General features: G+C 36.8%; 1 protein-coding gene and 1 non-coding gene across 2 annotated transcripts; both read left to right on the forward strand.

Annotated features, from left to right (window-relative positions):
* Positions 1-16561: 16561 nt before the first annotated feature.
* Positions 16562-19304, forward strand: LOC145093037 (S-adenosyl-L-methionine:benzoic acid/salicylic acid carboxyl methyltransferase 3-like). The gene is made up of 4 exons (XM_079031073.1): positions 16562-16689; positions 16809-17225; positions 17427-17681; positions 18438-19304. Exons 1-4 carry the CDS (start codon positions 16615-16617, stop codon positions 18807-18809), a joined length of 1119 nt encoding a protein of 372 aa, XP_078887199.1. The 5' UTR covers positions 16562-16614; the 3' UTR covers positions 18810-19304.
* Positions 19305-30554: 11250 nt separating this feature from the next.
* Positions 30555-30661, forward strand: LOC145096665 (small nucleolar RNA R71). Its single transcript, XR_013704037.1, has one exon. It is a non-coding gene; the product is annotated as a small nucleolar RNA R71 (small nucleolar RNA).
* Positions 30662-72089: the final 41428 nt, after the last annotated feature.

Consider the following 72089-nt stretch of genomic DNA (forward strand, 5'->3'; position numbering starts at 1 on the left):
TTGGCCAAGTGAAGTGTTGGACCTTGGAGTAAGGCCCAATTAGGAGTTGGTCCCAATTTGGAAAGTTGGGCTAATTATGGGCTTTGTGTGATCATTGTTGTTGGGCCTTTTTGGATCAAGATTTGGGCTTGGATCTTAGCCAGTTTAGGGAAAGGGTAAAAGTGCCCATTTACCCTAAGTATGGTCTGTTAGTCAGGGATGGTAATCTAATTATTAATTGGATGTTTATTTGTTGTGTTAGTGTGTGGATTTTAGTGAGCTAGTAGCCGGAGACTTTCAGTTCGATTCAGCAGTGTGAAGTGAGTCTTCCTCACTGTACTTGCGGGTCGAAGGCACCAATGTCGGCCCTTGGATTGATATCCTATTATGCATGTTATGCTATAATGATTTTTTAGATCGTTATCCTAGTAGATCGGATGATCCTATGCTTAGTGATCTGTAAGATCTGTTTTTTTTTTTGCTAGTTGGTAAATATCATGGTTATTTGTATTAGGTGCACATGTTTGATTGGTGGCTAAGGCTTCCCTGCTTTATGCGTAAGCCAATAGGCCGGGGCATTCCAACCCGATGTTTGAGGGCCTAGGGTATTCCATCCCGATGATGAGTGGACCCATTGTATGTTGGCATTCCAACTAGATGGTTGAGGGGCATCGGATATTCCAACCCGATGGTTGATTAGACCCATAGTATGTTCGCATTCCAACCTGATATTTGAGGGGCCTGGGGTATTCAAACTCAGTGGTTGATTGGACCCATAGTATGTTGTTATTGTATATGCATTATTATTGTATTTTGGGGGAACCCACTAAGATTTGGGCTTAAAGTTTTTAGGTTATGTTTCAGGTACCTCAGATGATCGTGGGAAGGCAAAGGCTTGGTCGTGCACTTCCTCATGTTGTGTTTTATGATTTTAGGAAAAACTCTGATGTTAAACTTGTTTTGAAGAATTACAATGCAAACAATTATGGTTTTTGGTTGGTTGAAAAGTTCAAATTTTTATGAAATTTTATGGATGTTACATGTTGGTATCAGAGACTTGGTTTGAGTGATTGGAGTAGCACGCGTGTGAATCTAGTCTCAAACTAAGGAAACAGATTTTCAAAACAATTTTCAAACAATTTTCAAAAAAATTTCAAACAATTTTCAAAATGGTCGATAAGGAAGCAAGGTGTACGATCAGTCGGTGCCAGTAAGTAGACCCTAAAATACCACACTGTTACTGATATTGTGATATGTTAGAACAACATGCTAGTGACATGCTATGGATCTTTAGGAATTACATGATAGATTTGTCTGATTATATGATGCCTGATAGCCTAGAACCTTTCTTTTTATGGAAATGACATCATTACTATAGTTTCTTAGTGTATGAATCATGGTTATATGTAACTAAGATCTTATAGCCCGAGAATGCTTGGTTTGGCCTTATTTCATGTTCTTGTTTGATGAAGGGCTTAGGGTAGCTTCAGATAATCATATGTCTATAACGTCCAACGTTATGTATGACTAGTATACACGAGTGCCGCAGGGTTGGTGGAAGTTTCATGGATGAGTTGTGTGGGGCTAGTCGACCAGTTTTGAGAAATATAGCCTTCCTCTACGGTGTAAGGATTTAGTATATGAGTATGCTAGCATGTATTGTTAGCATGTTGTGATGACCCTCTGAGACAACTACATGTAGCTGTGGAAGGTAGTATGGGTTCGTACTAATAAAAGCACAGGACCCGTACGCGTAACATAGAAGTCATAACCCCTAGGGATTTATCGGGAGTTGGTTTCCCTTTTATGTTATGTGTATTATCTAATATCTCCCTGGTGTATTTTCAGTATGGTGACTACGAGACAAGTTGAGACCGGATCCGGATCGAGATCATGAGCTAGCAGGTAGATTGGATCAGATGAGTTGGATGCGAGGATTATGAATGTGATGATGTGGCCATCATCCGGGATCAGATATCAGAGTTGTTCGGGTCTATTAAGAATGTGATGATGAAGTTCTTTGATGACAGATAGGTAGCCATTGCTGAGACTGTTGTTGCCGCAGCCTCCATAGCCGTGACAACTATAGGTATTGTACTGGGTCGGGTTTGTTTAGTATCTGGACTTCGACAATACGAAGCCCCCGACTTTCGATGGAGTGCAGGACCCGATCATAGCAATGAGCTAGTTATCTGACGTCAAGGGATGTTTCTTCACTTGCTTTTGTCCTACTGACCAGAAGGTCAGGTGCGCTCTAAACCTTTTGAGGACCGGAGCGAAGGATAGGTGGAGGCTCGCTACCAGTTCCAATTCTGTTGAGTAGAGCGCTGATGTGACTTGGGATCAGTTCTCTGGTATGTTCTGCTCCTGTTATGTTCCATTGATAAAGAGAAAGAGCTTGGCCCAGGAGTACCTGGATTTGAGGTAGGGGTCTAAAATGGTGACATAGATCACCAAGATGTTCAAAGAGAGGGATATGTTATGTCCTAAGTTTGCTGCATCCGAGCAGTCTCAGATGACCCGTTACTTGAGCATGCTCAAGACAGAGATCATACAGTTTGTTTCTACTCAGCGCTATGGTATATTGTTAGAGATGCAGGAGGCTGCCAGTTGGCATGAGATTAAGATTGATATGCAGAAGAGGGAGTTGAGACCGGCCCCGGTGCAGTCACAGCCTGCCTTCATGCGGTTTAGGGTTGTTGATTCTACGCTAGGGAGTCAGAGGGGATGAACTTGTGGGAAGTGCGGCAAGGTGCATGATGGATCTTGTAGATCCTCTTCGGGTTTCCATAAATGTGGAAATCAGGGCCACATTGCGAGGGATTGTTGGTAGAAGACTCCAACTTCTGGCGTCAGACTTTGTTACCATTGTGATCAGGTGGGCCATATGAAGGCCCAATTTCCTTTGCTTACCGCCAGGTTGGTGCAGGTTCCAGCATTGGCTACTTTGAGGATCACATATGGGATTCAGGGCAGGGCGGAGCCCCCTGGAGTTCAAAAAGAGAACCGTCAAGAATATTTATCCCCTTCCGCGGATTGATGATCTCTTTGATCAATTGTTGGGTGCATTGTGGTTCTCTAAGATAGATCTGAGGTCCGAGTACCATCAAGTTAAGGTGAGAGAGGAGGATGTGGAGACGAGCGCATTCCAAACTCGTTATGGGCATTACGAGTTCGTGGTGATGCCATTTGGGCTCACCAATGCGCCTGTAGTATTTAAGGATTTGATGAATCGAGTATGTAGGCCAATGCTCTATCGTTTACTTATCGTATTTATTGATGATATCTTGGTATATTCCAAGACTAGGGAGTAGCATGAAGAGCATCTTTGCGAGCTTCTGGGGGTTTTGAGGCGAGAACGGCTTTATGTGAAGTTCTCGAAGTGTGAGTTTTGGTTGCGAGAGGTTCGTTCCTTGGACACCTCGTTAACCAGGATGGGATATTGGTCGATCCGGCCAAGATCGAGGATTTGATGAAGTGGGAGCTTCCAAAATCTCCCTCGGATATCAGGAGTTTCTTAGGTTTGGCAGGGTACTATCAGAGATTCATTTAGGATTTCTCCAAGATTGCAGTACCCCTCACTCGTTTGACGAGGAAGGGGTGGATTTCCGATGGGGACCTGAGCAACATGCAACATTTGAGAACCTTCGAAAGAGACTATGTGAGGCCCGAGTTTTGACCCTCCCAGAGGGAATTGAGGATTTTGTGGTTTTATGTGATGCATCCCTCACTGCTTTGGGGACAGTCCTCATTCAAAGAGGATGAGTGATAGCTTATGCTTCACGACAGCTGAAGTCGCATGAAACGAGATATCCCACACATGATCTTGAGTTGGGGGCTATGGTTTTTGCCCTCAATATTTGGAGGCATTATCTTTATGGGGTCTACTATACAATCTACACTGATCACAAGAGTTTACGACACATTATGGATCAGCCGAACTTGAACATGAGGCATCACAGGTGGTTGGACGTAGTCAAGGATTATGGCTGTGAGATCCTTTACCATCCGGATAAAGCGAATATGGTGGCATATAATTTGAGCTGCGAGTCGGTTTGGTCTTCTGATGGGATGTCATGTATGAGGATATCATTGGATTCTCCGCTTGTAGGATTGATTAGGGATGCTAGGTTCGAGGGTGTTTGGGAAGAGAACTGGAAGATTAAGATGATTAGAGGTGAGATTGCCAGATTTGTTCTAGATAATCGTGGTTTGTTGAATCATTGTGTTTGGGTATGGGTTCCTATGTCTAGTGGGGTCAGAAGGATTTGTGTTGGAGGATGACCATATGTCTCGCTTATCGGGATCTGAGATTGAGCTATTAGTGGTCGTGCATGAAGAGGGAGATCGCCTGGTACGTTGAGATGTTCTTGACCTACAAGATGGTCAAGGTCGAGCATCAGAGGCCGCATGGCAAGCTGCAGCCTATGGAGGTTCCCATTTAGAAATGGGAGCATATTTTGATGGACTTCATCACCAAGTTACCGAGGACGGCAAATGGTTTTGATGCTATTTGGGTCATCGCGGATCGAGTGAACGAGAGTGTCCATTTCCTAGCAATTTAGGAGAGTTCTTCGGCCAAGAAGTTGGCTGATGTGTATATTCACGAGATCATTGCTCGCTATGGTGTTCAGGTCTAGGGCTAGATGGTTACGGTTTGTTAGCATCAGGTACTATAGTGTGGGAATGAACAAGAGGATTCTTGTGGTATGGTGGCCTTGATATGAGATTAGGGGTTTGTTCCCTTTGAAATTGTTAGGCCCGGTCTACTTGATTGTTCCATGTAATCAAGGAATGTGAATTGGGAGCGATAACTTTTTTTTTATCTCCGATGTATCCCGACTATAAGGACTTTGCCCTTTGTGTTTACGAATGATCCCCACAATAAATTAATGGTTGTGGATTTGCAGATAGGGAGTATGGTAGTCTAATTGTTCGTGTATAGGAATTCGGTGTTATGAATGGACTGTCAATTATTGTTTCTGCATCTGCATGTGATTCTTTATATTAGAGGTGGTTATGATTGGGAGGTTTCTGAGGTCTCCATCTGAGATTTTGAATCTCTATGAGTTTTATTGGTCTTTATCTAGAAGATCATCTTGCGTTGTATTATACATTCAAAGGGTCATCAATGTTATGTATGTGGTTGAGTTAGTTTGAGTTTTAGTCGGTTTGCAATGTCAGTTGGTGGTAGTTCGAACCCTAAGTGGCAGAGATCTAGGTACTTAGCTGAGAGATCTTCGATCTGTTCAGACAATTGGTTTTAGAATAATGGGTCGCACGAATCAGCGATTCAAGTACGCGAGACTTTGATTCAAGAGTTTGTCAAGCCGGGTGCGGAGTAAGTTGCCATCAGATGTATGCGCTTAGGAATGCATGATTTGTATTCGTGATAGGAATTCATTCGTCAGAGAGCTCATTATAGCCAGTGGTTCCTTTCGTGAATGTCGATGTATATATCAAAAGGCGTTCGGGTCGCTCATTTTGAGGATCAGTTGTTGAGGGATTTGCTAGCTCATAGTATATATTGATATCAATAGTCTTGGATGGGCAGTTTTTGATTGGTAAATCAAGTTCAGAGTTCAACATGTGTAGCTCCTCATGGGCTTTATTCAGAAGTGTATTAGATCATTGGATTAGTTACCAATGCCTTCTCGATCGTTGCTCATTTCGTTCATTGTCGGTAGTTAAGGTTCTTCGAAGGCTTCGAGATGTACCAGTTTAAGCTTAATGGATGCTTCAACCATTGCCCAGTTCTGTATGTTGTATATTCTGGTTTCTGGCTATGGGTACCCTCAATCATTGATTATGGGGTATTTCCATAGCGGGATCAGGCTCAGTAGGTATCCTTGGTTACTGGGAGTTTGGATGTCGGGTCAATGTCGTTAGTTTTTCAGGTGTAACCCTAGATCAGCTTCGAATCTAAGGCCCCGTTTGATAGTTGCTGACTGAGAAAGTGCTGACTGAGAAAGGTCTGTCTGAATAAGAAATTCTGACTGAGTAAGAAATCATGTTGTTTGATTGAAAATCTGACCGAATGTGCTGATTGGTGTAAAATGACCATTTTACCCTGATGCTATACACGTTTCTATGCAATATTACAATAATAATAATAATAATAATAATAATAATAATAATAATAATAATAATAATAATAATAATAATAGACATTAATAATAATAATAATAATAATAATAATAATAATAGACATTAATAATAATAATAATAATAATAATAGTAATAATAATAGACATTAATAATTATAATAATAATAATAATAATAATAATAATAATTTATACAAAAACCTCCACCATAATAGACATTAAATATATTATTTTAAACATAAAACACAAAAAACCCTTCAGCTTGCTGGTAAACACCATTGCTTCTACAAGGTAGACCCAAGTTCTATTCTTGTAGCCTTCATTAGTTGTGAATTTTTATCCAAGACAAGGGTACTATTGGAAAGCCTTGTTTTCTTTCTCAGTCAGCTAACTCCCAACTTCTTTCTCAGTCAGACATTGCTTTCCGAGTCAGACGCCAAGATTTTGTCTATCAAACACCTTTTGTCTGACCGAGTCAGCAAAAATGTCTGACCTGACTCAGTCAGATGCCATATCAAACAGGGCCTAATTCTGGGGCATGTCAGGGTTAATAGTTGGATCGATCCGACCTGAGTTTTGACAGCAAATCTGGGTAATTTTGGATGTTTTATCGAGCTAGTTATGTAATAGTGAGATCTACTCAGCTTCAATCAAGGTGTGGGATCTTGTTTCGATCGTTCACATGCATGTTTCTGTTAACGATTGGGGTTCTTTATTTCGTTATATCTACTGGTACCTCACCCTTTGAGTAATGTTGTTAGGAAAAAGGAATGCAATAGATCCAAGGTTGGTTATGTGTCTCCCATTAGGGATGTACATTGTGGTAGTTCCTTGATTATGGTTACAAGTTCATGTGTGTCGACTAAGTATGATGGCACGAGAGCACTTGATTCGAATTATTGGCTTGGTTCTTTTTGGTTTATAGCTTTTGAATTGGAACAAAAGTACGGCCGCCTATCTCATTCTTTGGTTGTATACGACCATGTTTTCGTCTGATTTTGCATTAGTAATAGCCTGTACTTTGAAAGGAATTAGGCATGATAAAAGGGTATGGCCCGTGGTGTGTTCGGTTAGCATTATGGGGGATGTTTCTTGGGTTCTTGCAAGCGGTGAATTGGTGGTTGAGTATCTTTAGGCCCCTGTGATGTTGGTCATGAGTCATCTGGATAATGATGGAATAGTGGCAAGATTGGCGTAGTACCATGAGATTACGGTTCTAATGGCTAGAGGGTGCCACGATGTATCGTGGAGCAGTGGATGTATGATTCATGTGGGTGGAACCCAGTAGTCATTACATTTAGACTCTTAGGTTTCGGATCATTAGTCTTGTTGGCATGTTTGGGTGTTAGTGCATTGGTGGGAGTCAAGAGAATCAGTGACCAGCTGGTTGGGATCATGTGGGAAGTAAAAGGTTGATGGGAGTATTAATTATGCATCAGAAACCTCTTGCTGAATTTTTATGTTAAGAACCCCGTTTTCTTGTGGGTTGTTTATTAGGAGTTTGGTTATTAGTGTTGGGTATCGGTTCTGAAATCCTGAGTCATGGAGTTTGTTTTAAATGCCTCGAGTAATTTTTTAGGTAGATGTACACCTGAGGGAATAAGGGATTTAGATGCAACGTGAGAATTCTTGCATTAACCATCATTATGCTCATGGTAGTAGCGGGTTGGTGATGACTTGGCAGGAAGTCGAGTGTGTATTTAAGGCGGTTGGGCACAATTTCCGGATTCAGGGTGGTTGAAATTTTTGATCGGTATGTTTTGAGTATCCTTTCTACATGGTTTAGTCATATTGCTAGTCTGGATGGGGTAGGTACGACGAATGGATGATTATCAGTCATAAGGTATGATTCTGGAAGTTGGGTCTTTAGCTAGGAAGAGAAGAGGGTTGTTGCAATTGAGTATTTTCAAGTTATTGGGTTCTTTGTTGGCAATTATGAAATACCAACTGGTCTCTAGAGTTTTCTTTATAAGATGCCTTGGTTTCGAAATGATTAGAGGAAGCTTAATAGATATGTTGGCGTTCTTTTTAGAGATTCTAACTAAGAAGGATTTCAACGACAAAATCCAGTTTAAGTGAGGGATAGTTGTAACATCTGGCTTCAAGAAGTTTCTTATTTCAGGATTGTGGACAATAAATGTTTCAAGTAAAGGCCTAGGACTTCAAGGGAATATGGTTTAGAACCTATTGAACGTTGATAATATTTGTTATGTGATCTAAGCCTTGGTTTTGTGTTTTAGAGTAAAAGGGAAACTGGGAAAAGTGATGTTTTGGTCTTCCTTTATGTATTATGGTTTTTAGTTAGGCATGTGATAAGTCAAAATTAACTAGATACGAGTGTGGGGCTCATCAATACCTTTTCGTGGATATAAGGATCACCGAAAAAATGAAGAAGTTATGACTGTTTGAAGCTGGAAAGGATTTGAGTGAAAACCGTCACCACAGAGTGGTGTGACAGGACCACAAGGTGGTTGTCACCACGACGTGGTGAGTCAGACCAAGATTAAGGAAGTTCTTTTTTGATCCCCTGCTCTTTCCTCTTTTGGAAGCTTTTATGATATTTTCATGAAGCACAAAGATTAAGGAAGTTCTTTTTGTTGCAAGGAATGATGCTTCAAGCTTGGATCCATTAAAGGCACAACATTTCTGGACTATTGTAAGTATAAAGTTCCAATTTTGCTCTTTAGTTCTTTAGATATCTTCATGTGTCGTTTTTGGCAATTTTGGCCCATTTTATGAGTGATCTTGGAGTCAAGTGGACTTCAACACCTTTTGATTAGTTTGGAGTATTTCTTGGACCTCATGGACTAGGAATGTTATGATTTTTTGTCTTCCTTTTTAGTCATCCAAGTTATCTTGGTCCTTTAGGTCCTTTTGGTGCAATAAAGTTTAGATCTTGAAGGATTAAATAGAGAAAGATGCATTTTGGGTCCCTTTAAGAATTAAAGTCTAGATCTTAGTGGTTTGGACCATCTTAATGGATAAAGTTGGAAAATTTATCCATTATGAAGCCATTAGGAATCAGATGTGATGTTTTACCTTGGTCCTTATGAATTAAGATCTTTTTGAAGAAAATTCTTTCAAACCAAGGAGCACAGCATGGTCGAGGAAGGCCACGACGTGGTGGCGGGACTTATCGCGTTTGTTTTGTATGGATGTGCCCTTGACGTGGTGGCATGTCTTCCACGAAGTGGTAGCAGATTTGGATAGGAACTGGAGTGAGTGGCCACGATATGGCCATGGGTTGGCCACGACGTGGGTGCCAACTGGATTGACTTTGACTGTTAATTTTTTTAACTAGTTGACTTTTGGTCAACCTTGGGTAGCATGGAGTATTTGACTAATGTCTGGTATCGGTTTGGGTTTAGGAAGCTTAGGTTGGCTCATCTGTTGCTGAGGTAGCTGCATGCTTTTTTGTGTAGTTCATGTGAGTTTCCTTCACTATATTCGTGATTCCAAGGCACCAATGACGGCCCACAAGATTATGTTGGTAGGATAATAATTGTCTTCGTGACAATTTCTTGTATTGCCTGTATATGCTTGTTGTCTCTGTGACTCTTACTGTTATGATTATATGCTAGATGTAGGGGTGAAACAGACCCGATACCGGTTGCAAAAGACCGAAGGGCTTCAAATACACCCAGTACCGGTTCAAAAGAGACTAAAGGGGTTGAAATACACTCCGTACCTATAGAAAGAGACCGAAATGGGTGAAATAGACCTAATACCAGTTGAAAGAGACCGAACGGGTTGAAATATACCCAGTACCAGTTGAAAGAGACCGAATGGGCTGAAATAAACGCAGTTATGTTTTGAATGTTACATGTGTATAGTATGGAGTATTTTGGGGGAGCTCACTGAGCTTTGTGCTTACGTTTTCAGTTTATGTTTAAGGTACTTCCAGCTCGAAAGGGAAGGACCCGACTTGATAGCACTGTATCCGTCCATGTTTTCGACGTTATGTGATTTTATGAATTTGTACTACGATTTTATTTCACTACGATACACTTTCGGTTGTTTTGACATGATTATTGGATGTTTTGAAATGAATTTAAAATGAAATTTTTTTCTTAAATTTTTGAGATGTTACATTCTCTTTCTATTTTATTATACTATCAAGTTTTATAGTTTTCTTTTGAGCTTTAATTTCAAAAACTCATAATTCTTTAGTTTAATGCAACTAGAGGTGTTCGTTTGGATGGATCGGTTTGATCCGATACAATCAAGTGAATCCAAATTGATTTCGGTTTTCAAAACATGGATCCGAATAATCCAAACTATATTCAAATCCAATCCGATCTGATCCGATTATAGTTCGGTTGGATCGGTTTTTATAATTCGGTTTTCAAAAACCAAAATATTGTAAAACGATATATAATTATACTATTATCCAGCTTTACTCAATAACGAAAACAAATTATTTAGTTGTGATATGAAATTTATAAACAACTACTAAGAAGATATATTATAGTTGAATATTTTATAGATAGAAACTTTTTAGAGAAAATGTATATTAATGTTTTTTTTTATTGGATGAAACGTTTTGAACTTATTTGAAAAAATAAATTACAAAATTAATAAATAACTATAGATATATATTATAATAAATAAATAATAAATATTTATTCGGTTTTTTTGGACTATTCGGTTCTTACTTTATAAACCAAAACCAATCCGAAATCCAAAATAATAATTCAATTTTGTTGAAAACCAATCTAAAAATCCGAATATCCGAACCAAATAGTCCAATCCAAATTGTCCAATTGGACAATTCGGTTTTATCCAATTAGTGAACAACCCTAAATGCAACTAATAACAACGTACATTCTTTTATTATCAACAAATAGTAACTTACTTTCAGTTTTATCTATTACTTGCATGCTACTTCCAAACACATACGCATATACATTTATCATTTCTATCATTCTTTTTCTTTCGTACTTTGCACTAAATAACATCAAAATATATATATATATATATATATATATATATATATATATATATATATATATATATATATATATATATATATATATATTTTTTTTTTTCTTTTATGATTTGTTGAAAGGGCAATGCACTTTACTTTCATTTTTGGTTTTGGGTTATAATTGCATATTATTTTCTTCCTCTTATTGCATTTTACTTTGGAAAGTCTCCAAAAATAACGTTTTCATCCAAATACAAAGCTATGTTTTTAAAAAATAGAATTCATTTTTATTACGTAGCAACATAACCGTGCAGAGTACCGGTTTAAAGTTAATTATTTTATATGATGCACACATACATTATGCTTTGCAAGCTTCTAACATCATGTCGACCACAATACAGCCTACAGCCTCATTGCAAACGTGTAGAAAAATTATGGTTGACAAATATATGAATATGTCCAAAATTCCAGTCAGATTTCTCGGTGTTTCTCAAGTGTCGTGTAGATGAGATGGTGATTGGATGGAGTATGGTTTTGACCATATTAGGCAAAAGAAGTGATGATCCTTGAACTCTTAGCCATGGCTCTCAATGATATGGTTTATGAGGCAGAGGTAAATCTTCCATTCTTAGGTCTTAATCGATGATTTTAGAACCTGTCCATTTTCAGCATAAGTGACCGGCCACGTGATGAGTTAATTGTACTTCAATAATAAATAATTTATACGGACCACATTTTCTTAAAAATATTTGAAAACAACAAAGTATTTATACAACACTAAACGGTAGCAGGAAGCTACAAACTTATTGTTGAAAATTAATGTAAAGTTTGAAATTTTGAAAATTTCAAACTCACATTGTTTCACAAAATGCAAATTCAAAAATGGTTTTTTGTTTTCTGAAATGTAGTTCGAACTTGTTTTTTCATGTGGTTTGAGTTTTGAAATTATTTATGAGTTTCACGCTAGTTTTCAGGTTATATATAATATATCAATTAAATTGATTTTTATGTAGCTTTTTAACACGATCACAAATAACTCCCCCACGAGTATTTGTGACACTAAAGGGTCGTTTTTTGATTCATCGCTAATGCTCCAGTGGTTGCCGCTAAAGATGTGCACCGTTAATTTTCTCCGTCGCCACTAAAGGTGTCGCCGCTATTTATATGTATTTTTATTCGTACAAATACAAATATACATACATAATACACACTCAAAATGCACATAAACATACAGAAATACATACACATACATAATACATACACATACATAATTAACATACAGATACATAAAAATACATATATACATAAAATTGCACATACAAAAACACATATACATACATAAAATACATTTAAAATACACATATACATACAAATACACATCCATATCTACAAACACAAAATACGCATATAAATACACATCTATAAAATACACATACATCTCAAATGCTAGAAATTTAGTAAGGAGAAGAGAAAAGGAGAAAATTGGAAAAGAAAGGGGTGAAATTACGAAGTTTTCTGAGAAATTCCGATGAGGTCGATGATGGTGAGTAGAGAGAAGAAGGGAAAAAAGAAGATCGAGAAAGAAAGTTAGAACAAAGAGGGTTTTATTGCCAACGACCTTTAGCGGCGACTCATACTCATTGGCGGCGACACATGGGAGGGAAAACAACGCGGAGTTTTCTACGTCGTTGGATCATCGCTTGAATCGACGGATGTGATTGAAATGATGCGGATCGCCAAATAAGCCTTTAGCGGCGACGGATACTCTTTAGCGGCGACACACCGGAGGGAAACAACGCGGGATTTTTTATGTCATCCCATTCGTAGAATCATCTCTTAAATCGACGGATGAGATTGAAAAGACGTGTATCGCCAACAAAAGCCTTTAGTGGCGACACCATTAGCGACGACGGATACTTTTAGTGGTGACAAAAACGCATTTGTTTTTTTGTCGTTGCTAAAAGTCTCCAACGCCGCTAAAAGTGTCGCTGCTATTGTTGGTTATTCATGTAGTGATAATACATATATAAAACACACACACAATATATATATATATATATATATATATATATATATATATATATATATATATATATATACAAAAACACATGGATATACGTACATAAAATTCACTCAAGATACACCTATACATATAAATGCACATACAAATACATATCCACATCTATAAACACAAAATACACATACAAATAAACATCTAAAAAATCAAAATTATCAAAATTTTGTCAAGAATGTTGGTGGTGGCGGTATACTCCGACGAGAACGGTGGGGGATCTTAAAATTCCGACAACCAACACAAATTTAGTAAGGAGAAGTGAAAAGGAAAAGAAAATTTTAAAAAATGGAGATGAAGAGGGGTGATATATCGAAGATTTCGGTGAAATTTCGATGAGGTCGACGGTAGTGAGCAGAGAGAAGTAGGGAAAACATAGAAGATTGGGAAAGAAAGTGAGGACAAGAGGATTTTATTGTCAACGCTTTTTAACGGCGACGGGCAGCCTTTAACGGCGACACAGCGGAAAGAAAGCAATATGGGGTTTCCTACGAGGTTGGATCCTCGCTTAAATCGACAGATGGGGTTTAAATGATGTGGATCGCCTGAATAAGCCTTTAGCGACGACGATCAGCCTTTAGCGGCGCACATCGGAGGGAAAACAATACGGGGTTTGCTATGTCCTCCTAGCCGTTGGATCATAGCTTAAATCGATGATTAGGGTTAAAATGATGCAGATAGCCAATATAAGCGTTTTGCGGCGACGCCTTTAGCGGCAACATACACTTTTAGCGACGACAAAAAAAGCGTTTGTTGTCTCCGCTATAAGCGTCCATCGCTGCTAAAGATGTCGCTGTTATTGCCTGTTATTTTTGTACTGTAATTTAAGGAAATAAATAGGTTTTCAATTAACATAATGTATAAAACATATTTTTTTGAAAACCTTTACAAATTATTTTTAAAGTTTATACTTATTCCAATTACAAATGTCCTCGGCTCGAGCCAACAAATAGTTATCTTTTCATTTATCTTTTTTCCTATAAACCTGTTACAAAGAATATATAGCAAAACGCCTTCATTGGTAATATAGTAAACTGGTTGTAAAGAATGAAGGAATACAAATCTCCGGCCGACATAGAACTGTCAGTCTCATACGGGAAACAACATTTTCGTAATGATTACATAAAAATTTGAAATCATTTTTTGATACATTAGGATGCCAACCACCAAAGTTAAACATGATGATCGGATAGAATTCCTCTCGACCGAAATATATCAAGTGGTAGGCAATCAAAATCTATAACCGCTCCACGGATAGTAGTTGAACATCCGGTCTAACCTTCTTTTGCAACATCGGTAATAAAGAAGCAATAGGTCATTTGATAGGAGGTACATCCATCCACTATCTGAACATTGTCTTGTGGAATAACTCCGGTCTTCTATCAGTTAAACGGTCTATGGTAGCTTTTACCTTATCGACATTGGCCTTAGCATTCTTTGACCCATAGTAAGACCGTTAATAATGCTATATCATTATCATTATATACTTATAAAGCTAGCATTTTTTCTTGAATCTCATGCATTTGAAACTCCCATTCATTTTTCCTTTAACCACATTCATTTGAAACTTCCATGACTTTTCAATTTCTTTCTAATAATGATTATATGTTGGTTAATAAGCTTAAATAAATATGAAACCTAAAGTGTAATCATATATAAACTAAATTTCAATATTAAAAGAATATATATTTTCTTCTACTTATAAAGTTATGTTTTTAATATTTAACATATTATACTTAATTAATTAGGTTTACTATGTTGTTGTATGTAAACCATTATCATTTTAAAGCTACAACTTTTGAACAATTTGTGAAAAACACTTAAATTGTTATTTTAAATATAACCTTACAAGATCAACTTAAATATAAATTTTAGTTAAACTTAAGTAACCTAAAGAATATTTTGTAAATAGTTAAAAGTGATAAATTGTAGTATCTTTCTAATAGTGATTATAAGTTGGTTAATAAGGTTAAATAAGTATCAAACCTAAAGTGTAATCATAAATAAACTAAATTTCAATATTTAAATAATATTTTTACTTCTACTTAGAAAGTTTTGTCTTTAACTTTTAACATATTATACTTAATTTATTAGATTTAATATGTTGTTGTATGTAAATCATTCTCAATTTAAAGCTACAACTTTTAAACAATTTGTGCAAAATACTTAAATGGTTAATTTAAATATAACATTACAAAGTCAACTTCAATATAAATTTCAGTTCTACTTATAACTCAAAGAATATTTTGTGAATAGTTAAAAATGAAAAATTATAGTGCTAAATACAAAAACTAAATTGTAGTATCAATTTAACTAAAATATTTCCTAAAGATATTCGTATAATCGTTAAAAGTTTTCAAATAAGTAGCTTAAAATAACTTACAATAACAATAGTTAAAAATAACATTATATAAATGATTATATTATTACCTTTAAAATAAAAAAAAATGTTTGATGTTTTAAATAATTACAATGATAGAAATTAAAACGTTAAGCAAATAAATTAAAAAAAATAATTTACAATAACAGATTATGCGGTTTTAATAGATGTATATATTATCATATAATTCAAATTAATCAATATATTATATCAACTTAGTATATGAATTATTATATTAAATTTAATAACCACATTATTGTTAAATTTAAAAAAACATATATTGATAAATATTTCAGCTAGATAGATGTTTATGCGCAACGCACGGATATTCACCTAGTTAACATATAATGGTTACAAATGAGCAACCAAATAAAAACATCAAAACTTTATAAGGAAATTTAACTAGATTTAAAAAAAAATATTGAAAATTTAACAGGTAACTAGACATTTTAGCAGTTGAACATCTACCAAAATCTAGAAAACTTTATGTTTTAGCAAATGTTCATGTGCTAAAATGTACAGTTACCTTCTAAAACATACTACCAAATACTACTTGTTCTAATTTGCGGGCTAAAATCTAAAAAAAAGTAGATAGAAAAAACAACTGAACGGGGAAGATCCTTGTCATTTATAGCTATTTTCTTCATAGAAAATTGATAGTGTCTTGTGAAAATGTAGTATAGATATGGGGAAAATAATTTTTTTTTTTTTTTTTTTTTTTTTTTTTTTTGGTTTTTATAACTTCCAACCGGACCGGGCCTTGAGACTCAAAGATTTCCGCATCCAACCCATAGATTTTCAGTCAGCAGATTTTTTCTTAGTCACTTGTCCAATGTTCATTTTGACCAAAAAAAAAATCGTAGACGGTCATCTACGAAAATGGTGGCTATTTTGGTCAATTTTCATTTTCTTTTGACTTTTTTTGTGGTAAAAAAATTAAAAGATAGCTATTATTATCATTTTTTCTTTATTTATTACTCATGAACAAAAAATAATATTTATAAATATAAATTGAATTTAGTGAATAAAGATCTCAAATAGCTAATTTAGGTGCCAAGCATTCGATATATAATTATTTGAAGCATCTATAAATAGAAACATACATCTAGACGTCGAACACACAAACGCATATACCCCACCCACACACACAGGATGGAAGTTGTCCAATTACTTCATATGAATGGGGGAAATGGTGATGCAAGCTATTCAAATAATTCTCTTCTTCAGGTAAAAACTATTAATTTATACATCTTTTTTTGATAAAAGTGTCCATACAAAAGAACTTTTTACATGTGGGAATCAAAAAGTTTGTGTAATAAGCTTTTTGATGTTTGCTATGATGATAGAGAAAGGTGATATCGATTACAAAGCCCATCCTAAAAAAAGCTACAGTAGATCTTTACTGTGCCATGAATTGTCCAAAAACGATAGTCATGGCCGATCTTGGATGTTCATCTGGACCAAACACTCTGCTTGTCGCGGCTACGTTTATCAAAATGATTAACGAGATTAGTCTCAAAATGGGTCATGAACCACCTGAAATCCAAATTCATTTGAATGATCTTCCAGGAAATGATTTTAACATCGTCTTTCTTTCGTTGCCCAAATTCCTTGAGAGTTTGAGAAAAGATGTGTGTCATTCTAATCCCTCTTCACCTTCTTGCTACTTCAGTGGGGTAGCCGGTTCATTTTATACGAGGCTTTTTCCTAGTAAAAGCCTTCATTTCGTCCATTCCTCGTACAGTCTTATGTGGCTCTCTCAGGTTCACATCTTACATCTCTCTCTCTCTTTCTCTCTCTCTCTCTCTCTCTCTCTCTCTCTCTCTCTCTCTCTCTCTCTCACTGTAGAATATAAGGAACTATATATGCATGTAGATGATAAATTTCATCGCTACAGCCTCGTGTAGAAAAATTATGGTGGACAAATAAGTAAATGTGATCAAAATTCATTGAGCAATGAGCAGGTTCCTGAACTTGAAGAGACCAACAAAGGGAACATATACATGTCAAGTACAAGTCCATCAAGTGTAATAAGAGCATACTATCAACAATTCCAGACAGATTTTTCGATGTTTCTCAAGTGTCGTGCAGATGAGATGGTGAGTGGAGGGCGTATGGTTTTGACTATATTAGGGAGAAGAAGTGATGATCCTTGTAGCAGAGAATGTTGTTACATTTGGGAGCTCTTAGCCATGGCTCTCAATGATATGGTTTATGAGGTACATCTTCCATTCTTACGTCTTTGTCGATGATTTTAGGGCCATGTGAATATGCCACGCATGTGAGTAGAGGTACTTCAATAATAAATAATTGTAGGAGATATTCACCAATACCACCTTTTCTTAAAAGTATTAGAACATGACCCGCCAATCGTACAAGCAACACAAATTATTATGAAGCTCGAAAATTTGATAATTTTGAAATTATTTATTTTCTTTTTTGACAAAAAAAAATTCAAAAATAGTTTTTTCTTTAAAGTAGTTCCAAATTCCACACAAAGTATTTTAATTAGGTTCCAAAATCCATATCAAATTCTAAAATTAGTATATATTTCAGAATTCAGAACTATTTTTCAAGAGTTTTGACTTGTTTTTTGTGTGGGAGTTTTTATTTTCGCACTTATACAAGGGTTAATAGAGACGAGAGAAGAAAAAAAAACAATCTTCTTCATCACAAAATAAAAATTTGGAAAAAAAATCATGAAAAGAAATTATAATATATATATATATATATATATATATATATATATATATATATATACATAGAGAGAGAGAGAGAGAGAGAGAGAGAATATCAAATAATAATTCAAATGTATTTCGAAAATAATAAAGTAATTCAAAAATCCACATTTTTGAATTAGGTGGTCATTTTAGCTTTATTCTGAAGAAAAAAAAAAGTTGTTATTTTTCTAATATCTTTTTAGAAAATGTGGTAATTTTTGTGACTATCTCTAATTCATAAAAATGGTCGGATAGGGACGAATAGAAGAAAGTCAAATGGACTCATTCAACATTCCTCAGTATACACCTAGTCCCAAAGAGGTCAAGAATGAAGTTGAGAAAGAAGGATCATTCTTAATTGATTGCCTTGATGTATCTGAGGTAACTTGGGATTCATCTACAAACAACAACATCATACGACCAGAAGAATGTAAAGAGAGTGACATTGGAGGATATAACATGGCAAAATGTATGAGAGCTGTGGCCGAACCTTTGCTAGTTAGTCACTTTGGATTGTCCATAACAAAGGAGGTATTTCTTAGGTATAGGAAGATAATTATTAAATGCATGTCAAAAGAAGAGACCAAGCTCATCAATGTCACTATATCCATGACAACAAAATCATGATCATGAAATTCTTCTGATATTTTTTTAGTGTCTGTTGAATGGACTTAGACAACAAAAATGTTTCTTGATTTCCTGTTATTGTAAGCATATATGCATATTTTGTGTCCATGGTGTTGGAACCTGAAAGTGAACCTCTAGCAATCATCAACCTTTTGATGTTCCGAAGTCAGTCAGGTTAGATCAGAATGGTGTTCCGAAGTCAACTTATGGTCCAGAGTCAAATTGATCTCCAGAATGAAGATGGTGTTCAAATGATTGATGATCCAAGATAGTGCATGTCAGAATCCGTTTGTTCATATGTATTAATTACTTTTGTCATTTACCTTGATGTAACGTATCGTAGGACTTAGTCTCTTTTGTCAACTTAGATAATCAGAGTGTCAGGAGTAACTCTATTATCCGGTCCTATGTATGTTTATGGTTAGTACAATGTAACTTATTCTCCTATTTAAGGAGCATTCAATGACAAATCAAACAACGGATTGTTCTACCAAAGATATATATTTTCACATTTACTTCACTTACACCTTTCTCTCACATCATTCTTTCAAACATTCCTTGTGCTCATTTATTGTCTTTGCTTGATCATATTCACGGTCTTATATTTAATACTCAAAGTACTTTGTTGATTCTTATATTCAGTCTTGAGTGGTATTGCCAGACTTGACTAGAACTATTAATCTGAAGTAGACATTGATCTTAAGCATTAACTCAATGTTTGAGTTTTCAAGCCTTGTCCCTGCGCAATCAGATCCTTGTTCTCACAATTGGTATCAGAGCTTGAGTGGTTGTCCTTTGAATCCATAAGAACAAATTATAGTTGATTCAAGATTACCTTGATATTTTGATCATTTTTGTGTTCAGGATAAAAGTTCTTTTGTATACCACTTTTTCTCAAGATATCTTAACTTCAATGGCTACTTCTAATTCTCAACAAATGTACTCAATGAAAATAGCAAATAGCGTGGGTTACCATATACGTGCCCCACTGCTAGTTGTTGAAGATTATGATCACTAGAAAGTTAGAATGGGAAGATTTATACTTGAAAAGCAAAAGGTGAATCTATCTGGAGATTCGTTAAAGAAGGTCCTCATGTTCCAGTTCGAACCATTGTTAGAGATGGTGCTGTAACTATCTTGGGACAGGATCAACAACGACAAGCACCTCTCACTGCTGATAATCTTGAAAAGTTGCATGCTGATCAAGTTTCCTTTTCATAAATGTTGTTTGGTGTTCCACCTTCTCTCTTTGAGCACATCAAACTATGCAAGTCCGCAAAATAGATTTGGGACACACATCAAGATTTGTTTGAAGGTTCAGAGAACATGAAGGATAAGCGTCTAACCTCGGTTGTCAATGAGTTCGACACTTTAACCACAACAGTTGGTGAATATGTTACCTCAGCCTCAAACAGATATCGAATCATTGTTAACAACATGACAGCTCATGGGATAGTCCGAACTCCTCTTGAGTACAATCTCAAGTTCATTAACAGTCTCGGAAAGGGATGGGGAAATGTGAAATCATGTCTTCATAGCAATGGGTCTGTGAAAAAGCTCAAGCTTTATCAACTTTTCAATGAGCTTCAAAGTCATGAGTCAAATGTTACGCAAACTCTACGCGAACTCACTGGAGGTCCTCTAGCTCTAGTTGATGTGTATTTTAATATGCTTATATTTTATTCAAGTTAATTTTATAAAAATAATTTACTTAACTAGACTATTAAACACACTAGACGGTGTACCTAATCGTGCAATAGTATAGCTATGGTAAGAACGAGTGTCAATCTCAAAGAACGGTGTTTCAATTAACTTTATTTTACTATTAGCTAATTACTAATTAAATTAGAAAGGTTTTGTTTTCCTATTTTTGCAAGACTAGATACTTAAATTACCAAATTACTCAAAATTCACTTAATTAAACTAACACTAACCTAAGCAAGAAAACAAGTATGAATTAATCAAGGTGAGAAAGAGATTTTCGTTTAGCTTCGGGTTTGTTGTTATTATGGTTCTTTCATAGAAGTGCAATAGATTTAGTTTCTTTGGCTACCGATTCCTAAGATGACCAAATTGCTATTCACCAATTTAATACTTTAGCAAACTGGCTTATTTATTCGGCGATCAAGCGGACAAACTTACAAGTTCACTAGTATTCAGTTTGAGTTGCTTAGACTTATAATTAATTGACCAATTGATTTTATTGATTCAATTCTATATATGATTTTTCGTCATATATTGCCTCCTATACTTTTTTACCCACTTTTCTACTTACCCCTAGGTTTTAATCAAAACTCTAGTCCAACGATTTTGCAAGTCACAAGATCATAAGATTCAAATTCAATTCAGAAAAATAGTCATTCTATCCTAATCAAATTCAGCAATAAGCAGATTGAAAGCAGTTATCAAAAATACTTGAGGTTCTTTAATAAGAAAAAGTCAACAAATAACCAAATCACTAAATCCTAACTATGAAATCAACCATATTTAGTCAACTCATCCTAGCCAAACGAAAGTCATGAGTGTTTAGCTCATGATTTCAGCAAACAAAATCATAAAATCGAGATTCAAAAGTAATGACATCGTTATTCCTAATGAAAAATCGAAAAGTAGAGTTTAGTTGCCTTCGATCTCCTTCGCCTAATGATTGTAATTGAGTTCCTCGCTTCCAATGCTTAATTCCAGTGCTTTTGCCTTATAAAACTTCGAATTCTTCAGAGCCAAAAGTCCCCATTCTGAGGTTTATGTAAGATATTTATACTTCTCCCGAAAGTAGGGCACCACGTCATGGTAGGTACACCACGCCGTGGTGATTGTGTTTATCCCGTATTCTACACGTCATCGAATCTGATCGGGAATCTTTAAGACACCACGTCGTGGCAGATATTACCACGATGTTTTGGACATATTTTTCTTCATTTTAGAGCTTTAGTCCAAACTTTCAACTCCAAGCTTCTTTAATCCAGCTTCCAGCTTCCTTTTTGCTTAAACAAGTCTTTTAATACCTGCAACATGATTCATAGCAAATTAAGTATCTTTTGTTCTATTAAGGGCATAAAAGTAATTATTTCCTTGATATGTTGTATAAATATGTGTATAAATATGCACTTATCAAAATACCCCACACTTATTCTTTGCTTGCCCCCAAGCAAATTTATTTTTACCAGCAAGATACGAGACAATCCATTTCAAACCCATCCATTATCCCAAGACCTCAATGCATGTAATTGTGTCTATAATTCCTAAGAACTTCCCATTCCTAAATACTCACAATCCCTATGAATCTTCACCCCTTAACTTATATGACATTCATTTTTGCAACCCTCCGAATCAATCCTCATAAATCTTGCTTTCCCTCATGGTGTTTTTGGCTAAACAACAAAGCATACATAAATTCTAGAAATTACAACTTTGATACCATAATAGAGCTCTTTTTCTCTGAATTCTTAACTTTGTTGTATATTTGATCTTTGATTTACTTGAACTCACCACCTTATTTGTTTGATTTTCTGGTATCTTCAATTTTTGATTTCTTCAGAAATTTTGTTCTTTTGATCTTCACACTTTGAAAACTCCAAACTTCTTTAAATCTTTAGTAATTCCTCTCTCTTTTTTTACATATATTCTCACTTTTCTTTTTTCTCTCAAATCCTACATGCTTAAGCAAGGAGCTTAGCTTCAACCTTTATTGGGTAAGATATTAGTCTAAGTGCAATGACTACCTAAGCTTTCCTGGATAGATTTCAGGTTTAGGCTGCAAAACGTGTTATGCCATATAAGTTACAAGATTAGCTTTCATGCTTCATGACTTTTCACTAGAAAATGGGAAGGCACAAATAAACTATAACATGTGTTGGCTCAAGTAAACATTTGGGCTCTCATCAGATCATCTAATACTATACTAGCAAAAGTTTTAATTGGCTAAGTTTCCTAAATTAGCATATTAAGACTTAAAATTTAAAAATCAAATTCATTTCCTTATGCAATGCCCTCATTGTATGGTATGAAAAATATAAACTTAAAAAGAGGGAGAAAAAGGAGCAGACTCCCCTGGGATAGAAGATGTGACTTGACTTATGGAAAAGAGTTCTAACTTGTTGGAACGTGTGGACACAGAAGGTGAAAGAATAGCGGCCTCCTTGTGGTAATCGGTGGAATTCTTCATTGAAGCGCAAAAAGAAAATTCAAAGGCATGGGAAAAACTCATCCATACCATGAAAATGAATATGACGCTACCCACATTACGGAGACTACTGGAAATACGAGAGTAGGGTCAGAAAACTGACTCGAAAAACACCACATCGTGGTGAATATAACCACGTCGTGGTAGACCAAACAGAACACTTCTCGGTGAGGAAAGTTGCGACACCATGTCGTGGTGCCAGATACCGCGTCGTGGTGGTGTTGAAAAGTGAAATTCGAAGGGCGAAAAGAGCTACAACTTGAACTAAAATGACACCATTTCTTCCATATAGCTGTAGAACACGACCCTTTCACTCTATGACTCAATTAGACCTCGAAAAATGCTCTCAAATCATGGTTCTCTTGACGTTCTCTTATACCTTTACTCTAACGAACTTTCTTGTTCCGGATATACCCTTACTTGACTCTTACATATAACCTGAGACTAGGACAAAGGAAACGGTAATAGAAGTAGGAAAAATATCCAAACAACCAAAGAATACAAAACATAAAGTAAACAAAAGAAAACCATAATAAAAGACTAGTCTAGAACAAGAGAAAATAAAACCAAAAAAAAGGATAAGAACTCAATCTTCTGCCTCATCACCAGCTCCACCACCACTGCCTCCAGCTCCACCCAACTGCTCTTGCTAAATGTCGCCCCACGTTGGAACATGTGGGTAGGCAGAAGGAAAATGATCTGGTCGAGATATATACATAGAGCTCATTAAATGATCTAGGCTCATGTTGGTGTAATTTGCTGCACTAGACATATAGTCCTCATATCGTCTCCTTGCCACACTGTAGGAATCTATGGGCATCTCATCTTCTTCCGGTACCACTGGCTCATCCGCTTCTGCTTCATTTCCCCGTTGCCTTCCACGACTTGGAACCTGGTGTCGTGGAGTATCGTCAGGAATGCTAAAACCACCCATTCCATGATCAACAATAATCTGAGCCCTCTTATAAAGAAGAGTGGAAAAGGTCTTTTGAGGTTCAACTGTAAGCATAGAAGCCTCCCGCTTCTCAAAAATACCAAAAGATCGCACGAGTCGGGTAATCCACATACCGCCATAAAGCAGGGACCCACGCCTGTCCTTGGCTACCCGGACTGTAAGGAAATCAGCCAAGAGAAAAGGTAAATCAGCATAAACCTCAGTTGAGGTGAGAACCCATAAAAAGCAAACATCCACAGTAGGACATTTATCCCCCTCCTAACGTTCATTAATGGTATTAGTGATCAGGCGGTGTAAAAGGTGGTGAATTGGCGACCGGATGTCGCTTTCCTGTGCAGTACCCTTGTGGTAAACCCCATTAGCAATAGAATGCCAATGGTCCTCTGCCTTGAACCCTTCAATGTTCCTAATGGAGGTTTCTATAAATTGTTGGTATAAGGGTGTATGGACTTCAGCTGGAAGGTAGATACCGACCCGTAATGCAAAATCAACTAGGATTAAGGAACGCCTTTCCCCTCTAAGGCAAAAAATAAGATTATCATCCACATAAATTCCATCTTTTTTTGCGAAAGATGTTGTGGCAAGAAATTCATACACCAATTCTTTGTAAACCATCTCTTGAATCTCAAAAATTTGCCTCCATCCCAAACACATAAACTGCCCTTGAACTCAATTGAATACCTTGTCAAGATAAGGCTCCATAGCCTCCATCAAACCCGAACTTCCAATCCAGTGCCAATCAACCTCAGCTGGAACAGGCACCTTCCTTTTCTTGAGTAAATCAAGCTTAGCAGTCCATTGTGCACGTGTCTCGGGTGCAACATCCCGTGGAAAAGAATACCATGGAAAATCACGAGTAACGGGTTGACTTCTTCTAATCCTGCTAGTTCTGCATAATAGCCACAAAAGAACTACCAAACAAACCATATGCATTATTATAATTGAAACAGAAAAAGAAAAACTTTGATTCCAGCCACCACGACGAGGACCACAATGAGCTCGTTGTGGCGTCGTGATAGTAACGAGATAAGATCAAATCGCTCCAATTTCAACCCCATATTAACTAAATCTAAGTTCAAGGTTTGTTCAGTGGATAAAATAGAGTAGAATGGTAGCAAAATTAGGGAGCAAAACATCCTAAATTGGCTCCGATTTTTGCAAAAATTGGAACCCTACTTTTCCAAAATTAGTCCTAAATGTGTTCAAACTAAGAAATAGATGTTCTTTAATACCCTAATAACTATCAAGAGTAAGCAAATCACAAGAAAATCATACCTTTTGGGGACAAGGAACACGAAATTGATGGAGAGGACAAAGAGTTTTCATGGAGGCTGGCACGACTAGAGAGATAGGGTGGTGTAAAAAGTAAAAATGTTTTAACCTAAGTTCAAAAGCCCTTTAATTAAAGCAGTTACATTTGTCGCCACGACGTGGTAGAATACAACACGTCGTGGTGTCGAGGTTTTTTTCATAGTAAAATCGTGAAAAAGAAATCACCACCTCGTGGTGGGCAAAAAAAAATTTGTTTAACAAAATCTCTTAAAAATACACATCCCACACTCGTTTTATGCCACACCCTATGACGTATTCATAGACACACCAAAATAATGAGATAATAAAGACCTAGATAAACTAAAAGTAAAAAAAAACAAATAAAAGTAAAGAAAAGAAAATGCAAACTCAAAACCACAGGTTGCCTCCTGCAAGTGCTTCTTTTGAAAGAGTCATGAGCCAGACTCCTTTCCAAGCTACATTGTTTCCGCTCGTGTGAACTTGACGATTTCACCCTCCCTTTCTTCACTTGGCATTCCGTCCTCGTAATGCTTCACTCGATGCCCATTAACCTTGAAAGGGATCCTGTCTCTTGAAATAAGCTCGATAGCTCCATGTGGGAAGACTTGTTTGACAACAAATGGCCCGCCCCACCTTGTTTGCGATTTTTCAGGAAACAGCTTCAACCATGAGTTGAAAAGTAGCACTCTTTGTCCTTCATGGAACTCTTTATTACCTTTAAGCCTCATATCATGCCATTTCTTAGTTTTGTCTTTATAAATCAAAGAACTTGTGTAGGCTTCGTTTCTATGTTCTTCGAGAGCATTCATTTGTATCAACCGGTTGGCACGCAGTTCATCTAACTCAAAATTACATATCTTCAAAGCACAAAATGCTTTATGCTCTATATCGACTGGCAAGTGGCAACTCTTCCCATAAACCAACCTATATGGTGTATTACCAATAGGCGTTTTAAAAGCGGCTCTAAACGCCCATAGTGCATCATAATGCTTATCCGACCATTCCTTTCTATTACTTCCAACCGATCTTTCTAATATTCTCTTCAATGCTCGATTTGTAACTTCAGTTTGGCCGCTTGTTTGAGGATGATATGATGTTGAAAACCTATGGTGAACACCATATTTTTGCAACACCTTAGCTAACTGATCATTTGCGAAGTGGGAGCCTCGATCACTAATTAGAGCCTTTGGAACTCCAAATCTTGAAAATAACCTTTTGAGGAAACGTACTACTACACGAGCATCATTTGTGGGTAATGCTTGTGCCTTTGCCCATTTGGATACGTAATCGACTGCTACCAATATGTATTTATTCCCCTTTGAGATTGGGAAAGGTCCCATGAAGTCGATTCCCCAAATATCAAATATTTCAAAAACTTGAATGCTATTTTGGGGCATCTCATTTCGTGATGAAATATTTCCCGACCTTTGGCATGAATCACATTCTTTGACAAATTTTGTAGCATCTTTAAATATAGTCGGCCAATAAAAACCCGAATCAAAAACCTTTTTTGCCGTATATTGCGCTCCATGATGTCCTCCGGTGGGCCCCCTATGACAGTGCTTCAAGATGTCACGACTTTCCTTCCCGAATACACATCTTCTTATCATACCATCATCATAGATGTGAAAGAGGTATGGGTCATCCCAAAAGTAATACTTAATTTCTGAAAAGAATTTCTTCTTTTGTTGGCGGGTCAAGTCGTTTGGAATGTATTCACTTGCTAAATAGTTAGCTATATCCGCAAACCATGGAATCTCTCCCGCTATAACCAATAAATATTCTTCGGGAAACTCGTCTCCAATCTTGTTTTCTTCTAACTCCTCCAAGTGCGGGTTTTGCGGTCTTGATAGATGATCGGCAGCCACGTTCTTCATCCCCTTTTTATCTCGTATTTCGATGTCAAATTCTTGTAGCAGCAATACCTAACGAATCAACCTTGGCTTAGCATCTTGTTTGGCAAAAAGATACTTAAGGGCATAATGGTCGGTAAAAACTATGGTTTTAGACAAAACCAAATAAGAGCAAAATTTATCAAATGCAAAAACCACTTCTAGTAGCTCCTTTTATGTAGTAGTGTAGTTCTCTTGTGTTGGTTCAAGGTCTTACTTGCATAGTAGATAGGCTAAAAATGCTTGTCCATTCTTTGTCCCAAGACAGCTCCCACCACGAAGTCACTGGCATCACACATAAGCTCAAAAAGAAGACTCCAATCTGGAGCTATCATAATAGGTGTAGTGGTCAATCTTTCCTTCAACAAATGAAATGCATCTAGACACTCTTTAGAAAAGTTGAAATGGGCATCCTTCAAGAGAAGTTGAGTCAAGGGCCTTGTGATCTTGGAAAAGTCTTTAATAAAACGCCTATAAAATCCCGCATGTCCTAAAAAGCTTCTTACCCCCTTGACATTTGTTGGAGGTGGTAATTTGGCTATGGTATCAACCTTCTCTCTATCCACCTCTATCCCCATCCTTGAGACCTTATGACCTAACACAATGCCTTCCTTCACCATAAAATGACACCTCTCCCAATTGAGAACAAGGTTGGTCTTCTCACATCTTGCTAGCATAAGATCCAAGTTGGACAAACAGTCTTCAAAAGAGGACCCGAAAACCGAGAAGTCATCCATGAAAACCTCCATAAACTTTTCGATCATATCATGAAATATAGCCATCATGCATCTTTGGAAAGTGGTTGGTTCATTGCATAACCCAAAAGGCATGCGTCTATATGCAAATGTTCCACTTGGGCATGTAAAAGTGGATTTCTCTTGATCTTGTGGGTCAATCGGAATTTGAAAGTACCCTGAGAAACCATCAAGGAAACAATAATAAAGATGCCCGAACAACCTCTCTAGCATTTGATTGATGAATGGAAGCGGAAAATGATCTTTGCATGTTGCATCATTAAGTCTTCGATAGTCAATACAAACGTGCCACCCGGTAACTGTCCTTGTTGGGATCAACTCGTTAGCTTCATTGGTTACCACTGTCATTCCTCCTTTCTTTGGCACAACATGAACTAGACTTACCCATGTGCTATCAGATATTCGGTAAATGCTACCAGCATCTAATAGTTTCACCACCTCATTTTTTACTACTTCTTTCATGTTTGGGTTGAGTCTTCTTTGCCGTTGTACTATTGGTTTAGCTCCTTCTTCTAAATTGATCTTATGAGAACAATAGGCTGGACTAATCCCCTTGATATCTGTGATCTTACATGCAATGGCACCTTTTCTCTTATTTAGAACTTTAACTAAGCTTTCTTTCTCGTGTTTCGCCAAGTCGGAAGCAATGATTACTGTTTTTTGTTGTTCTCCTTCTAAGAATGCATACTCCAGGTGTTCGGGAAGGGCTTTCAGCTCGAGTTTGGGGGTTGTGTCAGCTACCACGACATGATGATCCTACCACGTCGTGGTGTCATTTTAATTCCAGATCGAGAAAAAAAACTTTGACACGTCGTGGCACTATGACCACGTCGTGTTGTGTCTTCTGTCTCTTGCATTGCTTCATTGTACTCCCCTTCTTCCAATAACTTCTCCAAATCTTTAAGGTCGAATTCAGGATCAAAATATCCTTCATCAAGCACCATAAATCCCTTATTTTCTTTTTCTTTCCAACCCACTAATTCTTTTTCCAATATTTCATCCAACACATCAACAAAAAAACGTCGTATCATCACTCATCCTTGAATGTTTGATTGCCTGATTAACTCCAAAAGTCACCGCTTCCTCTCCAACACGTAATGTAAGCTTGGATTCCCTTATATCAACTAAAGCTCGGGCAGTGCTCAAAAATGGTCTTCCAAGAATGATCGGGATTTGCTCATCCTCCTACATATCCAACATAATAAAATCCATGGGGAAAACAAACTTGTCTACTTTCAATAGTAGGTCTTTACAAACACCCCTTAGGAAGGTCATGGTCTTATTGGCTAGATGGATAACCATGCGGACCGGTCTCGGTTCGGGAAGATCAAGCTTTTTGAAGAATGAGTATGGCATCAAGTTGACACTTGCTCCAGAGTCGGCTAGAGCATGACTTGTTGCTAGATTCCCGAATTGGCACGGTAAAGTTGTGCTCCCTGGATCCCCCATCTTCTTTGGTAGCATGTTTAGAATAGCAACAGAGCAAGTTTCATTTAGTACAACTTTTGATAATCCTTCCATTTTCTTGCGATTTGTCAATAGGTCTTTCAAAAACTTGGCATACTTGGGCATTTCAACTAAAGCCTTAAAAAATGGAATGTTGATTTCAAGAGATTTTATGTGATCTAAGAATTTCTGGTAATCTTCAGCATGCTTCTCTTGGATTGCTCTGCTTGGTAAAGGAAGTGGTGGGCGATATGTCTTCGCCGGCTCGGTATTTTTCTCCTCAGAGTCTTGCCACGTCGTGGTGATTGCCCATACTTGTTATCTTTATTTTCTTATTGTCCTTCCTGTTCTGCTTCAGGTTTGTTTCTTTCAATAGGGGCTAAGTGAGTGATAATTTTCCCACTTCTAGTGGTGATGGCTTGGATGTGTGCCCCTCTTGGGTTTTGTTCGGTATTTCCCGGAAGTCCTCCTGGTGCTCTTTCATTGAATTGTGTAGCTAGTTGCCCAAGTTGTTTCTCTATATTTAGGATCAAAGCTTGCTGATTTCTCAAGAGTGCTTGCTGGTTTTTCATCATCTGTTTCTGTTCCTTCATCATAAGTTGTTGGTCTTTGATTGTTAATTGTTTCTCTTTAATTGCTGCTTCCGTTACCTCATGCCTTTGTTCAGATACTGCTGCAAAGCGAGTGAGCATACTCTCAAAATCAGATTTCTTCTCAACCGTTGGTTCTTCTCTTTGATAAATGCCCCTCCCTCTTTGTTCATACTTTTCTTCCTTGGCCTTTTTATACTCATCATAGGGCAACCACTTCTTCTTAGGCTTTCTCCAGTCTTCATCTAGACGATCCCCACTTGAGTAGCAAGCTTGGACCTTCTGGTTTCCATTTTCATCTAGGTCACATTCCTTGGTTAAATGCGGCCCATTGCAGTTTTCACACCCAACCTGAAGAGCATGGATTGTTTGGTCCATTTTAGTCATTCTTCTATCCATGCTTTGCAACATTGCCATTACCGCTGACATATCCTCCGAAGCAGCATTTGCCGAACCCCTGGTCACATCATTCCATGGATTATGGTATTCTCTAGAGTGTTTAGAGAATTCTTCGATGAGTTGCTTAATTTCCGCCGGATTTTTCTTAGTAAGAGGGCCTTGATAGTCAAGAAGTCGGCGGGTGGTGACATTCACCCTATCATAAAAGATCGAGACCTCTCGCTGCACATTTAGGTCATTTTGGGGGCAATTCCTTATTAGACCTTTATAACATTCCCAAGCTTCATATAATGATTCTCTCAATTGTTGTTGAAAGTTGGCGATGGCCTTTTTGAGCTTAGCTACCTTGGATGGTGGGCAAAATTGTTCCAAAAATAGTTCACGCATTCGTGCCCATGTTGTTACCGCGCCTGGTGGTAATGCCTTCAGTTAATCTTTTGCGGCTCCCTTAAAAGTGACAGGGAGAAGTCGTAACAATACAGTTTCTCTTGGCACATTTGGGATGTTAAAGTAGTCGGCAATCTCGTTCACTTCATCGAGATGCTTGTAAGCATCTTCATGATCCTTTCCGGTGAAAGGAACCTCCTTTAGTGCGGTAAGTATATGCCCCTTGAGTTCAAAAGTTGCAGTGGCGGGAATGGTGGGTTGCACGAGGCCCAGTCTGGTGTCGTCTCGAACTCTCTTCTTGTATGCCTCCATTGAGAGGTCCGCAATGTTGGCCATGGTGTTGTCAGGTTCTTCGTGATCACTTCCTTCAAAATTAGTAAAACCTTCCTCCTTCTCGGTCTCGTACTCAGTGTCGTCTTTTGTGTTGTTGGACTCCCACGTCTTCTTTCCTTTCTTTTTACCAAAAACTGAATTCAGACTCTTTAAAGGGGACTTATTCGGAGTATCTTTGTCGGTCTTGTCCTTGTTCTTTCGATGAACGGATTCCGGGTCTTCGAGTGGTGGAATCAATGATGAATTTGATCCACAGGTCATAAACTGTCTGCAAATAAACAAAGAAAACACGAGAAAGGAAAAAAAACGAAAAATAGAATTCTTACAGTAGCTATACCACGTCGTGGTATAAATCACCACGTCGTGGTGAACCTAATTTACGAAAATACTTAAAATTAAAACTAAACTTTAACAGAAAATAGTCCTAACAATAGCAATATAAAGTAATTAAAACTGAGCCGTTCCCCGGCAATGGCGCCAAAAACTTGATGTGTATTTTAATATGCTTATATTTTATTCAAGTTAATTTTATAAAAATAATTTACTTAACTAGACTATTAAACACACTAGCTAGTGTACCTAATCGTGCAATAGTATAGCTATGGTAAGAACGAGTGTCGATCTCAAGGAACGGTGTTTCAATTAAATTTATTTTACTATTAGCTAATTACTAAGTAAATTAGAAAGGTTTTGTTTTCCTAGTTTTGCAAGACTAGATACTTAAATTACGAAATTACTCAAAATTCACTTAATTAAACTAACACTAAGCTAAGCAAGCAAACAAGTATGAATTAATCAAGGTGAGAAAGAGACTTTCGTTTACTTCGGGTTTGTTGTTATTATGGTTGTTTCATAGAAGTGTAATGGACTTAGTTTCTTTGGCTATGGATTCCTGAGATGACCAAATTGGTATTCACCAATTTAATCCTTTAGCAAACTAGCTTATTTATTCGGTGATCAAGCGGACAAACTTACAAGTTCACTAGTGTACAGTTCGAGTTGCTTAGAATTATAATTAATTGACCAATTGATTTTATTGATTCAATTCTATATATGATTTTTCGTCATATATTGGCTCCTATACTTTTTTACCCACTTTTCTACTTACCCCTAGGTTTTAATCAAAACTCTAGTCCTACGATTTTGCAAGTCACAAGATCATAAGATTCAAAATCAATTAAGAAAAATAGTCATTCTATCCTAATCAAATTCAACAATAAGCAGATTGAAAGGGGTTATCAAAAATACTTGAGGTTCTTTAATAAGAAAAAGTCAACAAATAACCAAATCACTAAATCCTAACTATGAAATCAACCATATTTAGTCAACTCATCCTAGCCAAACGAAAGTCATGAGTGTTTAGCTCATGATTTCAGCAAACAAAATCATAAAATCGAGATTCAAAAGTAAAGACATCGTTATTCCTAATGAAAAATCGAAAAGTAGAGTTTAGTTGCCTTCGATTTCCTTCGCCTAATGATTGTAATTGAGTTCCTCGCTTCCAATGCTTAAGTCCAGTGCCTTTGCCTTATAAAACTTCGAATTCTCCAGAGCCAAAAGTCCCCATTCTGAGGTTTATGTAAGATATTTATACTTCTCCCGAAAGTAGGGCACAACGTCGTGGTAGGTACACCACGCCGTGGTGATTGTGTTTATCCCGTATTCTACACGTCATCAAATCTGATCGGGAATCTTTATGACACCACGTCGTGGCAGATATTACCACGATGTTTTGGGCATATTTTTCTTCATTTTAGAGCTTTAGTCCAAACTTTCAACTCCAAGCTTCTTTAATCCAGCTTCCAGCTTCCTTTTTGCTTAAACAAGTCTTTTAATACCTGCAACATGATTCATAGCAAATTAAGTATCTTTTGTTCTATTAAGGGCATAAAAGTAATTATTTCCTGGATATATTGTATAAATATGTGTATAAATATGCACATATCACTAGTCAGTTCCTATGATCCACAATCCTCAAACCTAACCATTTCAGACCCCCTCATTGTTGTTGTTCCTGATATTCCTCCGATTCAATCCTCGTCTCCAACCGTTCTTGCTCTTACAATGTCTAACTATCAATCTATGGGTAATTTTAACCCGGAGGAAATGGACTCCGAACTACGTTTCCAACAAGAGGTTGCCCTACTTTCGATGAAATACAATCGTCCTTTCAACAAGCCTCACAGCAATCGTATCTAAACTTCTCACCAAAACAACTGCTTCCAAGCTTCTCACCAAAATAATCATCAACCATTCAACAAACCTTTCGAAAACCCACCAGCGTACAAGCCTAACCTTCTTACTCCGAATCACACCTCAGAACCTCCACAGATTCCGAAGTCTGAAAAAGCCAAGATCGATGTCACAAATGTGGTCATGCAAACCACTTTGCCAAAGACTGCTTAGCCGAGGTCCCACGGAAACCGAAGATCCTGGACTCTACTTGCTATGCACATCAATCTCAATAAATGGCATAAAGTGAAAAGGATTTTGTTAGAACTATATCAAAGGATGTGGAAGGGTATTGGTGTCACAACTGGCATTTTAGCCAGGAAATTTTGTGATCTTGTAAATGTCATCTATGATAATCCTCGTAATCCAAACTTGATAATATGCAATATGTTCATTTTAATGACAACAAACTGAATCAAGGTTCACCAGTAAAATTCAAAACCTAATACAAAGCACTTCAAATGGTCAGATATGAGTTGAAAACCCTAAAAATCCCAGTTTGAGTTTATTCTAGGCTAGGATTTTCTTATTGTGCCTAATGGGCCAATAAGCATTCAATTCGACTATTTTTGGCTTAGAAACCCTATTTTGATTCTAAATGGACCCAATTCATAAATCTATAACATTTTGGACCATTTGGGCCTAGAATGATTCATTCTAACCCTAATGGGCCTTATTGGGTCATAAATGAATTAATTAGCCCTAATGCGCCATAAACCCATTCCTTTATACCATATTGGGCCGTGAATCCTCCTAAGGGCCCAATGGGCTGAAAATTATTTTTGTGCTTCATAAATTTTAACAAGTCAAGAGAAGGCCCAAATTTCTTCATCCACTTTCCTCCTAGCCCAAATCTTGGCTCATGTAAAAAAAAGAAAAAAAAAGAGGATTAACTTGAATTAGACACACCATTATTGCATGATGGACTTCCATGCAATTTAACCACTAAATAATCCATACATCTCATGCATCTAGGTATCCATCACATCCTAACCCCTCTCTCCCCTTTCTTCTTCTACTCACGGCCAAGAGCAAGAAACACACACACACGCATCTTCAAAATTTCCTTCAAACTCTCTCAAGCACTCAAAAACATCCCCTCCCCTCCATCAAAAATTTCAATATTTCTAAGTGCTTCATGAGGATCCTTCATAAAAATCATCAATCCTTGGTAAGTCACTCCACCTCTAAGTTATACAACTTCATTCTTCTGTTAGATCACTCCTCCTAAACATTTGCTTGTGATCACACTCTTAGAAACCTCATAAACTCGAGATCTACTCATGGAAGCTTGCTAGGATCATAAACTCACTCCATTCTTCTTCAAAACGGAGATCATCAACCCATTGTGAGTTCATACCCCCTTGTTTTCGGTTTTTACATGTTTTTGGGGGAGAATACATGTGAAATTTGTAGATCTATGTGTTTTATGCATGTTATGTGTGATTTTCTTAGCTTATGTTGTGTTTGTGTGATAAAACTCGATGGATCAATATGGACCATTTTTGACAAGTAAACCAAAGATTGGGATAATTTTTGTTGCTCACGGTTTTGTGAGGATCAAAAGGGTCACATTTGTATAGAAATGAGTTTTTATAACAACTATACATTAAAATGGACCAAAAGTGTAATATTTTGCATATTGGGTCTCTTTTTGGGCCTTACGGTTTTTTGGGCCCAAGTTGCAAAAATATCAAATATTAGGCATTAAAATGTTATTTAATCAAAAATTGAGTTAAAAATGAAAATAAACGAAAATAAGGGTTGAAAATGACTTATTTCAAAATTGGGGCAAAAATGTTAATTTTATAAAAATTTGGCCGAAAATGTCATTTTACTTCAAATAAGGGCTGAAAATGTCAATATATGTATATTTGGGCCAAACCTGTCAAATACTAAACATTTCCGGCAAAAATGTAAATTTTTATAAAATAATGTTCTAAAATGTTATTTTAATTAAAAGAGACCAAAAATGACATTTTATATAAGAAAATAAGCTTTTAAATTTTCCACTTAGTTCTTAAGGGACCTAGAGTGAAATTTTTACTAAACACGAGCGCAGATTATAGAATTTTGACGTAAAGAACGAAAAATATCGTTATAACAAAACACATGATTTTTATAACATTATGAATAAATGTTTCGACGAAATGAACTATACTATAACAAACAAACGAAATACAACAGTAAGACTATTGCGCCTAGTGCTCACTATACATGCTTATTGGGCCTTCATGATGCATTTGCATGTTTATTGGACTCAATATATTTATTACATGTCTATTGGGCCTTAGTGACCCAATTACATGCTTAATGGGCCTAAATTAGCCTTTACTTGTTATTGGGCCTTACTGGCCCATGTACATGCTAATTTAGCCTGAAATAATTCATCATATGCTTAATAGGCTTTAACGTGTCCATCTGCATACTCAACAAGCCTGGAAATAACTTACATGTCTAATGGGCCACATTTGTCTTTTCTTTTATGTTTGTTGGGCTTTACTCTTTTATATTCATGTATCATCTGGTGTTCGAAATTCTAAATACATACAACGTGATACATATTCATGTGACAATAATTGGGATCTAGTGAGACTTCTTGGTTGACACCGTTGAGTGTATAGTCGTAGCCTGTAGTTATAATCAGAGTCTCCTGGAGGGAGAGCGAGAGTTTGTGTATAGATTTATACGGGGTAACAGCCCCACACACCTGAGTTGTTCGCTACAGTTAAACAAGGCCAATCTAGGGTGACAAAACCTTGATCAAACCCGACGTTTGGAAAAAAATGCCAAGACAAGCGAATTAGTTACTATTATGCATGGTTATAACGACTCACATTGAGATCTTTTACCAGCACAATACTATGGAAATTCAAAACTCGTAAATCATATTGATAGAAAACAAATTCACATGATAATACAAGAACCACAATATTTTTATAAATCATAAAATATCGTATTTTCTGGGGAAAATACTATTATTTAACTTTGACATACAACAGATATAATACAAGGAAATATTGGACCGTTTACTTATACATGTTTTTACTATGAAATTCACACATGCATTTATACTCAATTTTTACGCATCGTTTTTAGACTTTTTACAGAAAATATCAGATTTTTTGGGTTTTACAAATAATACAAACACTTTCATTCAAACATGCTTATGAACTCACCAACATTATATATGTTGACCATTTTCAAAATAACTTGTATTCTCAGGTAATCGATAAGCTGAAGAATCATCAAGTGTAATTTGGAATTTCTTTTATGCAAAAGTCAATCATCGAACAATTTATGTTTGGGATTATGTAATATAAAACAATGTACTTGATGTGAACAATACCAGTTGTACAATGTAATGTTTGGTGATGATTTTGTTATGTTTCATGTATAATCACTGTGATGATATTTCAGTTTATAGTCACACTAGCCCCCAGACGTTTCTGCTGTCTAGTTCGGGGGTGTGATAAATTGGTATCAGAGCATTATTTATAGTGAACTGGCATATCTAACCATACTTAATATGCAAGTATAAATACAATGGGACTAAAACACTCTGAATAAAATGCATACTTTGAAAAGATAACACTAAAAGTCTCTAGAGGAAATGGAACACCGCGAGTAGACCCAGGCAGTTATGTAGTCATATTGGGGATAAATGTAGCATGATCAACTATATTTATTCACCATATGACCAACATGTGTTGGGGGTAATCATGGCGGGAAATTGACCTAGAAACTTACCCCATATCCAAAACTTTTCAGGAATTCAAACATAAATAATTAAAATACTATAGGAGTATTTTAAAAATACTATATGCATACGTGATTTCTTTTACAATGTCTTACACCCCTTTAAACACTTCTCACTCCCAGTTCCTCACCCAGCCGCCATGGACGAAGCACAACAAGGCATTCTTTTCTACTAGAATCTAGTGGCCCACGGAGTAGTTGAGGAAGACCCCGTGGTGGAGGCGGCCCCGGTGTCGGGCCCGAAGAATACATGGAGACAGATTATGAGTTTTGGGAATACGATGAGATCACAGAGGAGAATGGAGAAACGAATGAAGAGCCTAGCAAACTTCCTACTTCTAAGACAGTACAGGGCCACTCCATAGCACCACAGGATCTCGTAGATAGGACTCGCTCCCTAGAAGAGGAGGTTGCCACTCTTTGGCAACAACTTCTATCGATAGAGACCCGAGCGGCCTAGGCCTAACACGAGAGAGACGAAGTGATCAGACAGATGACCGAAATGGCTAATCTAGTCGCATGACATTTCGGCATGTGATGTTGTTGGTAGATCCACCCCGCCACGACTAGCACCTATTCATGTGCTCCAGTTACGATTTCCTTCTTTATGTTTTGCTCTATGTACTATCGACCATATGTTTAAGTGATTACACTACTTATAGGTTCGTCATGCTGCCGGATTGTATGTTTCCCCATGTACTGTATGCCTTTTGGCTAATTTTCATGTATTAAAAACAATTATTATTCATGAGAATGCTCTATGTTTTATTATGATGTTGTTATCTGCTGTGTGTTTTATTTTCTTGTTTTATGTTAATACATGGAATCATTTAGATGCACACACAATTCGCCGAGTCTATGGAACTCTAAACTCGGAATACGATAAGTACTCAACGTCTTTCCGTTCTTTGACAGAAAGATGCCTCAAAGACCCAACCGTGGAAACAACGCAACGCCGACCCCAACTGAAATAAACTCAGTTGCATTCCAAGCAGCAGTGTCTGCTACGGTCATTGCAGCACTCATGCAGATTCGCAACAGAAACAACGGGGAAGGAAACAGACAGGGAACCGGAAGCACAAATCAAGGAGCAAACTGAGGAACCGTAAGAACTTGCACTTACAAGGGTTTCACCAACACCAAGCCTCGAACCTTTAATGAAACAAGAGGCATAATAGCCCTGAAGCAATGGATTGAGAAGGTGGAATCAATTTTTGAAATTCACGGGTGTTCGGATGGGTGCAAGGTCAAGTTTGCGCCCTGCACATTCATTGATCAAGCTTTCTCCTGGTGGAATGGCGACGTAGAGGCCATGACAATCCTGGTGGCAAACGCAATGCAATGGGAAGAATGTAAGGAGATGTTGTTAGCTGAATACTGTTCAAGAGGCGAAATTCAGAAGATGGAACAAGAGTTGTGGAACCTCACGGTTCAAAACTCCAATATAGACGCATACATATCCAGATTTAGTGAGCTATCTCTCCTGTGTCCCGGAATGATCACCTCTGAAGGGAAAAAGATTGAGAGGTTTATCTGGAGATTAACCACACCTATCCAAGGGAATGTCATTGTGGCAAACCTTGAGACGTATGATAGTGTAAAGAGGCTGGCCAAAAAATTGTATGATTAATGTAACAGAAAGGATGCCAAAACAGGAGAAGCAGAAGTTAAGAAAGAAGGTGAGAACAAGAAATGGAAAAAACAAGGGGAAGGGAAAGCAAAACCCTGAATCATCAAAGAAACAACAAACTATGACTATCCATACTACAAATCAAGCTACCACCGCACCACATGCTCCAGCCTCATCCACACAAACTAAACCGAAGTAGTACTCAGGAAATCTCCCTAAATGTAAGAAATGCAACTTCCATCATCATAGGGAATGCCAAGAAATGATTTGCACAAGGTGCAACCGGAAAGGTCATACAACAAAGTACTGTAGGGCTCAACTTCAATAGAACCAGAAGCCAAACAACAACAACAACAACAACAACAACAAAAACCGCAACAACAAAAATAACAACAACGCCAATGTTGGGGCCAGTCATGCGTATTACGGATGTGGGAGAACCGGGCATTTCATGCGCAATTTCCCTAATGTTAACAATCAAGGAGTTAGAGGACCGAGAAGAGTTTACACTTTGGGACAAGGTGAAGTAGTCCAGGACCCTGCAGTTGTCACCTAATACGTTCCTTCTTAACAACACATATGCATGCATCTTATTCGATGGTGGGGTAGAACGAAGTTTTGTGAGTAACAAGTTGAAACATTTACTAAATCAACGACCCCAGAAGCTCAATGAAACCTTCACGGTGGAAATGGCTAATGGGAAGACTGAATCAACTAAATATATCTAGATAGGATGCATGTTAACACTAAAAAACCACTCTTTCCAAATAGATTTGATGCTTGTATATATTAGGATTTTTGATGTGATAATTGGCATGGATTGGTTAAGCCCCCATCATGCTGATATTATGTGTCACGAGAAGGCCATTTACCTTCATCTTCCCAATCACGAAAACCTAATAATCTACGGAGATAAACCAGACACAAATCTGTTGGGTTTTGAGCATTCTAACACTCCTATGGTGTACATGCAACCCTATAAACCTTGGATCTATGTTTTCTCTATTATACATGCAAATAAGAACTTTCTAAGGCTTTAATCCTAACTAGCATATTATGAAGTTCTTATACTACAAAGTACTAGTTAGATGACATACCTTATGATGTAGCATGATGTCTTCAAGCTTTAAGAGCTTAGCCCCAATAGTGTGGAAGCCTCAAATGGAATCACAAATCACCAAAACACCTTGGAAGACTTTAGAGAATATGGATACTTGGTTCTCTCTAGTGAAATTGGCTAGCCCTTCTTAGTGTACCACACTAGTGCCAATTTCACCAACCAAGGACATCTTTATATACTGTGGAGGATTAGGGTTAAACCCTAATACCCATGACCTTTCCTTTCCTAGGATCCATGGGTTAAACACTCCATGGATTATCCATGAAAGCTTAGCCCAACCTAAATGAACTTGGCCCATTCCATATGTATAAGAGTCCATATTTAATTAGTTCCTTTTGATCACTTAATTAATTCTAAATTAATTCTTGATCAATACTAATTAAATAATATGATTCCATATTAATATATTAGAACTTATAATATATTAATATTAATCATAAACATACTATTCTCAAAAGATTATCCATATAAATTGTGTCGGTGAAGTGCAACCCAAATGGACCATGCCAGGTCGGGTCAAGTACATACCAAATATAGTTATGGACTTAGACATTAATCCAATAGTCTCCCACTTGGATAAGTCTAAAACTATTATTGCGTATGACTTCAAACCTGACTGGCAATCGTAGCTCTTAAAGCCGCTGTCGAACTCTGATCTTGTCAACGAACTTGTCCATTAGATAAGGGATCATATATTCCTCCATTCTAGATATCATATGGACTGAGACATGGATTATAATCATTCTCTCTGTCCATTTGTTGTTTCCCGATTTCTGATTTATGACGACTGACTAATTGAACAAATCAAATCAGTCCTGGCCCGGCCGAGCACTTCCATTTGTCATCATCAAATCCTCGAGGGGCCCACAGATATCGCTTTTATCCCGAAGGTAAAAGGAATGGATAAACTTCGACTCATATGGCTTGTTCTACTACTTGTTGAATCATACACAAAGGCACGTTTTATAGCACCGAGTTACCAAATGCGTTTTCGTGCAATCAATGTACAACCAACTCATAGTAACAACTCATATCTCTAGGTTTGAAGAATATAAGATATTATTGACTCATGATCACTCGTGATAAAATCCATGAAGTGATTCCAATGAGCGCGGGTTGAATCTAATACTCAGATCTTATGAGCACTCATGAGTGTTGTAGCCCTTTGTCCGACACCTTAGACCTCTACAAACCAACCCATGACAATCTTAATTCATATCTACTTCCAACATATGACCGACTGTGGATGGTTTGAATAACCTAGTCATTCCGGAAGAATAACCTAGTTTATTCGGGAAGTCAAAACATGCAAAATGAAACACAAGAATAATTGAATCCAATATGGTATCAAAACCTATGAACATAAATAAAACACCTTTTATTTATCACCATATGATTACACATTATTCATTGTATATTGTTTCAGCTATCAACTTTATTCTTGAATTTAAAACAATAGTTGTCCCATGCTCCAAGCATGTACACTATGTTTTCTAAACACTAGTCATGCCATACACCAAGTATGCATACTATGTTTGTCTATGATCTTTACTTTGTGAACTAGATCCATTGAACATAACTTCAATGATTCTCTTTTCACACTCCCAAATCCTTACTGCAAATGCAAGAATTTCAAATTCATGCCATTTACTGAAATCTGTTAGATTTTAAACTTATATGCATTGATCTTCTTGTAATGATTATGTACAAAATCAGAAAGACTTGACAACAATCATTACAGAGTATTCCAAAGGAGATCAGCTCCTTGGAAACATCCTTCTTGCATTAAGTTTCCTAATCTTAAACAGATTGAAAATTCTAACTTTGAAACATTTCCAGATTCCATTTTGACTATCACTTCTGAACAAGAGTTGCCTCCTTACAGACTATGGCAATATGGTTCTTCCAGAATTATCACTATACTTCCAACTGTCCTTGAGCAACCAATCTTTGGTAAACCTTAGATTGTCCTCGACAATTGTTTAATCCTTTTAGTCATATCCAGTTCTAAACCTTTTCCCTTCTTAATGCCCTAGGCATTTGGAAAATTTTAGAAAGGATGAATATAGCATATGTAATCGATCTTATAGCCAAAGCATATGGGAATCGATTCATGATGTCTCACATAAAGATTAAACCAGTCTTTTGCTATAACATTTCCATTTCAATTTGCCAAGTTCTCATAATTCAGATTATGAAAAGGGATGCCGTAATCATAATCGAATTTTAGAACGCAAATAATGGACCCATATACAAAATTTCCTTATGTTGAGCCATTCCAACATGAGATTCATATATATCCTTGACTAAATGATTAAAACCTCACGATCTAAGCTTATAGATTTGAGATGAATAATTTCCTCTCCCTTAATTATAGCAAAACAACTCTTTCCCTTAGATAGCTCATAGGTGTGTCTAAACAATTATGAAGAGGGATGCCGTAATCATAATGGTTAGACCTTTTTGCCACTTCTCACAAGTCCAGGTTAGTATGCCGGTAAACCACACACGCTCCACTAACGACTTTGAGAATGCAAATATCACAATTGCTATCTAGCTAAAATCTACTTAGTGAAAGTGTTTCCTCACCATCATTTTCATGAATCGGAGAGAAACCTTATGACACTTAGATTTACTGGTGTATGTGTTCTTATCAATGTGAATTGTCAAAACCATAGTCACAAGACAGGGATAATGACAAATCCAAACTCATATGGATTGAACTCAATCTTAACTTCTTTCCACCTGGCAGCTCAAGGGCCTGCCATTGCTTCCAAGTTGTTGTGCAACACATTGAGAACTCTAAGAAATCATATGCAAAGCCAACTTTAACTGGAATGGGCATAGACTATGTCAACACGATAGGTTACAAACCTCAAGTCGTGTGATAGTGAAGAACTTTAGGTTTTACTCTTGATTAGTTCTTGAGACTTTCAAGACTTTTAAGACTCCCACTGTCCTCTTGACATATAAGACTTTCTTGTCAGTTATTCAAGAGATAGTGTGGATTATAATCAAGACAAACACTTCACACAATTGGCCTTAGTTGGTCTTTGTTTTATCCAAAACATCACAACTTACCAATTTCAAATGTACAAGAGTAGGAACTTTTACTCTTACATTTGACAAGTGTTTTAAACCTTCTTTAAGACATGTCACTCAAGTTACAATCTTGGAGTATGACTCTAAGACTTGTATTGGAACGAAGTATGACTCATGTTCTTGATTTAACCATTTCAACAATTCAAGATCCCTCTTCTTAGTCATAAGAATGCACTAAGATTTCCTTAGAGAACTAATTGTGCTATGGTTTCTTAATCATTAAGATGATCACAAAACTGATACTAAAGTACTCTCCCATCTTTTCAGATTTGAGAAATTTTTATCCTTCTGCCTAATTTGATTCTTCTTATTCGCTCTGTCATACATTGGAACCTTTTTCCAATGTCTCAGAGTTACACTTAAGCTTGTAAGTGTAATCATCTTTACTGAGCTTTTGTAAATTATGACGAATAATCTTATCGATCTTTTGTGGTGGACTTGACCAGTGCACAAGAATGTGTACTCGATCCCTTAGTCCTTTACTTGACTCACACATCCATGTGAACAAGTAATTAGTCTTAATTTTTCAATACTTGAAAGTTCTCATTCATCATGCTATACAGCTTGCATGATTCCAAGTTCCTGTCCAATTGAAACTTGGGTGATGAGAATCTTTCCTTATTTGGTAAATCTAGACATTACCACAAATGAAAGAATCAATTTCATATTTCCACTCTTGCTATTAATGGAATCATATAAGCAACAATTTTTCCTCAAATGCCATTGTAAGGATATTTTAAAATAAATAAAATCAAAAATTTTCTTTTATTTTAAAACTTTGCGGAAAAACTTATCCTTACAATCCATATGAAAACTTGTTGTTATCTATTCCTAAGCAATATCTCATAACTCCTAAGAAGTAGCTCAAGAATCCGATCTTCAAACTACGCGATAGAAATCCATCTACGCGATCAGATTCAGCATATTCTTTCTTTAAGTTTCTTTACTTTTCTTTGATTCTTAAAACATCACCATGTGACCCAGTCACATAATGTATCAAGAATCTCAGAATAGAAACTTAACAGAGTTAGATAGTGGACTTTACCTGAAGTAGAGTCAAACTTATTGACTTTAACATTCTTAGGTAAGTTTGGCAGCTTCGCAACCAATGCCCCTTTCTTTGGCAATATAAACATATGGACCCTTTGATAGAGGTACACGGGACTATCACAAACTTAGCTTTTCTCTTTACCATTTGGTCAATGGAGTTGAATATGGCCGATCCCTTTCCTTTGGGAACAGAATGCTTTTCTGGATTTCCTGTGTCACTATTGTCAATGTCCATCAAGTTTTAAGGAAGTTGATCTTAGCAAATAGATAAGATCATTAAGGGTCTTGTCATAGTCTGTTTCATAGGTGTTCCAAAAGAACTCACTATGTGACTTAGAAAGTAGTTGAACCACCAACTTTCTCAAGACTTTGACACCCAACTCTCCCGGCTTGTCAATATGTGACTACATCTCCAAGATGCGATCACACCTAGACCTTGCCTTTCCAATAGGGCTTGAGTGACCTTAAACCTTTTCAAGAACTTGTGGGTTATGGAGAATAATTGGAGGAGGTGAAAGAAGTATGATTTCCAAGGGACACCATCTTCATTTAGGAAAACTTGTTTCAAGAGATTTGGGAATATCATAAATGTCTAAACCAGACATCTTTTGGGAGATATTCAAGATAGTTGATTTTAAAGTCCTTAATATGACACCCAATATGAAATATTAAGGCTAGGACCCAACAAACTATTTTATAACTTAGAAGAGGTATGCCGTAATCCAAGCTATAAAATATTTGAAGGTAGGTGAATGACGATTCACCAATTTCCACCAAGATAAACGAAATGTATTGTTAAGTTTTAATTGGATTTGAAACTCCTAGATCTTTGAGATTCATTGAACTGTTCAATGGCATGTTTCAATCTCGAGTGTGCCCTTCAGGTTTTGTGACTGAGATGTCGAGGATCACAAAACAAGGTGTGAAGTAACCATGCAAATTACTTGGTACCCTTAAGTGTTTACCCCTCAATCGATGTGCCGGTGAACCACACACGCTCCATCGATACTATGATAAACATTAAGTTACTCTTTGCCTACCTTGTTAAATACGCGTTAGTGTGCCGGTTAACCACACACGCTCCACTAACCGACTTAAACAAAGTGCAAAGTGTAATTTCATGGATTAGCACCTTATTCACATTTTCCTAAGTAACTAAGATTGGGTATTATTAAGAGTTTAGTTACTTAGTATTTATCATTAATACTTTTAATGAAGGGAGAATTATAGTCCTGTCAAACCCGTTCGGCTAACGACCCTCCACCAGTCAAGCAAGCGGTGGGTGAGAGTGGACACCCATTAAGTTGCCATTTTATAGGCAACAACCTTATACCCACCTTATAGACCGGCTTCGTGAATGAGGCGTACTAGCGGTAAGACTGACTTTACTCTTATACATACATATATATATATATATATATATATATATATATATATATATATATTATTAACTTATAATATTATAAAGTATAAGGGTTGAATTTTAACTCTTTAAAATTGTAAGGGCTTAATTGGAATTAAAGTATTCATAAGAGAAAACTTTACAAATTCCAAAACTTGAGGGAAAGTTTTGAAACTATTCAAAACTAATTAATTCCATAACTTATGTGTTTAAAGTAGTTTTAATCCAAAAACTCTTCAAGTTTCATAACTTGAGGACAAGTTATGGAAGACTTTAAACTAATAAAAGAATTAACTTTTTCTTTATTTTATAACTTATGGAATTAATTAAGGTTACACTTTTTTTTTAATTTATTATTTAATGAAGAGACTCTTGGTCCTCCATAACTTGAGGACAAATTATGGAGTCATAACACCTTTTAATTAGAACTAGACTCTTCATTTTTGTAACCTTTGCCAACTTTTATGAGTTTTAAGATTCATAAATGTGACTTATAAGTTACATAAACACATTTTATGAACTTCTTTTAGATTAATTTGGATTAAAACCAACTATCACATAATTTTATTCATTAATCTAAATTCACTCATAAAACAAGGTAACACAAAAAACTTTTGGTGATCCATAACTTATTCTTAAGTTATGGAATCTTTTAAAACATTAACACCAAATTTTGTAACTCCATAAAAACTTTGAATCAAAATTTTTTTTAAAAACCTTTTCATATCCATAACTTATGGAGGTTTCAAAAATAAAACTCTTTAGATCAAACTTTTAAAACTAATAAAATAATCATATCATTTTATCTTTTATTAAATTTGACCTAATTCAACTCATAAAACAAATTATTCAAATTTTACAAATAATTAATTTTTCACAAGAACAAGTAATTATCTGAAAATTTGACAAACTTCATGTTTTTTTCCCTTTTTTTCAACTTGGAAAATAAAATATTTGCATCAATATAACAGAAAACAACCCGTGTCTCTGATACCACTGTTGGGTTTTGAGCATTCTAACACTCCTATGGTGACATGCAACCCTATAAACCTTGGATCTATTTTTTCTCTATTATACATGCAAATAAGAACTTTCCAAGGCTTTAATCCTAACTAGCATATTATGAAGTTCTTATACTACAAAGTACTAGTTAGATGACATACCTTATGATGTAGCTTGATGTCTTCAAGCTTTAAGAGCTTAGCCCCAATAGTGTGGAAGCCTCAAATGGAATCACAAATCACCAAAACACCTTGGAAGACTTTAGAGAATATGGATACTTGGTTCTCTCTAGTGAAATTGGCTAGCCCTTCTTAGTGTACCACACTAGTGCCAATTTCACCAACCAAGGACATATTTATATAGTGTGGAGAATTAGGGTTAAACCCTAATACCCATGACCTTTCATTTCCTAGGATCCATGGGTTAAACACTCCATGGACTATCCATGAAAGCTTAGCCCAACCTAAATGAACTTGGCCCATTCCATATGTATAAGAGTCCATATTTAATTAGTTCCTTTTGATCACTTAATTAACTCTAAATTAATTCTTGATCAATACTAATTAAATAATATGATTCCATATTAATATATTAGAACTTATAATATATTAATATTAATCATAAACATACTATTCTCAAAAGATTATCCATATAAATTGTGTCGGTGAAGTGCAACCCAAATGGACCATGCCAGGTCGGGTCAAGTACATACCAAATATAGTTATGGACATAGACATTAATCCAACAAAATCTTCGCCTTATCTCATGTATCAAGGCACAAATGTGTCTACACAAGAAGAACCACGCATTCATTGCCCACATTGTGGACAAGACCAAAGAAGAAGTAAACATACAAGATATCCAAGTAGCATGCACTTTCCGGCTGTATTTCCTGAAGAACTTCCAGGAATACCCCAAAAAGACAAGTCGAATTTCGAATCGACCTAATACCGGAAGCCATACCAATTGCCAAATCGCCCTATAGGTTGGCTCCCACTGAAATGCAGGAATTATCAAGCCAACTATGCCAACTCCTGGATAAGGATTCATCAGACCAAGCTTCTAGCCGTGGGGAGCTCCAGTTCTTTTCGTTAAAAAGAAAGACAGATCCTTCAGGATGTGCATTGACTATAGGGAACTAAATAATCTCACCATCAAAAACCGGTATCCACTTCCATGAATCGATGATTTATTTGATCAGCTTCAAGGGGCTAATTACTTTTCGAAGATAGATATGAGATCCGATTATCATCAACTCAAAGTCCGAGATTAAGGACATTCCAAAGACTGCTTTCCGAACTCGCTACGGACATTACGAATTTGTCATGATGCCATTCGGTCTAACAAATACCCCGGCCGCATTTATGGACCTCATGAATCGATTTTGCTGCCCGTTCCTTGATAACTTCGTAATTTTTTCCATCGATGATATTCTCGTATACTCATGAAGTGAAGAAGACCATAGTCAACATATCCGACAAATCTCAGGGACCTTGCAAGCTGAGAAGTTGTATGCGAAACTCTCTAAATGTGAGTTTTGGCTCCGCAGTGTAAATTTCTTAGGCCATGTTGTCAGCAGGAAGGAATTCATGTAGATCCTACCAAGGTCAAAGTCATTGAAGGCTCGGGAAATCCCGACAACACAAACAGAAATTCACCAATTCTTGGGTCTTGCAGGCTACTACCAAAGGTTCATTCAGAACTTCTCCAAGATATCCAAACCACTCACCACACTAACACAAAAAGGCGTGGTTTTCAAGTGGACTGAAAGACAAGAAATTGCCTTCCAAACCCTGAAGCAAGCCCTCTGTAGTGCACCAGTACTATCCTTGCCAGAGGGAACCGAAGACTTCATAGCCTACTGCAACACTTCAAATCAGGGTTTAGGTTGTGTTCTTATGCAACGGGGAAATGTAATCGCTTATGCGTCCAGAAAACTGAAGACGCATGAAGTAAATTACACCACTCATGATCTCGAATTGGGAGTTGTGGTCTTCGCATTAAAGATTTGGAGGCACTACCTTTATGGTACAAAGTGCACCATTTTCACCGACCACAAAAGCCTCTAGCACATTCTGAATCAGAAAGAGTTAAACATGAGGCAACTAAGATGGGTTGAGCTGCTAAATGATTACGAATGCGAGATCAAGTACCACCCGGGTAAGGCTAATATGGTAGCCCACGCCCTGAGCCGAAAAGAATACTCTAGTCGTCGCATGAAAACCCTCCCGGTAACCATTCAATCTCACCTAACCTCACAAGTCAAGGAAGCCCAAACGGATGTGTTGAAGTCAGAGAACATCACAAATGAAATGTTGTGTGGAATGGATAAAAGTCTGGAAGCCAAAGAGAGCGGAGTATGCTACTTCATGAATAGAATTTGGGTCCCTAAACATAGGGGATTCAAGGAAGTAGTCATGAATGAAGCTCACAAGACACGATACTCTATTCATACTGGGTCAGATAAGATGTACCTGGATATCAAACAACATTATTGGTGGCCAAATATGAAGTCGGAGATAGCCACTTACGTGGGAAAGTGCCTCACTTGCGCCAAATTTTAAGTGGAATATCAAAAGCCCTCGGGACTATTACAACAGCCAGTGATACCCGAGTGGAAATGGGAGAGGATTACTATGGATTTCGTAACCAAATTACCTAAGGAAACAAACGGATTGTATGCTATATGGGTAATTTTCGATAGGTTGACTAAATCCACTCATTTCCTGTCAATAAAGGAATCTTACAAGATGGAAAGATTTACCTGAATCTACATTAAGGAGACCGTAAGACTCCATGGAGTGCCAGCGTCTATTATCTCGGATCGGGATAGTAGGTTCACTTCAAGATTTTGGCAATCTCTTCAAAAAGCAATGGGAACACAAGTTGATATGAGCACCGCTTACCATGCTCAAATGGATGGACAAAGTGAATGAACCATCCAGACACTTGAGGATATGCTTCGAGCATGTGTGATAGACTTCAGCAAGTCATGGGATGCCCACCTTCCTCTAATTGAATTCTCATACAACAAAATTTATCACACAAGCATCAAGGTTGCTCCTTTCGAGGCTCTTTATGGTCGTAAATGCATATCGCCACTATGTTGGGTTGAGGTTGATGACACCCAACTAGCAAAAGGGAAATCACCAACCAGTACTCTCACAGGACCAGAAATCATTTGTGAAATGACCAAAAAGATAATCCAAATCAAAGCTTGACTTCAAGCATCGCGAGACCGACAGAAGAGATATGCTGACAAGCGGCGAAAGCCATTAGAATTTCAAGTCGAGGATCGAGTGCTATTGAAGGTCTCTCTCTAGAAAGGGATGATCTACTTTGGGAAACGAGGAAAGTTGAACCCGAGATAAATTGGACCAACGAGATTCTTGCCTAGATTGGTCCAGTTGCTTATAAGTTGCAGCTACCTGCCAAGCTCAGCAACGTACACCTCGTGTTCCACGTCTTGAATCTGAAAAAGTGACTAGGAGATGAAACGCTTATCATTCCTTTGAAAGAGATCGAGATAAACGAGAATCTTCTATTCATCGAAGAACCGGTCAATATTATGGATAAGGAAGTGAAGCGTACGAAGTGGAGTCGTATTCCTATGTGAAGGTTCAGTGGAACGCTAAGCATGGACCGCAATTTAGAAGGGAACACAAAGACCAGATGAACTAAAAGTACCCTCACTTATTCTCTTCTTCATAATCCTAATTTTCAAAAGAATTTCCGGATGGAATTCCCTCTAATAGGGGGATGATGTAACAACTGGAATTTTAGATAGGAAATTCTATGATCATGTAAATGTCATCTATGATAATCCTTGTAACCCTAACTTGATGATATGTAATATGTTCATTTTGATGACAACAAATTCAATCAAGGTTCACCCAGTAAAATTCAAAACCTAATACAAAGCACTTCAAATGGTCAATAATGAGTTGAAAACCCTAAAAATCCTAGTTCAAGTTTATTATGGGCTAGGATTTTCTTAATGGGCCTAATGGGCCAATAAGCATTCAATTCGACTATTTTTGGCTTAGAAACTCTATTTGGATTCTAAATGGACCCAATTCATAAATATATAACATTTTGGACCATTTGGGCCTAGAATGATTCATTCTAACCCTAATGGGCCTTATTGGGCCATAAATGAATTAATTAGCCCTAATGGGTCATAAACCCATTCCTTTATACCATATTGGGATCTAAACCCTCCTAAGGGCCCAATGGGCCGAAATATTATTTTTGGGGTTCATAAATTTGAACAAGTCAAGAGAAGGCCCAAATTTCTTCATCCTCTTTCCTCCTAGCCTAAATCTCGGCCCATGTGAAGAAAAAGAAAAAAAAAAAAAGAGGATTAACTAGCATTAGACACATCATTATTGCATGATGGACTTGCATGCAATTTAACCACTAAATAATCCATACATCTCATGCATCTTGGTATCCATCACATCCTCACCCCTCTCTCCCCTCTCTTCTTCTACTCATGACCGAGAGCAAGAAACGCACATACACATCTTCAAAATTTCCTTTAAACTCTCTTAAGCAATCAAGAACATCCCCTCCCTTACATCAAAAATTTTGAGATTTCTAAGTGCTTCAAGAGGATCCTTCACAAAAATCATTAATCCTTGGTAAGTCACTACACCTCTAACCTATACAACTTCATTCTTATGTTAGATCACTCCTCCTAAACATTTTCTTGTTATCACACTCTTAGAAACCTCATAAACTCACTCACTCCATTCTTCTTCAAAACCAAGATCATCAACCTATTGTGATTTCATACCCCCTTGTTTTTAGGTTTTACATGTTTTTGGGGAGAATACAAGTGAAATGTGCATATCTATGTGTTTTATGCATGGTATGTGTGATTTTCTTGGTTTCTGTTCTGTTTGTGTGATAAAACTCGATGGATCTATAAAACTTTAACAAAAATGGGTGAGATCCATGAACTAAAACACTTTATAATACATCATACAACAAAATTAAAAGTGCTATACATGCCTAAGATTTTAAGAAGAAAACAAAAATCTTGTATATGGACCATTTTTGACAAGAAAACCAAAGATTGGGATAATTTTTGTCACTCATGGTTTTTTGAGGATCAAAAGGGTCACATTTGTATAAAAATGAGTTTTTATAACAACTATACTTTCCAATTGACAAAAAGTATAATATTTTGCAAATTAGGCCTCTTTTTGGGCCTTATGACTTTTTGGGCCAAAATTGTAAAAATATCGAATTTTAGGGATTAAAATGTTATTTAATCAAAACTTGAGTAAACAATGAAAATAAATGAAAATAAGGGCTGAAAATGACTCTTATTTCAAAATTGGGCCAAAAATTTTAATTTTATAAAAATTGGGCGTAAATTGTCATTTTACTTCAAATAAGGGCTGAAAATGTCAATATATGTATTTTTGGGCCAAACCCGTCAAATACTAAACATTTGGAGCGAAAATGTAACTTTTTATAAAATAATGTGCTAAAATGTTATTCTTATATAATATATATATATATATATATATATATATATATATATATATATATATATATATATTAAACATGGACACTTTTTAGGAATAGTGCACGTTCTGATTTTTTGGCAAAACCGGTCCATAAGTTTTCATATTTTTAATGGTTCAGATTTTTGGCACTAAAGTTTGTGATATTGACAATTTGGTCCCATGAATTATTAAGAGTGGTCTGAAGATAAGGGTGGGGCTGATACGTGTCATTCCCATGTCTCCCCCCACCGGTTCTGCCTTATCTTCCCCTCACCCGCTTTCTCATCCAGTCCTATTCGGATTTCACTCTAAACTCATCAGCTTGAAATTTCTGTTGATCACTGCTTTTGTTTTTCTTCTCCAATCTACAAACGGGACGATACAGATGACCATCGACCGGGTTCCGATTTAGGTTCTCACGACAGGACTGGGACCAGATACGTGTTATCTTCTCAGAAAACCTACTGATACGTCTCTCGATCCTTCCCACCACCTAATATACCTAATTCAGCTCCTTCCAGTTTGGGGGTATTACCCTAGTAACCCAATTCTTTTCATTGCCACTGGATTCATCGCATAATAACTCAAAGAGCTCGAAAGGCATGAGTGATCTTGGTAGGAACAGTACACCACATCATCTCCGGCTACGAGTCTGCAAGACCATATCTGATTTAGTGCTCACTTCTACGTCTCTGCCTCCGCCTGTCACTTCTTTGTCATCAACACCAATAGGCAGCTCTGCTCTTCGTCGCTCTACATCCTTCCCTACTAATGACGTAGTTTTGTCTAAACATTACTCAAATGTACTCCACATCCTTCCGTTTATCTGCATCGTCTACATGTATGGTTCCTTTTAAGTTACAAATTCATTAATTTGAAGTAACAATTCATCTCTTTTGCTTCACCTGGTGAAGACGTCATCCAGTTTGTGTAGTTGCTCCTTCTCTATTCGATTAGGTCTTACCGATAGGCTGTTTCTAAAGCGTATACTAGCTACACCGCCTGCTCTCCCCCGATTCCATCAATGGTTTCGCTATCTCACCGTTCTTCTAAAACCTATTTTGTGGATGTATAACTTACTATTTTGTTTTAATTTGTTGTTATATTGGAAGTTTGTGCGATTTTTTTATCGTTTACAGCTACAACACATTCACTTACTTGATTCGAGAGTTGATTGAGGCTTTGAATGTTGTCATTGCTTTCGATCTCAAGAGAATCATGTTCTATTTCCTCTCTTTTTTTGCTCCAAAAGATGTAGCCACTTGAATCAAATCACTGCAATAAGCTTGAACACTGTGTTATATGTTAGGATGATAATCAACAAACCGATTCTTTTCATCCTGAAATTGTAACCACATCTACTGCTTTTCTTGCATGAGCCACATTTAAAGGTGATATTACTTCATGGAATAGTGGCTAAATGTCCACATGAAGGTTGTGAACTGGATCTAAAAGTTCTAAGCTGTGAGATTTTTTTGACAAAAAAAGTTGTTGAGATGATGAAAGTAACAACGATTAAAGGAAACTTTTAAAGCTTCAAGGATTTATACACGATAATGGAGCTAGAACATACTGCAAACATTTTTTTAAGAACATGTTGCAAATGTGATTTGTTTTACAATTATTATCTTTTTGTGGGGTGGTTTGCATGATCTGTAATTAACCCCCATTGTTTTGGTCGGATTTCAAGCTGAAACAATTGATGTTAAAGATATTTTGCATGATATGGGAGCAATAAGCATCATATCTTTTGCTTCACAGGCTATGGGTCACATTAGGGAGGTAATTCATTATCATATTTGTTGTTTTATTATTATATAACTTAATAAATTGAGTTGTTGTTGTATCAGGTAAGCAGTAAAACATGGCAAACAGCTAACAAAATGAAGTTACAAGGAGGCGTCATTGATGATAACATATAAGAAAAATCGAGAGAGAAGGAATTGAATTATTTGTGTAAGGTTACTATTGTTCAATCTGAAGTGCCTTCTGGTAAGTTTTGTACTGATTTTGATTTCCAAATATTTAGTATTTATTTATTTATATTTATTATTTTTTTGATTTTTTTTGCAGCAAGATAGGAGTTCGCTTTTACAAGATGCTAACTGATCTCAATGAGAAGATCTTTGACCAAAACATGGATTTTACATATTGTTCTTAGTAATTAAATGGAGATGGTCTAATTCCTTCATATCAACAAACTATAGTTCGTATAACTAAATGGATTAAGCCACTTCCAGCTTGACTGCCACCTATTTGATGGAATGCTTAAACCAATAACAGCTCTATTTTGTATGTAATTTATGCAAAAGTAAGTGGTATCACATTTTTGTAATAAATATTTTTAGTTGAATCTCAACGTTGGATCAGCACAAGGGGTGTTTCCATGGTATCAAAATTTTGTTGGTTAGCTTTTAGGGCTTTTGGGGATGAACTTTTGGTGGTGGGTGGACAACAGGAGACTAGGGAACTAAAGGACCGACATTTCAAGGAACCTATAGAGGTCGTTGATGATAAAATTGTTTTAGCTGCAAGGAAGTCAAATTTTAGCATGGATAAAAATCCAGAGTTCAGCAAGGATGGTAATTCAAGTTACTAATGTTGACTATGACTTTTTTTGACCCAACTTGAAGTCAGCTTTGTATTTTAATTTAGGCTCAAAGCGTGTGACTGTGGCCAATGAAGTCCAATCTTCAGGTTCAAAACAGGGTCAAGAGTCTGTTGGTAATGCGACTGCAGAGCAACGGTTTATGAAGGATTCTGCTATAGATGCTTCAAAAATAGCTGTTGACTTCAAAATTAATGTGTGTGTGTGTGTGTGTATATATATATATATATAATAGAATATAATCTTATGGTTCTAAATTGAGCCCATATGTTTATATTTCCTTTTTTTAATTATTTTTTGATCATTTGAGGTAGAGCTTCTATCATGGATCACAGTATTAGATGTCTGTAAAGATAGTGGCATTCTTAAGAGAATAGTGAAGAATGGAGAACACACAGGACAACCTGGCGATTTGGATGAGGTTAAAGGTAGTCTTTTGCACTGCTTCTTTTCCATTTTATATTAAGAATAATTTTTTAACTAACATGTGCTATGGAAACACATCTAATCAGTCACTGATGTTGGTTAAAGCAGTGAAGTATGTAGTGAAGCTGTCAGATCGTGTTATAATTTCTAAATCACCAAAAGAGGGTGTTGAGTTTTACTTGAAAGATGGTAAATAAATGATTATGTAATTGGGTTATTTTCATTTAACCAAATTTCTTTAAAATAATATTATATTGTCTTACTAGGTCATTTATGTTCGGCACTACCAAAAGCAATTAACACCATGACAAGAGAAGAGAAAGCTGATTTGATTGTTCAACCACAGCGTAAGGTTCTGTAAATATATATAATTTTAAATAAATTGATAAATAATGTGTCTTTTTATAACCCACAGATGCATTTAGTGAAGAAGGGGTTACAGTTACATCACTACCCAATGGTTTCTCTCCAATTCAACCAAATTTTATGCTTTATGTTGCATAAGAATTGGTTTCTTTCAGATCTGTAGTTGATATAACTATGTTAAACATGTAAGCATCTTTCAATTTTTATAGTTACAGAACTATTTACCAAAATGTAGTTACATAACTATTATGTTATTCTTCTTTCCCATGTTCGTGTCTTATACAAACAGAACTATTTACCAAAATGTATCTGAAAACTGCCCCTACATACTATTTTTATAGTTACAAATTTTTGATTCTAACATTTTTGGACCAAACTGCCCCTACATACTGTTTCTATAGTTAAAAATTTTGATTTTAAGATTTTTGGACGAAACTGCCCCTTCATATTGGTGTTAAACTTTAAAAAAAATATTTTTAATAGTTTTAGACCAATTTGCCCCATGCATACTAATTTTATAGTTATTTTTTTTATTTTAATAGTTTTGGACAAAAATTCCCTTACATAATGTTTTTATACTTAAAAAAAATTTGAATTTAACAATTTTGGATGACACTACTCTTGCATATCGTTTTTATAGTTAATCTTTTTTTTGATTTCAACGGTTTTGAACTCAGATTGATATTGAATATATTTAAGTAGTAAATTGAGTAAATAGTGATATACTTTGCGTTTTGTTTTTATTCCTTTACCAAAAAATAAAAGTACATAGTCATTTTTTATTTTTCCATCTTTAGGTGCTAAATGCAATAAATAGCAACGAGCTTTGAATTTACACATTTTTTTCGGTTTTTTTGTAATTCCTTTTATTTTATTTTTTCCAAAAACCAAACTACATTGCTATTAGGCGCATTTTCCATTTTTACGAGTAAAATGACCCAAATGGCAACATACTTTCAATTTATATGTATTTTTTTTTTCATTCTTACGAGTGAAATGCCCCAAGTGCATTCTCATTTAGGAAAGAAGAACCATGGATACACCAACCGTCGGATTTAATCTACAATTTCAGAACTTCACCATTCTTTAAGGTAACTTTTATACCGGACGTTGTGCTGTGTTTGTTTTTTTGTTGTCTAAGATCATATTTTCTAATTTTATTTTTATTTTTTTATTGTTGCACAATAGCTGTTTGCTGGAATGCCTACATGAATCTACATGTCAAGAATGAAGCTTTTTTAGGTGAATTTCTCACCGCCATTTTTCGTTGATTTGTAGTATCACCAGGTAACTTTGTTAATTTTTATGTTCCTTTTACTATGTTTAATATACAAATTGTTAATAAAATGAATGAATGTAGATCATGCGTTTGGGAAATTGAGTTTATGAAAATACTTTTTTTTTTCAAGGGTAGTTGTTTCCTAGAATCTTCAAATGTGAAAACTGGAACTATAGTGGTCGTATTTGGACTAGGTGCAGTTAGGCAAGCTGTATGATTCTTATGAACTTATATAAATGATTCTTAAGAACTTATATAAAGATACAACTTTAAAAGGGTCCATAACAGTAAAATGGGTCAGTATATGTTTTTTAAATTGACTTGCCCTATAACAATACTCAAACTATAAACAAATAGTTGATCAAATGACATTTACAAAGAAAAAACAACGGAAAAAATTATCGCATCCAACCCCCGCAACGCGGGGGTCCCCACCTAGTTTTAATTAAAATAGACCAAAAATGACATTTTATCTAAAAAAAACAAGCTTTTAAATGTTCAACTTAGTTCTTAAGGGACCTAGAGTGAAATTTTTACTACACAAGAGCGCAAATTATTGAATTTTGACGTAACGAATGAAAAATATCATTATAACAAAACACGGGATTTTTATAACATTATGGATAGATATTTCGACGAAATGAACTATACTATAACAAATAAACGAAATACAACAACGGTACGACTATTGTGCCTAGTGCTCACTATACATGCTTATTGGGCCTTCGTGATCCATTTGCATGTTTATTGGACCCAATATATTCATTACATGTCTATTGGGCCTTAGTGACCTAATTACATGCTTAATGGGCCTAAATTAGCCTTTACTTGTTATTAGGCCTTAGTGGCCCATGTACATGCTAATTTAGCCTGAAATAATTCATCATATGCTTAATGGGCTTTAACGTGTCCATCTACATACTCAACAAGCTTGGAAATAACTTACATGTCTAATGGGCCACATTTGTCTTTTCTTTTATGTTTGTTGGGCTTTACTCTTTCACATTCATGTATCATCTGGTGTTCGAAATTCTAAATACATACAGCGTTATACATATTCATGTGACAATAATTGGGATCTAGTGAGACTTCTTGGTTGACACCGTTGAGTGTATAGTCGTAGCCTATAGTTATAATCAGAGTCTCCTGGAGAGAGAGCGAGAGTTTGTGTATAGATCTATACGGGGGTAACTACCCCACACACTTGAGTTGTTCGCTACAGTTAGACTAGGCCAGTCTAGGGTGACAAAACCTTGATCAAAACCGGCGTTTGGAAAAAAATGCCAAGGCAGGCGAATTAGTTACTATTATGCATGGTTATAACGACTCACATAGAGATCCTTTACCAGCACAATACTACGAAAATTCAAAACTCATAAATCATATTTATACAAAACAAATTCACACGATAATACAAGGACCAAAATATTTTTATAAATCAGAAAATATCAGATTTTCTAGGGTAAAGTACTATTATTTAACTTCTACATACAACATATATATAATACAAGGAAATATTGGACCGTTTAATTATACATGTTTTTACTATGAAATTCACACATGCTTTTATACTCGATTTTTACAAATCATTTTCAGACTTTTTACAGAAAATATCAGATTTTCTGGGTTTTACAAATAATACAAAGAATTTCATTCAAACATGCTTATGAACTCACCAACATTATATATGTTGACCATTTTCAAAATAACTTGTATTCTTAGGTAATCGATAAGCTGAAGAATCAACAAGTGAAATTTGGAATTTCTTTTATGCAAAAGTCAATCATTGAACAATTTATGTTTTGGATTATGTAATATAAAACAATGTACTTGATGTGAACAATACCAGTTGTACTATTTAACGTTTGGTATGATTGTGTTATGTTTCATCCATAATCACTGTGATGTTATTTCAATTTATAGCCACATAAGCCCCCAAACGTTTCCTCCGTCTGGTTTGGGGGTTTGACAATTGCTCTTCTATTGATGATGATGATGTAACTACTGGGAGAAACATGTGTCTTATGGCTCGACAAGAAATTGAAGGTGGTGAAGGCTACTAGTCATCTGTTTCCAAAAGAGATGATGAAGATGCCGAACCAAACTACCGCTACATGCCTACCGACGATACACCCAGTAGAAACATCATTCAACGGGTAAAATCTATGATTACTGATAATAATTTTGACTTGTCTCTTTGTGAACCCTATTTAACCCATATTCAATCAGATATGAACACTATTTACAAAGCCTATGAGTCAGCCATAGAAGCCAATGAGAAGAAGGAAAGTGAATTAAGTCATCTTAGACTACGTTTTGAGGATAAGAAGTTAAAAGTAGAGTCTTTAGAATGAGAGCTTGTAATGTCACAGGATGAATGTATCATTCTTAAAGACAAATGTGAAATCACTTATTCTGAAAGAAATGTTTTAATTTCTGATAAAAAATGTCTCATTACTATAATAGATGCTTTGCACCATTCCATAGATATTCCTTAAGCAAATGAACAGACGACTCACAATTTTAGTCATCCTTGGTCAAAAGCACCTGGTCTCGGAATTGAGTTTCCGAAACCTATTGTTTGTCCCTTGAAGGAGTTGCAAAACCTAACTTTTATGGGATACGTTCCGAATATCAAGCACTTAGACATCCCTGTCTCGCCTTTTTCACTCCTTCCTGAGACTTCTGACCAATTTGCATCACTAATTCCTGAGTTTAAGCATATAGTTGTCAAGTGTCCCGATTCCACGCATTTCCCGCATCTGACGAACCTGGACCTGAATCGAACCTCAGAACCCCTCTCTAGTATTCCAAACTCTGTCGTTCAAAATCCAAACCACAGCCCTCCTAACAACTATGTTGGTGAGGAAATTTTTCCAGAGATAACTGGACCTGAAGTCTCTGAGTGCATTTGGGCATCTTTAGATAGTGACGTTGAAGAGTCAACCTCATGCGAGTCTGAACCTCAAGTGATTTCCAAAATAAAACTAGTTCCAATTAAGCTTGTGTTCAACAATCCTTCAGTGGGACAAACATCCAAATCTTTGCCTCATTCCAAACGAAAACCCATGTTGAATAGGAAAGATATTGTTGATCATAAGGTAGAAGCCCAAAACACTCACAAAAAGGAAGTTAAGTCAAGACAAAATTCTATATTCCTTGAGAACTCCAAAAAGAGCATATCTCTGCCTACTCATTCATCAACTAAGAGTTAAAACACCTTCGTACCCGCTAAGATCCTCAAGACGCCTTCAAATCTATCCAAGACTTATAAAACAAAAGAAACTGGTCAGTCCCACTCCGAAAAATCCTATTGTAAGCACTGCATTTGTCCAAACCAACTCTCCTCGGACTGTTTGATTCGTTTTCATAGTCAAAGCTGATGGTACAATTTTCAAACCTCAACAGCTTTCAAAACTAAATGTACCATCAACCAAAACAAAAGTTGTTAAGAAAACCGTTTCTCCAAAACAAAACAAAATCTTTTTTGGAAAGTTAAAAATCACAATAATGAAACTACAACTCCGAGAGACACAGTAGTTCTCACTATTCTGGACGTTGAATATACAAAAAAAATTGTTCTAAATCCTCATGTTATTGAATATAAATATTAGATAGATGAAAGAACCATGTCCTTATGTTTGTTTCCTAAGGAATCTCGGAACAACCCTTCCAAACCATCTGTTGCTCAAAATTCACAACTGAAGCCTAAGACTCATGCGTTTGTCCCAAAACGTAACTCGGAGCCTAAAACTCCACAACTCACTAATTTTGCAGGCACTCTATGCTTCAGAGAAAGAAACAATATGTTATATTGATAGTGCTTGCTCCATGTACATGATGGGGCAGAAGGACTTTTTGCAAGATCTCAAACTTTTACCAAATGTTGGATACGTGATGTATGGCAACAACTCCAACTCTTAGATTTGAGGTTATGGAATCCTTACTAATGGCAACTTCTACATTTCAAACGTGGCATATGTAGCTGACTTGAAGCATAATTTGATAAGTGTGGATCAACTCACTGATGCAAATCGATGAGTTAAATTTTATAAGAAACACATCTATATTATGTCTGAAGATCGAAAGGAATGCTTGATCAAATCGAATCGCAACAAGAACATGTATCCTCGTGACATAAACATGATCATTGGAAAGCCCCAACTCTGCTTACTCTCAAAAGTTGCTCCTGACGTCAGTTGGTTATGGCATAGGAGGCTTGTTCACCTAAACTTTAGATATATGAATGATCTTGTTTTCGGTGAAATTGTCAGAGGTTTGCCACTCTTAAAGTTCAAAAATGTTCATATTTGTGCTACATGCAAGTGTAGAAAGCAGTCAAAGAAGGGTCATCATGTCATCATTGAAAAATCAATTTCAGAGCCATTAGAACTTCTTCACATTGATCTGTGTGGACCCTCAATAGTAGAAAGTTTGCATCACAAAAAATACATTCTTGTGATTTTGGATGACTTTACTAGGTTCACCTGGTTCTTCTTCCTAAGGTTCATGTCAGAAACAGCCTCCGAACTCATCAACTTTATCAAAGGAATTGAAGTTCTCCTCAAACTCCCAATAAGGTGAATCCGAAGTGAAAATGGTTCAGAATTCACAAGTTCCACCATTGAAAACTTCCTCACCGAGAAGGGTATCGTCCAAAAATTCTCAATTCCATACACTCCTCAACAAAACGGTGTAGTCTAATGACGCAACATAACACCTATTGTAGCTGCTCGATCAATGCTCAACTTTGCAAATCTTCAACTCTATCTTTGGGCTGAAGCTGTTTCTACAACATGCTTTACTCAGAATAAAAGTATTATCAATCGACGCCTTAACAAAACACCGTATGAAGCCATGAATGGTCGGAAATCAAGTATCTCTTTTCTTCATGTCTTCGGATGTAGATGCTTCATCAAGAATAACCGTGATCAACTTACCAAGTTCCAACCCAAAGCTGATGAACCTATATTTCTTGGATACTCTGCTAAATCAAAGCCTTATCGAGTTCTTAATTGGCGAACTCCTGTTTTGGAAGAAAGTTTTGATGTTACCTTTGATGACAATTTTGTTCAGAATTCTGGCCCAACCCATATTATAACTCACATCATGGAGTCCGATTCTCCAGCGCCAGGATGTTTGAACCAACAAACAATCTATGAAGTTGACTTTGAAACCTTCTTCGGACCCTCAGAAATGGCTCATGATTTGGAATCTCGAATAAGACAACCCACATCCGAAGCTCTAGTCTCCCAAAATGTTTCGGGTCCGACACCTAGTCTTCCTCCAATTTGATTCCAAACCGTTTCAACTCTCTCAGGTTGAGGGGAGAATGGTCAACCTTGCCTTGAATCAAATGTGGATGGATTTCTAGATACAGCTGTTGAATTCGACTCTAATCCTATCAACATCGATGATGATATAAATTTCTTCAATTTCCCACCTGATGACGATGTCAACCTATCCGGTTCAGAAGTTCAGGGGGAGCATCATCCACATGTTCAAACCATTCAGGTGGAGCAACACAACCCTATTGATGATATTGGATCACTTGTTGCACAAGAATTTTCGAGATTACATGATTGGACTAATGACCATCCTCTGAACCAAGTTATTGGAAACCCAGACGCTGGTATAGAAACTCTTTCTGCCACAAGTGTTCAAAATGAATGTCATTTTTCGACATTTATCTCAATGGTTTAACCAAAATCCATCAAAAAAGCACTAGACTTTCAGAGTTTTATAAGAAACAAGGTGAGTTCATACCCCTTGCTTTTCGGTTTTCACAAGTTTTATGGGGGAGAATACAAGTAAAATGTATAGATCTATGTGTATGTGTATGTTATGTGTGATTTCATGTGTTCATGTGGTAAATATGTAACAAAAAGGAAAGAAATCTCGAGATCTATGGCTCTAGGAGGAAGATAAACATGATCTAAGATATATTACACTAAACAAGTCAAGAAACATTACCCTCTAAGGTGATAATAAACATATTGCAACATAAAACTCATTTTTGGGCTTAATTTGTCAAATAAATAAAACTTGAGTTGAAAGTCGTCATTCATGGTTTTCTTAAGGACCAAAAGAGTCAAAAGAGTAAAAATAAATGTTTTTATGAATATCATACTGTTTAAAGGGTTAGAAATCTAATTTGTAGCTTAATAGGCCAATTTTTGGGCTTTTCGGCCCATTGAGCCAAAAACTGCGAAAAATATAATTTTCAAGGGATTGAAATGGTAAAATTCTCAAAACAAGGGGTAAAAGGGTAAACAAAACTAATTCAGGGGTTAAATGATTTTTTTCCAAACAAGTATAAAAAATGTAAACTTTTTGGATTTTGGGCCAAAATTGTAAAAGTTGCGAAAAGTTTGGACTTTAACTGAAAAACCCTTTACTGGAGGGGCTGAAACTGCCAAAGAGTAAATTTTGAACTAAAAACATCACTTAAACAAGTCTATGGGTCAAAAATGTCAAGAAAATGGTTTAAGGGCCTAAAATGTCTTTTTTTTTTTAAATAAGGGACTAAAATTGTCATTTTTATTAAAGAAGGGCTGAAAAGGGTCGAACCAATATTTTGAGTCAATTAGTTTTTTATTAAGATAATGGGTCAAAAGTACCAAATCACAATTTATGAAAATAAAATGATGAATATACATATAATTGCAAATATCGTTATAAACAACCGTCCAACCACGTGTCGTTACACATCTAACAATCATTCAATCAATCTTTCCGACAACTATATGATATCTAAAACAAGTAAATATTCAAATCTTTGGGCTTGCATGTTATAATCATGCTTATTGGGCCTTCGTGACCTATTAACATGACGTTTGGGCCCAATGATAATAATAAATGTGTATTGGGCCTCCCGTGACCCAATTACATGCTAAAGTGACCCTCAATGGCTTTTACGTGCTATTGGGCCTCAGTGGCCCATTACCACTGCTAGTAAGGTCCAAATAAATCAAATGCAAAATGGGCCAACGTGTCCTTCGTATACCCAACAACCTTAAATAATACATAGAATTAGCAGGACCTTGTAATCCTCTTCTCCTCGTTTGTTAGGCTTAAGTTCAATTCAGTAAAGAAATACAGGTCGTTAATCAATGGTAATCAAATTCAATTTGGATTCAGTGAGTAATAACGGGCGTCACCTTTATGGGTCGTTTGTAGTCTGTAGTTATAATCAAAGTCTCCTAGAGGGAGAGCGAGAGTTTGTGTATAGATCTATACGAGGGTGACTCCCCCACACCTCAATTGTTCTCTACAGTTAGAGTCGGCCAGTCTAGGGTGACAAAATCTTAAGATCAATTATGGCGTTCGTTAGAATGCCAAGACAGACGAACTAGTCATTATCATGCATGGTTATAACGACTCAAATAAATAAATCCAACCCTATCCGAGTAATCAAAGAAAATCATAATCATTCGTTGTAATTGCATAACAATTCGAAACAATTATATTATATTATGTTATCGGAAAACATCGGGTTTTTCGAGGAGATCAACACCATTCACTCGTACGTTTCAATAACTATCATGCAAAACTTCTCATTTATACACACTTTGAAATCACTCACGTACAAAACTATGGATCTTCACACTTTGGTATAAACAATTGTCTTTTCATAAAATATTGGATTTTCTGGGTTTTATAAACTATACAAACATTTTCAAAACAACCCTGCTTATAAACCCACCAACATTCCATATGTTGACGTTTTTCAAAATAACTTGTATTCTCAGGTAACAGGTAAGCTGAGGAGTAGTACCAAGTATGTTAGGGTGTTATGCTTTTGAAAACTTTCAAACAATTTATGATATGAATATCTAATATTAAGACAATGTACTTGATGTGAACAATGTCAGTTGTAATGTATTAATTCATGGTGAAGTTTATGTTATGTTTCAAGTATATTCATTGTGATGATATTTAATTTGAGTCACACGAGCCCTCGGACATTTCCGTCGTCTGGTTCGGGGGTGTGACAGGTTGGTATCAGAGCACTGTTTATAGTGAACTGGCATATCTAACCACACATTGGTATGCAACTATAAACCAAATAGGGACTAAAACAACTCTAAACGAAAGAAATAAAACACAATGATAAAACACCTCTACTTGTACGATATAGGAAAAACAATGTAATACCAAATCAAATAAGATGATACTGGCACCTCGGTTAAGTCGGGACTGTACATATCTGTATCAAGGGGTGAATGTAGCCTGATCAACTACATTTCCTCTGAAGTACAACTATCACATGCCCCGAGGAAATCGCGATGGTCGGTAAACTTAAAAACATACCCCTTTATTACCAAGAAGAGAACATCAACTCAATTTATACAATGATTAAAAGATCTTAGGAATAATATTAGTATATTTATACACTCTCGCAGACAGTATGGTCGGCTTCCATCACCCCGGAGATCCGTATTTCCCTAATCAGGGGAATAACAGATGGTTGGAGGAGGAACCTGAGGAAGACCCCGAGGAGGAGTCTGAAGAGGAACCTGAAGAAGACTCCGAGGAGGAGTCTGAAGAGAAACCTGAGGCGGAAGCCGAGGGCGGACCTGCTGAGCCAGTGGTGGACCTAGAAGAAGAGGAAGTCGAAGAAGACCTCGAGGAGGAACCCAGCGATGACGATGAGGGTGATTCGGACGCGGAGTCCGAAGTCATCAACCCCCTTACCCGATCAGGGTGCCCGCTCATTGGATGGGACCAACTGGCCCTACACCCCACTGGGGTATTGACATTTGGAGGTGGAGTAGGCAACATGGACAATGACCCCCATTTGGCATGGAACACGAGTTCTACGACTTGAGGGAGGGAGGACCGGATGATCGCGCGCTTCCGGTCATGGTGAGACGATTGCGGAACATTGGCAACCTAGCTCAGAGCACCGCCGATCAGATGCACCAGATGTGGACTAGCGTTGAGTGTGCAGAACAAGAGACGCAAGAGGTTATCCGAGAGTTCCACATGTGGCAGGCGAGGTGGGAGGCTCGACTCCGAGATGCGGAACGACAGGTGGCTCGCCTTCAGGGAGCGTCCACTTCCTCAGCACCACCCCCTGGCGCATCCCACCATGACTAGGACTAGTCGTACCCGTCTTTAGTATTATGCTACTATGATCTATGTTATGTACCGTCGACTCTATGTTTAAGTCATTACACTACTCATAGAGTCGGTACGCTGCCGAACTTGCACCACTTATGTATGCTCTTTCGAGCAAATTTTCATGTATCAAAGTACGGATATTATTAGTGAAAATATATGTGTTCTATTGTGATGTTGTTATCTGTTATGTGTTATGTATCCATGATTATATGTTAATATGTGAAACTACTTAAGTACATGCAATACACCTAGTTTATAGGACCACAAACTCACAAAAAAAATTTAGGCACTCAACATCTTTTCGTTCCATGATAGAAAGATGCCTCAACGACCATCCCATGGAAACCCCAGGACAACCCCCACCAGAAATCAACTCAGCTGCATTTCAAGCAGCTGTATCTGCTACGGTCACCGCAACCATCGTGCAAATCCACCAAGGGAACAATGGTGGAGGCAATGGACAAGGGGCTGGAAGTTCGAACAACGGGATAAATCAAGGACCTACCAAGACATGCTCATACAAAAATTTCACCAACGCCAAGCCACGAACCTTTAATGGCATGGGCGGAATGATAACCCTAAAAAGATGGATCGAGAAGGTGGAATCGGTATTTGAGATATGCGAATACTCCTAGGAGATGAAAGTGAAGTTTGCCGCATGCACATTCGTTGACCAAGCTCTCACTTGGTGGAATGGACACGTAGAACCCATGACTCTCCCCGTAGCCAATGCCATGCCATGGGCGGAGCTGAAAATAATGATGATGGCCGAGTACTACCCGCAAGGCGAAATCCATAAAATGGAGCAAGAGTTATGGAATCTCACCATCCGAAACTCCGACATTGATGCATACATATCAAGGTTTAGCGAATTGTCACTGTTGTGCCCTGGCATGATTACTTTAGAAGGAAAGCAAATCCTGAAACCTTCGATAGTGCCAAGAGGTTAGATAAGAAACTATACCACCACAACAACAAGAAGGGCAAGAAGCCAGGGGAAACTGAAGGCAAAGAGGAAAGTGACAACAAGAATGGAAAGAATAACAAGAGAAAAGGACGACAAGGCTCAGAGTCGTCAAAGAAGCAATAAACAGTGAGAGTCAATGTTGCAACCACCCAAGTTCCCTCTACACCACATGCTCCAGTCTCAACTACTCCTAGTGCCCCTAGGCAGTATTCTGGGAATCTCCCAAAGTGCAACAAGTGCAGTCTCCTTCATAATGGCGAATGCAGGGAGATGCATTGTACCAATTGCAATCGAAACAGTCACATGGAAAAATATTGCAGGACCTATCCTTCCCAGAACCAGCAGCAAGGAAACAACAACAACAACAACAACAACAATACCAACAACAGCGGCAACAATGTTGGACCAAGCCACACCTACTATGGATGTGGAAAGACTGGGCATTTCCGTCGAAAATTCCCCAACAACAACAACCCTGGGAATGGAGGAATAGGAAGAGTGCTGACCATGGGTCAGGGAGAAGCGGTTCAGGATCCTACTGTTGTTACCAATACGTTTCTCCTAAATGACACTTATTCATGCATCCTATTTGATACCGAGGCAAAACGAAGCATTGTGAGTAATAGATTCAAAAACTTGTTAAAACAACAACCCCAGAAGCTCAATGAAACCTTTACGGTGGAAATGGCTAATGGGAAAATAGAATCCACTGGGGAACTCTACATCGGATGTACCCTAACCTTGAACCAACACGACTTTCAAATAAACTTAATGCATGTTTCCATTAGGAGTTTTGATGTGATTATCGGCATGGACTGGTTAATCCCCCACCATGCTGAAATTATGTGTCACGAGAAGGCCATTCGCCTTCACCTCCCAAATCGCAGAACCCTAATTATATACGGAGACAAACCCAACACGAACCTTCGGCTTATCTAGTGCATTAAGGCACAGAAGTATCTACGAAGGAAGGACTTGACGTTTCTGCCTCATATTGTGGATAAGTCCAAAGAAGAGGTCAGTATTCGAGACATCCCAGTGGCTTGCGAGTTTCCAGATGTCTTTCCTGAAATTCTTCCGGGGATACCCCTAGAAAGACAAGTCAAGTTTTATATTGATCTCGTGCTAGGAGCTACACCCATCGCCAAATCGCCCTACAGATTGGCTCCTGCGGAGATGCAAGAGCTATCCAGCCAACTCAGTGAACTTTTGACAAAGGATTCATCCGAACAAGTTTCTCACCCTGGGGAGCTCCGGTTCTCTTCGTTAAAAAGAAAGACAGATCCTTTAGGATGTGTATTGACTACAGAGAAATAAATAAGATCATGATCAAAAATCGCTATCCACTTCCACGAATCGATGATCTATATGACCAACTCCAAGGAGCAAGCTACTTCTCTAAGATAGATTTGCAATCCGGATACCACCAACTGAAAGTCCGGGAAGAGGATATCCCTAAAACCTCTTTCTGAACTCATTATGGACATTACGAATTTGTTGTAATTCCCTTCGGTCTAACGAATGCCCCTGCCGCATTCATGGACCTAATGAATCGAATCTGCCAACCATTCCTCGACAACTTTGTCATCGTTTTTATCGACAATATTCTAGTCTATTCTCGAAGAGAAGAGGAGCAGGGCCGACATCTCTAGCAAATCTTGGAAACCCAAAGAACCAAAAAGCTATATGCAAAACTCTCTAAGTGTGAGTTCTGGCTTCGTAGTGTGAACTTTTTGGGCCATGTTGTTAGTCAAGAAGGGATACACGTGGATCCTTCTAAGGTCAAACCCATTGAAGGATGGTGAGTTCATAAGTATTTAGTGTCACTTAGTAGTTAAAAGCCACCATATGTTTGTATTAAAACATTGAAAAGTTTGTAAAGTTTTCCCAGAAAATCCTATATTTCCTGCTTATAAATAATGTAGCCTTCTACCCGAGCCCCGACTGTTTTACATGTTTGTTCTTGTATACAAATGAAATGTTTGTATATGTATTTGTAATAGTAGGAAAAATATAGTAGTAATTTGTTACTGTGTAAAAGTATGTTTTCTCCCAATCATTTCTATTCTCTACTAGGAAAATAGTATGTTGTACCTCAGCAGTGACACTGATGACTATGAAATGATAAAATGAAGACTCAAGGTCGTGTTAAATGTACCATGCTCCTTGGTGAGTCTTATTGCCTTTAATTCTAGTTGGTCAATTAAAGGTTTAGATGTGAATTAGTTTGTAACCATGCTAATTGACGGCTGAATACTTGATGACATTTTGTCACCCCTTGGCCTTACCGGCTGGGACTGTAGCTAGCAGTCGGGGTGTGGAAGTGTCTGTCCCGTATAGATCTATACACATGATGCCCGCTCTCCCTCCAGGAGATTCTGGTTACAAAGTGATACAACAATGTATTGGTGTATCATGAAGTAGTATTTCACATTCAAATTATCATATCCTAGTGTTTGTATAGTAAGTCATAGCGTAGTAATGTTCTCTCTGTACTAGTGTATAGTGTGTTCTCTTGTATAGTGTATAGTATGTATTGTTTCTCGTAATAGTATGTTCTCTCAGTTTCTCATAATAGTAAGTTTGTATCGACTAATAAATGAACAGACTCTTGTATGTTTCATTGTACTAGTAATAGTGAGTAGTAATCCCTTAAACTATACATATAAAAATTTACTAGTAATGTTCTTTGACTAACTGTTTGCGCATTGAATAGAAATAAAAGCTTTTATATTTATATACATATACATAATATATAACTAAGGTTCAAATGACACGTGGACAAACAACCGAATACTCTAAGTGCACAACCAAACAAGGAACAGGAAATAAAGTGAGCTATCAGACCTAAGTCCTTTCAATCTTATTTATACAATTATATCTATATAGACACGATTTTGACAATATATAAGTTTAAAAGAGTTTAATAAAGAGTTTTATCATAAAACAGTTTGGTAAAATGTTTTGAAGTATTTGAAATCCATAAGTTTGATAACAACCTGAAAGTAATAGAAAATCTTTATGTTTGTTCTAGTTATTAATCACATGTGATTGATATAATAACTAGAATGTTTAAACTTGTATTCCCCCCCCCCCCCCCATAAAAGTATTTAAAATCATTTCAAATGTTCATTAAGGGGTATGAACTCACCTGTAGTGAGTAGTTCTGACGTGTGGTTGGAAGAGGATTGCAGAGTATCAGGTGAAACCTTGAGAACACAATGAGCCTAATAGGCATATATAGACATGTATGTGTATGAATTTAGTGTATAGCCGACTAAATAAGAAGGGTAACACCCTTAATGGCTAGGAAACTTTAAGATTTATGGGATACAATCACATATGATTGCATAAATAGGGTTTATCGCCAACCTATAGAGTTTACGGTTACAGAGGTATGACCATTGGAGTTCACGGTCCAAGTGTTCACGGTCTTAGGTGTTTATGGTCTTAGTGTTTACGGTATAATGAACTTACGGTCATGGAGTTCACGGTCTAAGGAAATTCAACAGTAAACTCATCAAATCATGCACAAATGATGGTTTTCAAGGGCTTCATTCAAAGGCATCAGATTCTAGAGACCATATTTAGCCTTAGGAAGGGTAAAGGCTATAAGAACACCCTTTATAAGGGTTTACGGTCTATGAAGATTCATAGGATCATAAACTCTTTTGTTCATGTAAAGAGTGATGATCTTAAGTCCAAAACGAAGGATTGTAACTAGATTCATGAAGGGAAAGATGATACTTATGGTTTTGAAGGCAAAGAAGGTGTTTTTGGTCCAAAACACAACTGTGTTCTTGAGGATCTTTGATGATCTAGATAAAAGATGAAATCCTTCAATGAATCAAGAGTGAAACATGAATTTGTGAAGGATCTAACACCCAAAGAAGGAATCCCTTACTTGTTCTTGAAGATTTGGAAGCAAAAGTTTATGATCCTTGAGAGAGAACCCGATTTCTAGGCTTGAAATGGTGAAAAGTGATTGAAAATGGCTAAGGGAAATATATATATATATATATATATATATATATATATATATATATATATATATATATATATAGGGATGGGTCTACGGTTACCATGACCGTAAACTCATTGGTCTTGACCGTAAACTCCCCTTTTGAGGAGGTTTACGGTTGTAGGCAGTTAAGAACTTAAGCTGCTATTTCAAATCTCTTTTTCCTTTGATGTACTAGGGTTAGAACACTCAAAACAGGTTCCAAATGGTGATAACTGAAAGCAAAATGAGTCTAACACTGATAGGATTAATTAATTAAACAATCTTGGAAATTTCAGATTGTCACATCATCCCCCCGTTAGAGGGAATTTTGTCCCAAAATTAGAGTTTAAGCAACTAAGTTATTACAAATAACTATGTAAAAAGATGAGGATATTTAAGTCTCATTTGATCCCCGTGCTCCCAAGTGAATTCAGGTCCTCGTTTGGCATTCCAGCGAACCTTCACTATTGGGATACGGCTTTGCTTTGTTCGTTTGACCTCTCGGTCAATGATCTCTATAGGTTCTTCCACAAATTTGAGGCTCTCATTGATCTCAATCTCTTCGAGTGGGATAACAAAAGTCTCGTCGGATAGACACTTTTTCAAGTTCGAGATGTGGAAGGTTGAATGTACGTTGCTGAGTTCACGGGGTGGATTGAGTTTGTAAGCTACAGGGCCGATTCTAGCAAGAACCTCAAAAGGCCCTATGTACCTTGGATTGAGCTTTCCACACTTTCCAAAGCGTATCAATCCCTTCCAGGGTGAGACTTTCAAAAGGACTCGGTCTCCCACCTGGAATTCCAAAGGTTTTCTTCATTTGTCAGCGTAGCTTTTCTGTCGGTCTCTAGAGGCTTTCAATCGTTCACGAATCTGAACGATCTTCTCTGTCCTTTCCCGAATGATCTTCGGACCTGTGAGAGTGTTGTTAGGAAATCATCCTTTAGCTAACTGGGTTTCACCCACCTCATCCCAGCACAGAGGGAATCTGCACTTCCTGCCATAGAGGGCTTCGAATGGAGCAGCCCTTTATGCTCGTGTGATAACTGTTGTTGTAGGAAAACTCGACAAGGGGTAAATGAGTATCCCATTCCTTCCCAAAGTATATCACACAGGCTCGCAACATATCTTCCAAGGTTTGGATAGTTCTCTCACTTTGCCCGTCGGTCTGTGGATGGTAGGCTGTACTCATGTCCATCCTCGTTCCTAAGGAGCTTTTTAGTCACTAACAAAATCTCGAAGTGAACCTACTATCTTTATTAGAGGTAATGGATATATGGACACCATGCAGTCGTATGATCTCCTGTATGTATGCTCTTGTGAGCTTCTCCATCTAGTCAGTTTCCTTGATGGGCAGGAAGTGTGCGGATTTGGTCAATCTATCAACGATAACCCAAATGGTATCAAGTCCACCCGTGGTCTTGGGTAACTTGGTTATGAAGTCCATAGTGATCCGCTC

Source organism: Lactuca serriola, chromosome 3 (assembly GCF_051521515.1).
Source record: "Lactuca serriola cultivar US96UC23 chromosome 3, Lser_US96UC23_V15, whole genome shotgun sequence".
Lineage (NCBI taxonomy): Eukaryota > Viridiplantae > Streptophyta > Magnoliopsida > Asterales > Asteraceae > Lactuca > Lactuca serriola.

Excerpts from the sequence above, each read along its gene's own strand:
- LOC145093037 (XM_079031073.1), top strand. The coding sequence starts at position 16,615 with ATGGAAGTTGTCCAATTACTTCATATGAATGGGGGAAATGGTGATGCA. Across the intron at positions 17,226-17,426 it reads GTCTTATGTGGCTCTCTCAG|GTTCCTGAACTTGAAGAGAC; the intron begins GTTCACATCTTA and ends AGCAATGAGCAG. Across the intron at positions 17,682-18,437 it reads TCAATGATATGGTTTATGAG|GGACGAATAGAAGAAAGTCA; the intron begins GTACATCTTCCA and ends ATGGTCGGATAG.